Source organism: Oncorhynchus gorbuscha, linkage group LG09 (genome assembly GCF_021184085.1).
Source record: "Oncorhynchus gorbuscha isolate QuinsamMale2020 ecotype Even-year linkage group LG09, OgorEven_v1.0, whole genome shotgun sequence".
Lineage (NCBI taxonomy): Eukaryota > Metazoa > Chordata > Actinopteri > Salmoniformes > Salmonidae > Oncorhynchus > Oncorhynchus gorbuscha.
The window spans coordinates 77,471,754-77,543,842 of record NC_060181.1 but is presented as its reverse complement, the minus strand read 5'-3'; the positions used below and the strand labels follow the sequence as shown (position 1 = coordinate 77,543,842).

At 44.3% G+C, this 72,089-nt stretch overlaps 3 protein-coding genes across 3 annotated transcripts; 2 read left to right on the top strand and 1 right to left on the bottom strand.

Moving 5' to 3' along the window:
- Positions 1 to 12,103: 12,103 nt before the first annotated feature.
- rnf17 (ring finger protein 17) lies at positions 12,104 to 41,587 on the top strand. The gene is given in 38 exon segments (XM_046363573.1): positions 12,104 to 12,305; positions 12,769 to 12,881; positions 16,908 to 17,005; positions 18,055 to 18,118; positions 18,289 to 18,378; positions 18,618 to 18,721; positions 18,928 to 19,096; positions 19,190 to 19,266; positions 19,393 to 19,467; positions 19,550 to 19,971; positions 20,088 to 20,195; positions 20,302 to 20,463; positions 20,592 to 20,763; positions 20,886 to 21,027; positions 21,193 to 21,383; positions 23,921 to 24,071; positions 24,164 to 24,341; positions 25,579 to 25,694; positions 25,851 to 25,971; positions 26,086 to 26,206; positions 26,358 to 26,609; positions 26,833 to 26,980; positions 27,168 to 27,280; positions 27,524 to 27,614; positions 34,737 to 34,858; positions 34,980 to 35,132; positions 35,134 to 35,285; positions 36,182 to 36,345; positions 36,451 to 36,570; positions 36,664 to 36,744; positions 36,932 to 37,057; positions 37,159 to 37,212; positions 37,376 to 37,483; positions 37,580 to 37,703; positions 37,858 to 37,993; positions 38,875 to 39,061; positions 39,437 to 39,554; positions 41,430 to 41,587. Coding segments are annotated over 37 exon segments (4,980 nt in total). The 5' UTR covers positions 12,104 to 12,226; the 3' UTR covers positions 39,533 to 39,554; positions 41,430 to 41,587.
- Positions 41,453 to 45,381, bottom strand: LOC124044112 (centromere protein J-like). The gene is given in 8 exon segments (XM_046363572.1): positions 41,453 to 41,883; positions 41,997 to 42,169; positions 42,252 to 42,334; positions 42,448 to 42,585; positions 43,927 to 44,043; positions 44,286 to 44,337; positions 44,339 to 44,449; positions 44,572 to 45,381. Coding segments are annotated over 7 exon segments (822 nt in total). The 5' UTR covers positions 44,877 to 45,381; the 3' UTR covers positions 41,453 to 41,883; positions 41,997 to 42,153.
- A 3,825-nt stretch (positions 45,382 to 49,206) lies between these two features.
- Positions 49,207 to 57,957, top strand: ttf2 (transcription termination factor, RNA polymerase II). Its single transcript, XM_046361136.1, is given in 24 exon segments — positions 49,207 to 49,322; positions 49,663 to 49,777; positions 49,951 to 50,037; positions 51,275 to 51,344; positions 51,475 to 52,479; positions 52,647 to 52,767; positions 52,876 to 53,052; positions 53,167 to 53,324; positions 53,447 to 53,528; positions 53,663 to 53,779; positions 53,920 to 54,070; positions 54,188 to 54,293; positions 54,384 to 54,568; positions 54,700 to 54,853; positions 54,930 to 55,021; positions 55,107 to 55,186; positions 55,327 to 55,466; positions 55,913 to 55,933; positions 55,935 to 56,087; positions 56,201 to 56,259; positions 56,635 to 56,788; positions 56,897 to 56,979; positions 57,058 to 57,132; positions 57,278 to 57,957. Coding segments are annotated over 24 exon segments (3,558 nt in total). The 5' UTR covers positions 49,207 to 49,294; the 3' UTR covers positions 57,423 to 57,957.
- Positions 57,958 to 72,089: the final 14,132 nt, after the last annotated feature.

Below are 72,089 nucleotides of genomic sequence, written 5' to 3'. Positions count from 1 at the left end.
AAAATCCTGTTCCCCAATAAACTGGGAATACCTCAACACGATATATCGCCATGGTAACCCATTGTTTTACAAGATGGTGGCAGTATCCAACGGGCGAGGTCTTTGGTGTGGGCAGATTAGTTCCACATGTAAATGACTCAAACCCAGTAGGATGGAGAGACTTCATCAGTCCTATATCGCATAAACAAAGGGGTGTAGTCCCAGGCCGATGGTCTATGCTTGCATCTGGTTAATATAGTGCAGTAAAATCCCAAGGACACAACATCTGGGTGCAGGGGTAGAGGGAGACATTACAAGAGGCAAAAAAATGGCCTAACAGCCTCACTTAGAGTTATTGTCATCATGACCACCCCTCAAGAGTACGCCTGGTTTGACAAGCACTTCATCAGTTAGTACACACATAGAACTGTGTCTAGCTACCAAAGTGTGTTAGTGTTGATCTTTTCATTACAGTGACATCCATCCCAGAGTCAGTACTAGTGTGCCTGTGTGTGTGTGTTCATACGTGCATGTGTCTCCCTGTTTGGTTGAGTGCTAATGCAGCGCTGCGTCACCTAGAGCAGTGACTGTCTTCTCTCATTACGAAGTAGTGTGGAGCCTAGAGCTGAGTGATGGGAGCTAACTCTCTTAACATGAGGGGACGTCCATGGTCATGAGAGTGTTAGCTAGGTTAGCGGTTATGCTAATTTCAGGAAGCCAAAGGGCCATTTAAGGCACCATATGAAATGTGACTAGGGACGAGTGATCAACGACAGTGAAGAGAGACACTGAAGGCAAGATAGGGACAGAGAGAAGAGGGGCGGTAAAGTAGAGAAAGAACATCGAAGACTAGAGGGAGTGCTTGCGGAGGGCATTGGAAACCACGGCAGGGTGAGGGGTAATAATGATACAACCGGCAACGGAGTGAGTGTGTGTGTTTGTCTGTTTATGTGTGTGTCCATACGTGCACCTCCAGATATCTGCCAGTCAAACCATCGCTTGGTTGAACCCATGACCTCAATTAGATATGTCTACCAAACATTGTCATTCATTAGAAAATCTACAAACAAACACAAGACTACCAAGCATCCAAACTGTTAGGCCACAAGTGGTGTGCCTTGTGCTCTCCATGCATTTGAGAACAGCACATGTACATACTACCTCAATCAGCCTGACTAACCAGTGTCTGTATGCAGCCTCGCTACTGTATATAGCCTGTCTTTTTACTGTTGATTTTATTTCTTTACTTACCTATTGTTCACCTAATACCTTTTTTGCACTATTGGTTAGAGCCTGTAAGTAAGGTCTACAGCTGTTGTATTCGGCGCACGTGACAAATAAACGTTGATTTGAAGCCCGTGGCGAAATGAATGGAGCGCTAGTCATGTGAGAACACACATCCACTAGTTTTGATGAAGAACTTAAATTTGTCTTAATTGTCATGGAGTCCCCGGTACAGTTGCTCATTCCGTTCACCAGTTTCGGAGGTCTACGTCACTGGCCTGAACTGTGTCATTACGCACAACTGGTCCCCATATTCTCCCCTGATTAGTAATTGTATAAATGTGTCCTTTGGTTCCCATTGGGTTTTCGATTATTGTTTCAATGTCCGTCGTGCCTGTGAGTGCTGTGTTGTTTTGGCTTTCGTGCCGTTTGGATGTGCATATATGATTACAGGTCACGTACCGTGATGTATCATTGTGTGCTTGTGTTTTCGGGTCTCAACCCATGTATGCATTCGAGGTACTCCTCGCTCTTTTGTTTCGGTTCAACCCTGTGTTTTTTATACGTGTTTGTTCGGTCTTTGTCCTCCTGCCTTTACATGGCACACTGTAATTTGGGTGGACATTTTCAAAAACTACTACGCATACCTGCGCCTGTCTCCCAATCCTTCATACAACGTGACATTAATAAAAAAATATGTTATCTAATATATATTTCCACAGAATTCCTCATGGTTGGTTTTATATACAAACATGGCATGCCTTTGTAGCTCAAGACAGGGTGTAAGATGTATCTTAAACTGGAGGCAAAGATTCTCCCGAACTAGAGCTGAACTGACTTACAGCATATCTCAGGAAGCACTTCATTAGAGAGGGCATGGAACCTCTTCCCTGTAGATAAGATTTCTCTCTATCCTGAAAAAGACTAGAGAGTAGGCCAGGGCTCTACCTTCAAATGTCCAATCAGAATGACTATGATGGAGAAATGTCTGGAACCAGTAGAACCAATGCCTTCCTTGAATTTAACATGCTTCAAGAACTATCAAGATGGGTGGGATTGCTGTTTATAAATAGGTTATAGTGCTTGAATGGCACTTTCCCAGCTAACCAACACGTGTTGTGTTTTTTTCCATCACCTAAATCAATTGAAATCACCTTGTATTGTTCACATACACATATTTAGCAGACGTTACAGCAGGTGTAGCGAAATGCTTGGAACAAGTGTTTTTGCAACAGAGTACTCCGGTGTTTTTATCATGTGTTGTGTTTGTGATTGACAGGAGGAGGGTCTCATCTCCTTTTCTGTCAAATCAAATGACATGTTATTGGTCACATACACGTGTTTAGCGGATGTTATAATATATAATAATAATAATAATATATGCCATTTAGCAGACGCTTTTATCCAAAGCGACAGTCATGTGTGCATACATTCTACGTATGTTATTGTGGGTGTACTGAAATGCTTGTGTTTCTACCTCCGACAGTGCAGAAATATCTAACAAGTAATATCTAACAATTTCACAACATATACCCAATACACACAAATCAAAGTAAAGGAATGGAATGAAGAATATATAAATATATGGACTAGCAATGTCAGAGCAGCACAGACTAAGATACTGTCGAATAAAATACAGTATATACTGTACATGAGTAATGAGTAATGCAAAATATGTAAATATTATTAAAGTGACTGGTGTTCCATTTATTAAAGTGGCCAGTGATTTAAAGTCTATGTATATAGGGAGCAGCATATAATGTGCTAGTGATGGTTATTTAACAGTCTGATGGCCTTGAGATAGAAGCTGTTTTCAGTCTCTCGGTCCCAGCTTTGATGCACCTGTACTGACCTCGCCTTCTGGATGGTAGCGGGGTGAACAGGCAGTGGCTCGGGTTGTTGTTGTCATCCTTGATTATATTTTTGGCCTTCTTGTGACATAGGGTGTCCTGGAGGGCAGGTAGTTTGCCCCCGGTGATGCATTGGGCAGACCACACCACCCTCTGGAGAGCTCTGCGGTTGCGGGCAGAGCAGTTGCCATACCAGGCAGTGATACAGCCCGACAAGATGCTCTCAATTGTGCATCTGTAAAAGTTTGTGAGGGTTTTAGGTGACAAGCCAAATTTCTTCAGCCTCCTGAGGTTGAAGAGGCACTGTTGCGCCTTCCACTGTGGGTGGACCATTTCAGTTTGTCAGTGATGTGTATGCCGAGGAACTTAAAGCTTTCCACCTTCTCCACTACAGTCCCGTCAATATGGACAGGGGGGGTGCTCCCTCTGCTGTTTCCTGAAGTCCATGATCATCTCCTTATTTTGTTGATGTTGAGTGAAAGGTTATTTTTCTGGCACCACACTCCCAGAGCCCCCCCCCCCCTGTAGGCTGTCTCGTCGTTGTTGGTAATCAAGCCTACTACTGTTGTGTCATCTGCAAACTTGATGATTGAGTTGGAGGCGTGCTTGGCCACGCAGTCCTGGGTGAACAGGGAGTACTGGAGGGGGGCTGAGCACGCACCCTTGTGGGGTCCCAGTGTTGAGGATCAGCGAAGTGGAGGTTGTGTTTCCTACCTTCATCACCTGGGTGCGGCCCGTCAGGAAGTCCAGGACCCAGTTGCAGAAGGAGGTGTTTGGTCCCAAGATCCTTAGTTTAGAGTGTGTGTGTGTGGCCTTCTTCCTAGAGACACTGACAACATCTGTTGCATCATTTCTCAAAGGTGTACAGACATCCCATCTCTCTTCATTCAATGACAGAGATACAGTGTACAGTAAAGTCTAACCATTCACACTATTTATTTTTAATTTTTATTTCACCTTTATTTAACTAGGTAGGCCAGTTGAGAACAAGTTCTCATTTACAACTGCGACCTGGCCAAGATAAAGCAAAGCAGTGTGACAAAAACAACAACACAGAGTTACACATGGGATAAACAAACCTACAGTCAATAACACAATATAAAAATCTGTATACAGTGTGTCCAAATGAAGTAAGGAGGTCAGACATAGTGGCGAGTTATTACAATTTAGCAATTAACACTGGAGTGATAGATGTGCAGATGAGGATGTGCAAGTAGAAATACTGGTGTGCAAAAGAGCAGAAAACCAAAAACAAATATGGGGATGACATAGGTAGTTGAGTGGATGGGCTATTTACAGATGGGTTGTGTACAGCTGCAGCGATTGGTAAGCTGCTCTGACAGCTGATGCTTAAAGTTAGTGAGGGAGATAGAAATCTCCAACTTCAGTGATTTTTGCAGTTCGTTCCAGTCATTGGCAGCAGAGAACTGTAAGGAAAGGCGGCCAAAGGAGTAGGGACACTATGATATCCATGGAGTACAGCAGACCAGATAACAGATCTGTCTCACACTTTGACCACATCTATACTGTACATTATTGACTAACAGCAATAATGTAGTGCCAGTAATGCCAAGTGATTAAATTGGATTAATCCAGGTTAAGATTATGATTTGGAGATGATATGTTGATCCTACATCTGTGTCTGAAGGCAACATCTTCCCAGAGCCATGTGAAGAGGTCCAGATCTTCTACTGATGGATCACAGCAGAGAAGCCTTTTTCAATATTCCACTGGGCCATTTTACTTCACAGGCCTAACAGTGAGCCAGAGAACACATATCCCACTTGAGCCTATATCCATTTTCTTCATATCCAACGGATTTTCCATTCATTTGTCTCATCTGGTTTGGCTGGGTCTCCACCAGACCAGGTGTAAGCCTGAGTCATAAGGCACAAGACAGCACACTACACCCCTCTATGAAGAGTCATAATAAACAGTGGTCTAAGTTATATGGACTCCAATCCACGTTGGTTTATAATAGAGCAGAGCTGGGAGCTTTAGTAGACAGTAGGAGAATGTTTAAGTATAGATAAGGTGCCAATCTGCGATTGCTATATTCATTTTTTGTATTATTTACACTCCCCTGCATATGTATTTGGACAGTGAAGCTATTAGGCGACAGTACAGAATGTCATATTTTATTTGAGGGTATTTTAATAAATATCTGTTTTACTGTTATGTATCTAGTCCCCCCATTTGAAGGTGTCATAAGTATTTGAACAAATTCACTTATATTGCATTTAAGTAGTCTAAAGTTGTGAGTGGATATAAGATGTTTCTGAACCCTTATTAATGAATCCCGATAATGCCATGATTAAGAGAAATCATGACTGAATCATGAATAATGATGAGTGAGATGTTGTGGGATGGAGTTATCTTTCCAGATGTTTACGGAGTAAATGGAATGGTATCAAACACCTGGTTTCACATGTGTTTGATACCATTCCATTCACTCTATTCCAGCTATTAGAGACATGTAGGCCAAATGTTCAAGTAGTGAGTCATCATCAATAACACACTGTGGTGTGAAAACCAAATCATGTTCTGTGTCAAACTATATTTATGGACCACAATTACTGGTACACATGAAGAGTTTTGATGTTTGTTACAATATATCTGCCTCTTCCAAGTTTTCTAAATAAATACTTGTCATAATATTGATGTAGTGACTAGTGAGTTATGCATAACAAGGCCTGAGAATGAAATCAAAGAGATTACAAAGACAAAAAAAAAGACAAAAAAAAGCACTATTATGCACTGTTTGACGAAAGTTTGTGTTTCATACAGTACTTATAGTGAATGAAGACCTACAGATAAAACACATATACATACATTCTCGCTCTTTCGCTCTCTCTATATCACTCATTCACCAACACACTGAAACACACTCACTCCTTCACACAAACTGGAACCCTCGGTTACGACCCCCGTCTCGCCCTGAGAATGTGTATCAATGCTGAGAAGCAGGTCAAGCATTCTGAAAGTGCAGCAAAGTGAGATAATTGTCACACTGTGATTTACCCAGACAGCTTAGGGCTTACCACTCAAATATACCCCCACCGCTAAAGACCCCACCCTCTGCACCCCCCGGCACAGTACCATTCAAAAGGCCACTGTTTCAAAGGCAATTGTCCCCGATAAGAGGGGGCAGGGGGAGTAATACCTGTTTATGACTGACAGGCCCTGGGATAGTTGGCGACAGTGTGATTAGTGCCCTGGCGAACGAAGGCCCTCTGATGTGGCTGTGTGTGATATCCCCGGCTATTAGGGCCTCCGGTCGCTTCTAAATACCCCCTTTAGGTCCGACTGGTACCTCCACCTCCCAGCACTGCTTTGAAGACAGGGTCAATGAAGAGTGGATGGGGGAATGGAAGAGGGGATGGGGGAAAAAAGAAAGCCCTGAGAGAGGACCAGGGCACCTGAGGGTTCACACAGAGTAGTATGTGGTGGCATTCACTTCTTGAATTCAAATTAACTTGGAGAACTTAGATCCCAACTTAAAAGAGAGCAATATTTTCCCGAAACTCTCGCATCTAACAATATTATATACTGTACAAAGAATAATAAATAAATGTTGGTTGTTAAGAGCCATATTGGCCATCTGAAGAGAGAAAACCTCTCTATTGAGTAGGCTTATTAATACATGGACCCAATGAGCACATTGAGCAGGATCAGTGTATTGTGGGGGTACAATATGGCCCTCTGTATCTCTCCCATTACCTTTCATGCAATAACGCCATAGGCACAGCTCAGTTCACAAAAAGAGCAATCCTGTTTGTGTCAGCTGACCTAGATTTAATGAGAAGATCTACTGTATGTCTCTATTTTCCCTTTGGGGTAAAGTCTCCTGGAGTGTCTGTTGACCTTTTCATGTGTTCCAGAGACACAGGCCTGAGCAGGGAGACAAATGCTGTTGAACACCACACTGTCAATCCGATGAATCCAATGAATTATTGGGAATTTGGTATTGTTGTTAAAAACATGGAGTATGAAACCAGGGGTGGGAGGGAATCACCCGAGGATGAGTATTGACCCAAATTTGGAGGGAAAGTTGGGATATTACCACGTCGACCCCCCCTGGGCAGCCCACCTCATTGGTTCATTACCCGTGGTAAACATGCTTCTCCCCCTGCCAGTCTGCAGCTAGCCCTGGTAAATACCATAGGCCAGATTCCTCCACAGACAGACTCGTACATCTCTTTGCACTCTAGGCATCTGTCTGACAGGCTACAGTCAGTAGGATGAATCCATGCCTCTTTTTGCCATACTTACCCTAGGGCTGTGACGGTCATGGTATTTTGAATGACGTAATTGGTCAGCTAAATGAATGCGGCCAATGTTATAACTGTTCTAATACCAACAACAAATAGTGTTTTAAGATGCCCATTTTCTCCTCTTCTCCGCTCCGCTCCTGACTACATGTGCTGCTGCTCCAGAGAGAAGGGCATTGTCTAGACAACTAAAGTATTGTTTGCTACAACACCTTGGTTGTTTTTGCAACAAAGTTTCATCAGGTTCTAGAGTCCATGTTACAGTAGAAACAGACTCAACTACACAAATGCCCGGCTGTCCCGTTTTCAGTCTGCTGTGCTTTTTTACTACATTTACATTACATTTAAGTCATTTAGCAGACGCTCTTATCTAGAGCGACTTACAAATTGGTGCATTCACCTTATGACATCCAGTGGAACAGTCACTTTACAATAGTGCATCTAAATCTTAAAGGGGGGGGGTGAGAGGGATTACTTATCCTATCCTAGGTATTCCTTAAAGAGGTGGGGTTTCAGGTGTCTCCGGAAGGTGGTGATTGACTCCGCTGTCCTGGCGTCGTGAGGGAGTTTGTTCCACCATTGGGGGGCCAGAGCAGCGAACAGTTTTGACTGGGCTGAGCGGGAGCTGTACTTCCTCAGTGGTAGGGAGGCGAGCAGGCCAGAGGTGGATGAACGCAGTGCCCTTGTTTGGGTGTAGGGCCTGATCAGAGCCTGGAGGTACTGAGGTGCCGTTCCCCTCACAGCTCCGTAGGCAAGCACCATGGTCTTGTAGCGGATGCGAGCTTCAACTGGAATGGAAGCCAGTGGAGAGAACGGAGGAGCGGGGTGACGTGAGAGAACTTGGGAAGGTTGAACACCAGACGGGCTGCGGCGTTCTGGATGAGTTGAAAGGGTTTAATGGCACAGGCAGGGAGCCCAGCCAACAGCGAGTTGCAGTAATCCAGACGGGAGATGACAAGTGCCTGGATTAGGACCTGCGCCGCTTCCTGTGTGAGGCAGGGTCGTACTCTGCGGATGTTGTAGAGCATGAACCTACAGGAACGGGCCACCGCCTTGATGTTGGTTGAGAACGACAGGGTGTTGTCCAGGATCACGCCAAGATTCTTAGCGCTCTGGGAGGACACAATGGAGTTGTCAACCGTGATGGCGAGATCATGGAACGGGCAGTTCTTCCCCGGGAGGAAGAGCAGCTCCGTCTTGCAGAGGTTCAGCTTGAGGTGGTGATCCGTCATCCACACTGATATGTCTGCCAGACATGCAGAGATGCGATTCGCCACCTGGTCATCAGAAGGGGGAAAGGAGAAGATTAGTTGTGTGTCGTCTGCATAGCAATGATAGGAGAGACCATGTGAGGTTATGACAGAGCCAAGTGACTTGGTGTATAGCGAGAATAGGAGAGGGCCTAGAACAGAGCCCTGGGGGACACCAGTGGTGAGAGCGCATGGTGAGGAGACAGATTCTCGCCACGCCACCTGGTAGGAGCGACCTGTCAGGTAGGACGCAATCCAAGCGTGGGCCGCGCCGGAGATGCCCAACTCGGAGAGGGTGGAGAGGAGGATCTGATGGTTCACAGTATCGAAGGCAGCCGTTAGATCTAGAAGGATGAGAGCAGAGGAGAGAGAGTTAGCTTTAGCAGTGCGGAGCGCCTCCGTGATACAGAGGAGAGCAGTCTCAGTTGAATGACTAGTCTTGAAACCTGACTGATTTGGATCAAGAAGGTCATTCAGAGAGAGATAGCGGGAGAGCTGGCCAAGGACGGCACGTTCAAGAGTTTGAGAGAAAAGAAAGAAGGGATACTGGTCTGTAATTGTTGACATCGGAGGGATCGAGTGTAGGTTTTTTCAGAAGGGGTGCAACTCTCGCTCTCTTGAAGATGGAAGGGACGTAGCCAGCGGTCAGGGATGAGTTGATGAGCGAGGTGAGGTAAGGGAGAAGGTCTCCGGAAATGGTCTGGAGAAGAGAGGAGGGGATAGGGTCAAGCGGGCAGGTTGTTGGGCGGCCGGCCATCACAAGACGCGAGATTTCATCTGGAGAGAGAGGGGAGAAAGAGGTCAGAGCACAGGGTAGGGCAGTGTGAGCAGAACCAGCGGTGTCGTTTGACTTAGCAAACGAGGATCGGATGTCGTCAACCTTCTTTTCAAAATGGTTGACGAAGTTATCTGCAGAGAGGGAGGAGGAGGGGGGGGGGGAGAAGGTGGCAAAGAACTTCCTAGGGTTAGAGGCAGATGCTTGGAATTTAGCGTGGTAGAAAGTGGCTTTAGCAGCAGAGACAGAGGAGGAAAATGTAGAGAGGAGGGAGTGAAAGGATGCCAGGTCCGCAGGGAGGTGAGTTTTCCTCCATTTCCGCTCGGCTGCCCGGAGCCCTGTTCTGTGAGCTCGCAATGAGTCATCGAGCCACGGAGCGGGAGGGGAGGACCGAGCCGGCCTGGAGGATAGGGGACATAGAGAGTCAAAGGATGCAGAGAGGGAGGAGAGGAGGGTTGAGGAGGCAGAATCAGGAGATAGGTTGGAGAAGGTTTGAGCGGAGGGAAGAGATGATAGGATGGAAGAGGAGAGAGTAGCGGGGGAGAGAGAGCGAAGGTTGGGACGGCGCGATACCATCCGAGTAGGGGCAGTGTGGGAGGTGTTGGATGAGAGCGAGAGGGAAAAGGATACAAGGTAGTGGTCGGAGACTTGGAGGGGAGTTGCAATGAGGTTAGTGGAAGAACAGCATCTAGTAAAGATGAGGTCGAGCATATTGCCTGCCTTGTGAGTAGGGGGCGAAGGTGAGAGGGTGAGGTCAAAAGAGGAGAGGAGTGGAAAGAAGGAGGCAGAGAGGAATGAGTCAAAGGTAGACGTGGGGAGGTTAAAGTCGCCCAGAACTGTGAGAGGTGAGCCGTCCTCAGGAAAGGAGCTTATCAAGGCATCAAGCTCATTGATGAACTCTCCGAGGGAACCTGGAGGGCGATAAATGATAAGGATGTTAAACTTGAAAGGGCTGGTAACTGTGACTGCATGGAATTCAAAGGAGGCGATAGACAGATGGGTAAGGGGAGAAAGAGAGAATGACCACTTGGGAGAGATGAGGATCCCGGTGCCACCACCCCGCTGACCAGAAGCTCTCGGGGTGTGCGAGAACACGTGGGCGGACGAAGAGAGAGCAGTAGGAGTAGCAGTGTTGTCTGTGGTGATCCATGTTTCCGTCAGTGCCAAGAAGTCGAGGGACTGGAGGGAGGCATAGGCTGAGATGAACTCTGCCTTGTTGACCGCAGATTGGCAGTTCCAGAGGCTACCGGAGACCTGGAACTCCACGTGGGTCGTGCGCGCTGGGACCACCAGATTAGGGTGGCCGCGGCCACGCGGTGTGGAGCGTTTGTATGGTCTGTGCAGAGAGGAGAGAACAGGGATAAACAGACACATAGTTGACAGGCTACAGAAGAGGCTACGCTAATGCAAAGGAGATTGGAATGACAAGTGGACTACACGTCTCGAATGTTCAGAAAGTTAAGCTACGTAGCAAGAATCGTATTGACTAAAATGATTAAAATGATACAGTACTGCTGAAGTAGGCTAGCTGGCAGTGGGTGCGTTGTTGACACTACACTAATCAAGTCGTTCCGTTGAGTGTAATAGTTTCTGCAGTGCTGCTATTCGGGGGCTAGCTGGCTAGCTAGTAGTGTTGTTTACGTTACGTTGCGTTAAAAGAACGACAATAGCTGGCTAGCTAACCTAGAAAATCGCTCTAGACTACACAGTTATCTTTGATACAAAGACGGCTATGTAGCTAGCTACGATCAAACAAATCAAACCGTTGTACTGTAATGAAATAACTGATTGGTTCTCCTCTGTGTCTTTCTCACTCAAACGCCCACATGGACAGCCACACACAGTTCACAAGCCTCACCTGGTTGAATGTAGGGCCTACTTGTTTCCTTTACCTCAGACTGGTGGACGCAGGCTGAAGGGCAAAGTTGTTGTATTTGACTGTGTTTACTACATTACCTATGCCGTCTGGTTATTCTGCTCCTGGTAACCTGTCACTTCCCATTATTCAGCTCCATTGCACAGCTTGCCCTGCCCTTAGGCACAGTGTTTGGAATACTGCAGCTGCATATAGATCGAAGTGATGTCTCCTCGGCCTCATTGCTGCACATTAATGAATGTATACTGTGGGAATCAAACAGTCGGTCACAATTATGAGATTTAAATATATAGACATTAAATCAATTAGGTCAACTTACATGTAAAACTAATTTTAAACTGTTCTTTCTCACTGTCTGCCCCAAAGCACTTGTTTCACCTGTAGGCAATAACATGTACATAATTAACACATTCATACAACCAATTTAAATATTATTACTCATTTTAAATAGAGGGTTTACCATTGCTACCCGAAAGGCCGGTATTAAGTAGTTTCATTTTACCGTCAAAAGTTAATCTATGCAGCCGGCTGTACACTCATATCCCCCTTGGACCCGTTCGTAAATATAACATTGTCCATTCAGCTGTAAAGGTTTCGATTTCCTCCTTAAACCCATTTAATGGCAAGAAGGTGAAAAAACGGTGGAAAATGCCTACTTTCTTTATTATGTTTAAAATTCATTGTTATCATCATGCACTTGAGTGCACAATGGTCAACGTGTTCTTTAGCCTACCTGTCTTGACCACAATACTCACAGACTACATCACTGCCGGGTGCAGGCGGTTCCGGAAGGCCAGGGATTGCTAAAGTATGATATGGCGCCCTCAAGTGGGAATTATGGAGAAAGAAGTTGCCTTTTCTCCGCAGCCTTTTCCATCCATCCTGTCGTGTGCACGGTTGGGCCTTTCCATCTGCTCTTTGCGTGCCTTTATGCGCACGTGACATAATTGGAGGCAGAGGACTCAGAAAGAACATGTGAAACCGTAGTCGTCCGTTCAAAAATGTCGGACAGAACGCCTCGAGCCGACAACCCGAACTCTGTGGTTTGTAACATATGCGGTATTGCTTACACTTTACCAGGTAAATTCTTTGTAATAATTATAATTTGCCAGTCCACATATTGTCATTCATGTTGTTTAAGGTTTTAGCTATATCGAGCTAACGTTACCTGTCAAATTGCACACCTGTTAGCTAGCTTCGGGCCACGTTGTGGCTACCAAAAGTTATACCGTCCATTTTCTTCAGTAAACAGGCGAACTGTGTTTATACAGTAACGTTATATCGTAGTTAATAATACATTTTGTTGACTTGAAGAAGCTTATCAAGAGTTTGGTCCGGTCACATCATCTCATTCTGCCTATAGACTGCCACAGTGCCAATACATCTGGACTGGACCATTATGGCCAGAGAGGAAGTATCTTCCGTTAACGTTAACTCTTATGGCATAGGAAAGAAATTGTTGCAGGTTTAGCCACCTCCTTCCCCCAATCTAAAAATGCACAAAACGTTGTAAAATACATCTTAATGCCATTAATCTTTTCAGAGGACGAAATCGTTGGCAACCTTCCCAATGTCCTCCTATGTTCCCACATCTTCTGCACTACCTGTCTGCGCTCGCTGGAGTTTAACAATGTCATTCTGTGCCCTGAATGCAAGGTACAGTACTAGCACCTGATGTCAGCTATACAACAAACACTACATGAAACTGATGGTCACATACATATTTCAAAAGGGGTAAGGCTGTAAATGCAATGCTGAATGTATACACTTCCCTGTATATGTATAGTCCCTATATTTTCAACATTTTCACATTTACAGTAATATAAATCAAATCCAATTATATTTGTCACATGCGCTGAACACAACAGGTGTAGTAGACATTACAGGGAAATGCTTACTTTACAAGCCCTTAACCAGCTATGCAGTTTTAAGAAAATACCTTTTTTTTAAAAGTAAGAGATAAGAATAACAAATATTTAAAGAGCAGCAGTAAAATAACAATAGCGGGGCTATATACAGGGGGTACCGGTGTTGAGGTAATTGAGGTAATATGTACATGTAGGTAGAGTTATTAAAGTGACTACATAGATAACAGAGTAGCAGCAGTGTAGGAGTGGGGGGGGGGGGGACAAATAGTCTGGGAAGCCATTTGATTAGACTTTCATGAGTCTTATGGCTTTGGGGTAGAAGCTGTTTAGAAGCCTCTTGGACCTAGACTTGGTGCTCTGGTACCGCTTGCCATGAGGTAGCAGAGAGAACAGTCTATGACTAGGGCTGGAGTATTTGACCATTTTTAGGGCATTCCTCTGACACCGCCTGGTATAGAGGTCCTGGATGGCAAGAAGCTTGGCCCTGGTAATTTACTGGGCCATACGCACTACCCTCTGTAGTGCTTTGCTGTCAGATGCCGAGCAGTTGCCATACCAGGCAGTGATGCAACCCGTCAGGATGCTCTCGATGGTGCAGCTGTAAAACCTTTTGAGGATCAGGGGGGGGGAATAGGTTTTGTCGTACTCTCTTCACGACTGTCTTCGTGTGCTTGGACCATGTTAGTTTGTTGGTGATGAACAGTTCTTGTGCTGACGTTGCTTCCAAAGGCAGTTTGGAATTGTGTTGCAACCAAGGAGAGAGAATTTTTACGCGCTTCAGCACTCGGTGGCCCCAATCTGTAAGCTTGTGTGGCCTACCACTTCACGGCTGAGCCGTTGTCGCTCCTAGACGTTTCCACTTCACAATAACAGCACTTACAATTGACCTGGGCAGCTCTAGCAGTGCAGAAGTTTGACAAACTTACTTTTTGGAGAAGTATAATCTTATAACGGTGACACGTTGAAAGTTACTGAGCTCCTCAGTAAGGCCATTCTACTGCAAATATTTGTCTATGGAGATTGCATGGCTGTGCTTGTTTTTATATACAGCGGGGCAAAAAAGTATTTAGTCAGCCACCAATTGTGCAAGTTCTCCCACTTAAAGATGAGAGGCCTGTAATTTTCATCATAGGTACACTTCAACTATGACAGACAATTAGGGGAAAAAATCCAGAAAATCACATTGTAGGATTTTTTATGAATTTATTTTTATGGTGGAAAATAAGTATTTGGTCACCTACAAACAAGCAAGATTTCTGGCTCTCACAGACCTGTAACTTCTTCTTTAAGAGGTTCCTCTATCCTCCACTTGTTACCTGTATTAATGGCACCTGTTTGAACTTATCAGTATAAAAGACAACCTGTCCACAACCTCAAACAGTCACACTCCAAACTCCACTACGGCCAAGACCAAAGAGCTGTCAAAGGACACCAGAAACAAAATTGTAGACCTGCACCAGGCTGCGAAGACTGAATCTGCAATAGGTAAGCAGCTTGGTTTGAAGAAATCAACTGTGGGAGCAATTATTAGGAAATGGAAGACATACAAGACCACTGATAATCTCCCTCGATCTGGGGCTCCACGGAACATCTCACCCCGTGGGGTCAAAATGATCACAAGAACCACATGGGGGGACCTAGTGAATGACCTGCAGAGAGCTGGGACCAAAGTAACAAAGCATACCGTCAGTAACACACTACGCCGCCAGGGACTCAAATCCTGCAGTGCCAGACGTGTCCCCCTGCTTAAACCAGTACATGTCCAGGCCCGTCTGAAGTTTGCTAGAGAGCAGTTGGATGACCCAGAAGAAGATTGGGAGAATGTCTTATGGTCAGATGAAACCAAAATATAACTTTTTTTGGTAAAAACTCAACTTGTCATGTTTGGAGGACAACGAATGCTGAGTTGCATCCAAAGAACACCATACCTGCTGTGAAGCATGGGGGTGGAAACATCATGCTTTGGGGCTGTTTTTCTGCAAAGGGACCAGGACGACTGATCCGTGTAAAGGAAAGAATGAATGGGGACTTGTATTGTGAGATTTTGAGTGAAAACCCCCCTTCCATCAGCAAGGGCATTGAAGATAAAACGTGGCTGGGTCTTTCAGCATGACAGTGATCCCAAACACACCGCCCGGGCAACGAAGGAGTGGCTTCGTAAGAAGCATTTCAAGGTCTTGGAGTGGCCTAGCCAGTCTCCAGATCTCAACCCCATAGAAAATCTTTGGAGGGAGTTGAAAGTCCGTGTTGCCCAGCAACAGTCACAAAACATCACTGCTCTAGAGGAGATCTGCATGGAGGAATGGGCCAAAATACCAGCAACAGTGTGTGAAAACCTTGGGAAGACTTACAGAAAACATTTGACCTCTGTCACTGCCAACAAAGGGTATATAATAAAGTATTGAGATAAACTTTTGTTATTGACCAAATACTTATTTTCTACCATAATTTGCAAATAAATCAATTAAAATTCCTACAATGTGATTTTCTGGATTTTTTTCCCCCTCATTTTGTCTGTCATAGTTGAAGTGTACCTATGATGAAAATGACAGGCCTCTCATCTTTTTAAGTGGGAGATCTTGCACAATTGGTGGCTTACTAAATACTTTTTTGCCCCACTGTACCTGTCAGCTAGGGCTGGGCAATATGACTATATATATATTGTGTGACAATAGAAAAACGTCTATTGTTTCATATTATGCTCTATTTATTTTGTTGTGTTGCAAATCACTCTTTACGGCAATATTTTTTGTCAATTGGATGACGCTTTGTGTTGCAAATTTCTTTCCACATGTGAACGCAAACAAACATGGAGGAGAGTGAACGTAGCATGGAGACACAGAGCTCGTACCTAAAAGAGCGGCTACTTTGTTCGCATGGACATGGTTTGGGTATGAAAAGTCTGGCACAGACCAGAAAACTGTCCTCTGCAAAATATGCTGCAGGCCGTTCCTGACAACAGAATCAAACACCACTAACCTATTTTACCACCTACGCAAGAATCATGTGAAACTGTACGGAGAGAGTCTACAGATGAGACCCAAAAAAGTACAGTCGTGTGCTCAAAAACAACCCCCCCCCAAACTCATTGCGAGAGGCTTTTGCCCGCAGCACACCATTTATGGCAAAGAATCACGAAGATGGAAGGAGATAACAGCTGCTGTTACAATTTACATCTGCAAAGACATGGCCCCAATTTACACGGTTGAGAAACGGGGGTTTCGTGAGTTGGTGCTAACTCTCGACCCAAGGTACCAAATGCAAATTGATATGTGACACGTATTAATGCCAAAATAACATGCAAAACAGGCAAGCCCTCCAAAATATATATATTTTAGGCCTATATTTATTTTGTTTGCAACTATAGTTGAAATGTTTTCTATTTACCTTTTTTAGATTTTATACATTAAAATTTTGTTTTGTTACATGCTTAATTGAAAATTTGCACAAAGGTTCTAAATAAAAGGAGAAATAATCAAATGAGTAAGTACCTTTTTATTTGTTGAGTATAATTCAAAGAGAAATAGGCCTTTTACATGTGGTCGTTTTATATAAAGTTATTTATTGAATTTACAGAAAATGTGCTATATGTATCGTTATCGGGATATGAAATTACCTATATCGAGATATGAGATTTTGGCCATATCGCCCAGCCCTACTGTCAGCAATGGGCGTGGCTGATACAGCCGAATCCACTAATGTGAAGGGGTGTCCACATACTTTTGTGCCAGTTCATACTACTTACCAGCAGGCTAATTGGCTGCAGTGTGAATAAGTAGTGTAGTTGTATGAAATGCAGTGGGTGTTCCTGCAGGTTGAGTCCACTCTTCCTGAAGGAGGGGTGGAGGGACTGCAGGTGGACAGCAGAATCATTGGCCTCATCTACACAGCCAAAATGAACAAAATGAAAAGGTATATAACAGTTTATTTCACATACTTATAAATACACACATGCCAGCCACTATGATTCACTTTGGCAGTTTACAATGCAGAAACTGAATTGCTGTCCAGTTGACCTTACACACATATTAAGAGCATAATTATAAATAGAAAACATTTCAATATTATTTCCCCCTATTCTAATATCTCCATGATGAACAAAAACTTCAAACTAGAAATATAATACATTTGGAAAGTATTCAGACCCCTACACCTTTTCCATATTTTGTTACATTAGACTTATTCTAAAATTGAGAAAATATATTTTTTTCCTCATGCTACGCACAATACCCCACAATTACATTTTTTTAAATGTATAAAAAAATAATAAACATCTTTATTTACATAGTGCCTTCGTAAAGTATTCATACCCCTGACTTTTTCCCCAAAAAATTACGTTACAGCCTTATTCTAAAATGGATTAAATTGTTTTTTTTTCCCCCCTCATCAATCTATACACAATACTCCATAATGATGAAGCAAAAACAGTTTTTTGAAAATTTTGCTAATTCAAAATCAAAAACTGATATCACATTTACATGAGTATTCCGACCCTTTACTCAGTACTTTGTTGAAGTACCTTTGGCTTGGTTTTGCACTGTCAACTGTGGGACCTTATATAGACAGGTGTGTGTCTTTCCAATTTGTCCAATTAATTTAATTTACCACAGGTGTACTCCAATCAAGTTGTAGAAACATCTCAAGGATGATCAATGGAAACAGGATGCACCTGAGCTCAATTTCGAGTCTCATAGCAAAGGGTCTGAATACTTATATAAATAAGGTATTTCTGTTTTTAAATTTGAATAAATTAGCAAATATTTCGTAAAACCTGTTTTTGCTTAAGAGGTTTTGTGTGTAGATTAATGAGAGAAAAAACTATTTAATCCATTTTAGAATAAGGCTCTAACGTAACAAAATGTGGAAAAGGTCAAGGGACCTGAATACTTTCCAAATGCACTTTATGTAATCGTTCTTATTCTGTAGACAACCTTTATTTTTGTTTATTAAAACTCTGGTAGAGACAGACCGAGGCATCACAGAGTCAAATCCTCGTCTTCACCTCTCGAGGAGGACACAAAACAGGTATGGTTTAACGTTAATATAAGTGTGCTTGGCCTGTCTGATCAGTAATATCCAAGCTCCTGGAGTCGGTCAGCCAAACAGAGATGCAGGGTATTATTTAAAGAATGCTGCAGAAATGGAAGAATTTCTGTTGTTTCTATATTGTAGGCAATATATGTATTCTGTTCTAGGGTCCAGATGTAGAGAAAGCACTGAAAGCAGTAGAAGAGGCTCTGTCTCAGGCCTCTGAGAACATGGCCAATCTGGACAACATCCATCAGGTGAGCGACTAAAGTACTGTCCCAGATCTCCTGTCCTTCCATGATCCAATAATACTATGGCCTGGTTTCCCAGACAGATTAAGCCTCGTCATGGACTAAAAAAAAGCACATTAAATGGAGAATATACATTGTGTATGCTTTGTAGTCCGGGACTAGGCTAAATCTGTGTCAGGGAAATCAGCCCTGCATGAAAGCAAGATGTTACCTGTAGCATACCTGCCGTGTGCTTTGTTCTGCAGACTCTGGTGAAAGGCTTGATGGTGCAGGTGAAGAGAGAGAAGGCCAGACTGCTGATGGAGATAGATGAGGCTATGGACAGGGCCTTCACCATCCTCAATAGAAGGTACACCACTCTACAACCATCTCATACCTTCTTCTCACTAATGGGCTAGTGTGTTATGTATTTGTAGCTTCTGCTACTTATTGTGTGTATTGCGCTTGGCTGTAATGCTTTTTATCAGGGCTGATCAAATGGACGATATACAGTAAGTGGACCCAATTATTTTTCATTATGTTTCATGGGGTGAGGTGTAATTCCTACATTGTCAGGAAGGGGGCACTGGTGGCTGAGCTGACCAACATGGAGCAGCACTTCCCGTCAAGCAGGAGGGAACTGGGTCGGGTGGAGGAGAGGATGAGGGCCCTGGACACAGCCATGCAGAAAGCCAAGCAGGTCGGACAGCACCCCTCCCTGGAGAGCTACTGTGACCTGGAGCAGGTACATACACACACACACACACACACTAAACTGCACCTTCTGGTTGTAGAGTGGCACTTCAAGGAATACGAGGTGTGTTTGTGTGTTGAACAGTTGTTGGAGACCCTGCAGGCTTCTGTGGATGTACAGTCGTTTGACCTGAAGTGTCTGTCTCTGGGCTCTGGACTGAGGTGAGTCAATAAAGTTGACCTGAATTACAATTTAAAACCCTGTAGCTGTGTGGCCTGACCTGAGTTCTGCTACTGTAGTTTGAACTCACATCTGAACCATGGCGTGCATGTATGTGTGTGTGTTAGCTGCATAGCACAGCAGGATGCGCTGGGCAGGAGTTTGAAGGCGTGTCTGAAGATCAACATTGGGAACGCCAAGATGTACGTACTGTAATTGACTACAGATACATAGAAAATATATCTTTGTTAAATGGTTTAACTGACTTTTGAACTCCCCCCTCAGTCTGACAGATGAGCTGATCCACAGAGACAGAGAGAGGCCCCAGGAGCAGGCTGGGCCCAATAGGAAGGCCCCCCTGCTCCCACACTCCCTTAGCACCAGAGAGCCCAGCCGCCCCCAGCAGCAGCAGCAGGTGAGCCAAACGATGATGAGGCCTCCCCCGTCCAGCACCAGAGAGCATGTTCCACCTCACCAGGAGCAGGAAAGCCTGAGGATGACTAGGCATACCTGGGGCCCCTCTCCCATCCCTGGCCCTCGGCCCTTACCCAGCTCCAGCCCTGTCTCAGACTCCGGACCCAACGTCATCATAGAGGAGATTATAGAGGAGAATGAACAAGGAGGAGAAGGGAAGGACAGTTTGAAATCCTGCCATCAAGTCACCACAGCCTCATCCAAAACCACTGCAGCAGGGTTCTCAGTTGGAGGTTAGTGACAATGTCACAGCAACATTTAGAGAGCACGTTAGTGCATGTCTGCTGAGGTAAACTGCATCCCCATTACCCATAGGATAATAATGGTGTTTCTTGGTTTCTGCTTGTAGTTGTCCCAGCTCACCTGTCTGAGCTGCAGCAGTTCAGTGAGAGACAGAGAGCCCAGAGGAGCAGCAAGAAGAGCCAGGAGGACCTCCCACCTGTCAGTCAGGGGAAAGGTAGAAGAGAGACAGACACACATTTCACATAACATGCACAACCGTTATGGTCACATAATCTATAACTTGATGAATAGAGACGCATATAACCTGTGAGTGTGTTCAGTGTTCCAGGAGTGGGTGATGGTGACCCATGTGGTGAACCCTAACCACTTCTACATCCGCCACGTGGCAGAGCAGAGGGCCTGTATTCTGCTGTCCAAGAAGATCAACTCCCTCTGCTCTGGAGAGAGAGGACTGTTCACAGCCAGCGACATACTGGAGACTGGTGAGATCACTGTGTGTGTGTGTGATACATTACTGTGGGTATGTCCCTCTCTAGGCTTTATGGTGTTTGTGAAATGAAAGCAGTGCGATGTTGCCACTCTGACTATTGCGCGTGAGTGTCTCCGTCAGGCTCCACAGTGTTTGTGAAGTGGAAGGAGGGGATGTGGTGTCGGGCCACCCTGACAGAACTGTTCCAGAGAGGTCACCTGGACCCGGTCCGCAGCTGTCCTGTTCCTGAACTTCACCGTGTCAGAGTCTACTTCCAAGACTATGGTTTCTGCAAGGGAATAGCCCTGCAGAGGTACAGATGCACACGCACACACGTGAAAAACCTAGTAGGCATAAAAAGGGACAGAACATTGATTTGTTTTTTCAGTCACCCAGGTCTGTCTTTCTCTTACATCTCTACTTCCCCATTCCCAGTGAGGAGGCGGGTCCAGACCTGTTCATCAGGGACATGAATGAGCGTCTGAGAAGAGTGGACGTGGCCGGCCAATCAGAAATGAGCCGCTGGCTCCCTCAGGCTATCAAGTGTTCCCTCAAGGACATCGTGCCTGCAGACCTTGTAAGGGGCATACATTTGCATATTGTCCATATTCTGACATAACATTTGTGTATGTCGCCATCTATCTTTTTCTTCAAGTGAAGGGCTTTTGTATAAGTGACAAGGATGAATTTAGATTTGTTTTCTTTACCTGCATCCCCCTCCTTTTCCTCTCTTCTCTCCCAGACTAAAGGCTGGAGTGCGGAGGCCCAGGATGAGTTTCGCCGCGTGGTGGGCTCAGCCTCAGTAGAGATGCAGGTGTTTGGTCAGGAGAGAGGTGCTCTGCTGGTGGACCTGAAGAAAGCCCCCATGGACAGCGGTTCCAGCAACATGCCCATGTCCCTCCGAGAGTACCTGGTCTTCCTCGAGCTCGCCAGGTACATACATACTCAGGGTTCGTATGGTCATGAAAATCCTGGAAAAGACATGGAATTTTTTGAATGGTGTTTTCCAGGCCTGGAAAGGTTTTGGAAAATGATAAAATCTGAAAACGTGTGGAAAAAGTAATTTTCTGTTAATGTAATTTGTTTAGAGACCGTTTTTAAATATTTTATCAATCAAATTAAAATCCACATATCAGCCAGGATCGGAATGACACTTTTGCACAGCTGTGTTTACACGCATCACCTGCATTTGTGAGAAAAGAGTGGGCTGTTGCTCAAGGAGAGCGAGACAGTCGAACATTGCAGCAGCAGGTAGGCCTCGCCTATAAAATATGTTATACAATGGGTGGGTCTAATGCTGATTGGTTAAAATCGCATTCCAGCCGGTGTCTATTACATAAGTTACCACCGGCTAAATCTATGACGTTAAAATGCGTATTTACTCGGTTCCATCTGACTGGGCAACCTGCTGTCTCGTCAGCCCAGCCGAGCAATTAATCAACTCGATCTCCACTGTAAAAAGCATCTAGACATTATCTCTTAATTCTTTTAGACTAACATTTCGTTTTCAACAGCAGAGATTGGTATAAACCTTGTTGTCTGTCTCTGACATTTGCAACATTGTTTCAATATTCAAATTTGATCTCCAGCTGTTCCATAGTAATGAACGTGAGGAGACCGGCAGGCAGCTTTTCTCAGCCAGTCGAAATCATGAATCAGCTGGCATAATTTTTATGGGTATATACAAAGAAATGTAAATTGAAAAAAGGTCAAACTAAACTAAGTGCAACTAGTTTGTAGTCTTTTCAATTTGAAGGGATTGTGTTAGCTGAGTTGTTGGCTAGCTCCTCTGAACAACAGTTCTGACGAGTGAGCACATTTTCTATGCCAACCGAAATTGCGCCTTATTAGCTCATTGTTATGGATGTATCCAAATAAATGTCACTAGAAAACAGCTTAAACAAATGCAACTACTTTGCTGTTATTCTGGCTGCACTTTTTTATGTGACTGTAAATTAGCTGTAGTTGGCTAGCTTGCAAGCAAGGGATAAGAACATTGCAATCGTTCGTTTGTTTAGAACGATTGGGTCTCATCCATAGATGCAGAACAAAAAGACTGAATGACTGGGTCGCGTCTCTGGCAACCGAACCGATCGAATGAATGACCAGCCTGCTTGGTTAGCAACCTTAGATTTGTGTTGGGACTATATCTTGTGGAAGGATGAAATAGTATGAATGAATTCATAAAATGTTTTTTAATGGAAATATGTCAATGATTATTGTCATATGTTGGTAACATGTTGTATAAAAGTGATAATGCCCTCGAAGCCGGTGTTTGGAGGATATATTGGCACGGTTTACTTTTTCTCAAGGTTAACAACACCCGTGCAGACTTCTTGGGCATTATCACTTAAATAGAGAACAGACTAATAACTTTGTGGCCAATTCAAAACATATCTTGAGCCCTTTAGTTAACTGTTAAGCTATTGTTAGCTTGTATTCATGTTTTCGTCATGTCCAAAACACTTGCGAATAAGGCCATACAAAGTTGATTTACTTTTTTGAACGGCTCAGATTATTCATTTTAAATTATTATTTTTTACGAAACGAACAACATATTTCACCATTGTATTAGTTGGGATTTGGTTCAAATGCAGTGAATCAAAATAAGAATTTGTGAATCGTGAACAGTAATTTTAGAAAAAAGGATTAGATGTAGCCTTTCTTTTGGATTAAGTGGCTTCAACTTGTTTTGGTGATACTTATAGTTTATTTGGGCATCCAATGTATGGGACATTGCAACTCAATAGATGCTAGTCAGCCTGCAATGTAATCACTTCGAAGGTAACTAAAAATAAATTAGAAAAGGTACATTTCCTGAAGAGAATGTGTGTGCTTGCTTCAGCTGAATAAAACGAATTGTAGCCTGTCAAAGCCATTTGATCTTTTGATATATAAAATGAGCAAATTATTTAAAAAGACAAAATGTATTTGATTGTAATGTTGCAATATTATGCATCAAGGGTGGTCAACCATCCTCCAGGAGAGCTAATGGGTGGGTAGGCTTTTATTCCAGTCCCCCTCAAGCAAACCACATTTTAGAAATTAGCTGCTGAACCGAACCTTGATAAACTGTCTCTGTGTTTAAGCAGGGCTTGATCAAAAGCCTGCACACCCAGTAGCTCTCCAGACTGACCTCTTGTTTTGTACAGTTGCCTAACAGGTATTCTACTTTGTGGTGGGGTTAAGTGCTTTGCACAACGACAGGAGTTGGTACATGGGATCAGAGAGCAGCCTCCCAGGGTCGATACCACATTACATACTGTTTTATACGTACACACAGATGGCACCAATTATTGGTCATGGAAATTTGGTTAAAAGTCTTGATTCCATTTGTCAAAATGTGTATGAAGCCTGCATACTGTACATATCCAGTGTTTCCCTTATGAGTTTTGCGGAAGGCTGCATCAGTTTCTTCCTTGTTGCCATGGATAATCAGTAGTAATGTTTGTCCCGTTCTGCTGCTGTAGGTTTTACTCTCCCGTGGCGTGGAATGCCAAGACTGTGCCATGTGGCAGGAGGCCTCTCCAGTTCTACCTTCCTGTCTTCCCTCGTACCAATATAGAGCTCAACGCTGTGGTGTCCCACATAGACACACCCTCACACTTCTACATCCAACTGGTTGGTCACACACAAACACACACACACGAAAGCGTTATCAGCTGATATTCCAGTGCCCTCTCTAACTCTTCCCCCTCGCTGATTAAACGCAGGTTGACAACATGGAGTTCCTGCTGCTGACAGCCAAGCTGCAGGAGTGTTACAGCTATGACTGCCCCAGCAAGGGGACCAGAGGAGAGGACCAGGACTTGGAGGTCTACTGTCCTGTCCTGGATCAGGCCTGTGTGGCACGCTTTGACGACAAGGTCTGGTACAGGGCCCGTGTCATCGGTCAGTACACTGTCTGTGCGTGGGTACACTTAGGGCAGTTGCGGTGACCGAATTATAATAATAATAATATATGCCATTTAGCAGACGCTTTTATCCAAAGCGACTTACAGTCATGTGTGCATACATTCTACGTATGGGTGGTCCCGGGGATCGAACCCACTACCCTGGCGTTACAAGCGCCATGCTCTACCAACTGAGCTACAGAAGGACCATACCGCCACACCGGCAGTCATGAGTCACATAGGCCTACATGAATGCTCTCTGTAGGCCTACATGAATGGCGCTGATGCATAAGGCAGAATAATGGCTTGGTACTCAACGCCCTGTTGTCAGTCTAATCTGAATGATGAGGATAAATGGTGATGGGAGTTAAGAGGTCCCGTTCCAAAATGGACCCGGGGCTTTCCCAGACGGACACAATATGCACAGTACACTTTTTAACATAGAGACCCGGTCATTGTTTACAACCTTGCATGAGAAAATTCCATTTGTTTTGGTACTTTATTAACCGGAGTGGAGGAAAGTAGAGGGAGAGCATGGCACTAGGGAGAAGGGGCCTGCGGTGTGTGTGCGCAGTGAGTGACACAAGAGCAGGCACAGAAAGAGAGAGCGACGGCAAGCAATGTTAACTCGCGCTAGCAGACTTCTTGCTTGTTATTTCTCATCATATCTGATTAAATAGTACCTGTCTTGACTGCGTCAAACTGAGAGAAGCTAGCTAGGTAGGTTAATTGAGGCCAGTCTACATAACGTTACTGCGCTTCTTTTCTTCCTTCAGTCTGTGTGTGTGTACTGTTACAAATAACAACTCCATTCAGATTATTAAGGAGCAGCCTACCTGTTTGTTTTTTGTCTTTGAGACCGTAAGACTAGCAGTCATTGGCATGACGGTTACCAACTGACAAAATGTAATGACCGCCACAGCCCCTAGGTACGCTCATTGAGGTCACAATGTGTTTTTACGGTATTGTCCCCTGAGATCAGTGGTTCTCAAACCTCTCCTGGTAGCCCACAACCGTTCCATGTATTTTATCTATTCCAGAACTACCACATCCTGATTTCAAATAGTCAACTAAGTGAAATCTGTTGAGCTAGTTCAGGGTTACAACAAAATTGTCAAATGTCTGGAGATTCCGAGGAGAGGTTTGAGAACCACTCCCTTAGATAATAAATTATATGCAAACTCCAAAAATATGGAAAAGAGTCTACCTAAAGATTAAAATGTTATTGTGTGTAGGTATTCCCGGGGGCAGGAAGGTGGAAGTCCAGTTTGTAGACTTTGGCAACAACATGATTCTGTCAGTCAACGACCTGAGGAAGATCAAGGATGAGTTCTTTGCCCTCCCAGCCATGGTGAGGTCACACTACACAAGAGTATGTTGGATGGAGAATAAATAAGGCTGCTGTATCCATATACCATCCCAGTATTAACTGCTAGGGTTGGTAGACTGGACAGGGAACTCCTATTATTCAACTGGCTCTGACAATTACCTCTCCCTCCCCACCCAGGCCATCCAGTGCTACCTGGCTGATGTGATTCCTTTGGAAGAGGGTGAGACGTGGAGCAAAGCGTGTATAGAGAAGTTCAAGAGTCTAGCTGACCAGAGACTTGTGACCGCTGTGGCCACAGGTAAGATGGGTAGAACTGGAGTGTTCTCCTTTCACACGGCAGTCTTGGCATCCTACGACAACCGTGTGACTGTTCTGTAGTTGATTGATTTCTGTGTGTCTTCTGAACCCCCAGAGGCTGGTCGAAGGGGCAGGGGTCTGCCAGTCAGGCTGTTTGAGACCAGTGATTCCAGCGAGCCGTTAACAAACATTGAAGATCTGCTGGTCAATGATCAACTGGCCTGCTTCAAGAAGGGGTGAGTGTGTGTCTGTCATCTCACAGCAGGATACTTCATGGGTAAAATCAATAACTAATCTTATTTAGACTTTTTGATACCTGCACACACACATGTGGGTATGGTTCCAAAAAAGAGATGTTTTGTTTTACACCATCTCCCTCTTCCTTAGCATCAAATCTAAGGACACCCAGGCCCCGGTGGTAGACACCACAGTGTGGGACCCCCCACTCGAGGGTCTTCTGAGTGAGTCTGAGCCAGCCCCTACCTCCCTGGGCCAGGAGACCCCAGAGCAGGACCAAGAGATCCAGCCCTACCTGGTGCTGCCGGCTAACCTGAAAGACCTGAGGGTCAGGTTGACCCACGTGGTCTCACCCGGGAGCTTTTACGTCCAGCTTCTACAGATGGACACCCAGCTCAAGAGGTCAGCCAGTGGTGATGGAGAGGAGGGCAAGGAGGGACAGACAATGGCTTACTGAAGCCTCGCCAAATCTAGCAGAGAATCTTGGGCTGTGTTCACACAGGAATCTTGTAACTGTAGAGTGGATGTGTGACTTTAGAATGAGATGCTAATGAGAGGTCTGTGTCATTTAGTTATCGCTCTCTCTCTCCCTTTCCCTCTTGCTCTCGCCCCCTCTCTGTTTCAGGGTGTATGAGTTGTTGAAGCAGGAGTATGCCCTTACAGAGCCCCAGGAGATAGAGTGGAAGGCAGACATGTACTGTGCTGCCTATAATAACGGGGTCTGGGAGAGGGGCCAGCTCTGCTCTCCTGTTTCCCTCTGCTTCATTGCCGAGGTAACACACGAACACACACACATCTATCCTTTACGAGTCACAGAAGTGGACTAGGAGTGGATTTAGAAGTAATAACATTGTAGCAGCTGATTGTAGCCGATTTATCATAACTGTTACATCAGTGACAGATGGATGGGTACATCCAGCTGAAACTGCAGTGTGGTGTTTTGTCTCCACATGTTGTTAGGTAGTACGCTGTGATTTTGGCAACAAGGTGAAACTCCATGTGAACAACCTGAGACCACTGCTGCCCAGTCTGGTTGGCTGTCTGGTGCTGGAGTGTTCGCTCAGTGAAATCAGGTAAACACACACACAAATGCAGGTATACGAAGGGCTGACTTCAAACACTGATCCCTGGCAAAATGTCCTGAATTAGTAGGCCTTTCACAAAAATAGATTCTGACAGGTTTCCTCTGGGCATGAGCTATTTATCACACCTATTCTAATAGTGGAGCAAGGGGCATGCTATTCTCCTTAGACCTCATTTCAAATTTCTCACTCTTTCTCCCTCTCTCGCTCCATTTCTTTCTCTCTCCCTCTCAGACCCGCAGGTGGTCGTTCCACCTGGACAGCCACGGCGTGTGACTTCATCTCCTACTACCTGACAGGAGCCATGGCCATCATGACCATCAAGGTGACGCCACATCACACACCTTTTCCTAGCCCTACCACTTCCCCTAGTCCCTACCCCTTCCCCACACTTATGTGAACTCCAAGCAAAGAGGGGTGGGGGTGGAGATGGAGCCTAGTCTCTGATGCCTCACTTTTGTATTGTGGCATATTTGACCATCCATGTTTTTATATATAAACTTAAGTGAGTAGGTGTGTCCAAACTTTTGACTGGTACTGTGTGTGTGCGTGTGTGTATAGATATAGTGGCAGACCAGGGGGTTGGGTCAAAACGTTTACACAGATCAGACACGGACAGAGTAGGTTTAACTTAGTTTCAAAGGTGTTTATTAAAACAATAGTTCAAAAAGAAAATAATACGTCTCCCCCATGAGACCCACGGGATACCGTCTTCTTGGCTCCGGGTCTTGCTGTATCCTGTGGGAATCAAAAACTGAACTCACTCCTGTTAACTCTGCAACCATCCCCAACTATACGGGAGTCCTTTCTTCCCCAACTATACGGGAGTCTTTTCTTCCCCCACTCTCTCCCCTGTGTGCTGCCCTTCTGGAAGCTTTATGGGACTTGTTCAGCTGGTGAGCAATCATCCCTTGATTTCTCACCAACTCTCAATCAGCCCCAATTAGTCCTGCCCAGAGAGCCCGTCGAGACCTGGCACGTCCAGCAGATGGAGGCGTCACCTCATGATGTATACTCTCTGTCACCAGGCCTCGACGAGTCTTCCCCTGGTGGCTGACCTGTTGTATGTGTGATATATACACACACACACACACACACACACACACACACACAGTACCAGTCAAAAGTTTGGACACCTACTCATTCAAGTTTATTTAATTTTTAAAAACAATTTTCTACATTGTAGAATAATAGTGAATCAAATCAAATGTATTTGTCACATGCGCCAAATACCTTAAAGTGAAATGCTTACTTTACAAGCCCTTAACTTCTTTGGGATAGGGAGCAGCATTTTCACTTTTGGATGAATAGCGTGCCCAGAGTAAACTGCCTCCTACTCAGTCCCAGTCCTAGATGTCAACTGTCTTTAGAACGTTGTTCCAGGCTTCTACTGTGAAGTGGGACCGGATGAGAGCTCTTTGAGTCAGTGGTCTGGCAGAGAGCCACACGCTGTTCACGCGCATTTTACATGAGAGCGACCTGCGTTCCATTGCTTTTCTACAGACAATGGAATTCTCTGGTTGGAACATTTATGATAAAATCATCCTAAAGATTGATTCTATACTTAGTTTGACAAGTTTCTTCGACCTGTAATGTAACTTTTTGAACTTTGTCTGACTGGACCTGATTTGTTTACCAAACGCCCTGACAAAAGAAGCTATTTGGACATAAATGATGGACATTATCGAACAAAACAAACAAGCAGAGGAAGGGAAGTGTGGAACCTGCTGGCAGAGAGGTAGAGGGGCAATGGCACTATGTGCTGGAGAAGGATGTGGAGCCACGTCCTCCAAAATTCCGACCAAAAAGGCCACCAGGACCTCAGCTCGACATGCCATCAAAATACAGCCCCATGCAACTTTTTCAATTGTTTTTCACCCCGGCAGTTGTTGATTCCCCGGTGTGTAATACTAACAAGTATGGGGCTAGGAAGCAAGCAGGAAAGAAAGAGGCATGGAAGCCCATTTCCATGTCAGACCTTTTCTGCTACTTTTCACTGGTAATTTACATGGGGCTGGTGAAGTTAAAAACCCTAAAGGATTACTGGAAAACATCCCCACTCTATCACCTGCCCCCCCCCCCCTTTGTCATGTCCTCTACAAGATTTTAAAATATCTCACGGGCGCTTCACATCAGTGACCCAGAAGTTGATGAGGAGAATGACAGGAGGAGAGGCACCGCAAGGTTTGACAGGCTGTGCAAAGTCAAACCTCTCTACCCCAGCTTGGTTGAGGCCTGCAAGATACATTTTCAGCCCGCCCAGAACTTGTCCATAGATGAGAGGATGGTAGCCTCAAAGACCAGAATTGGCCTAAAACAATACATGCGTAACTAACCAACTAAGTGGGGTTACAAGCTGTTTGTTTTGGCTGATTCTGTGTGTGCATACACATGCAATTTTTTTGTCTATGAGGGGAAGAACACGTGTGCGACTGGTAAAGGACTTAGTTATGACTCTGTAATGGAGTTATTGGATTTTCAACTGCTGGGGAAGGGCTACAAACTCTTTGTGGACAACTTCTACACAAGCCCTACCCTGTTTGCAGACCTGAGAAAGCTGGAGGTGTGGGCATGTGGCACCATTCGGAACAACAGAGTGGGCTTTCCGAAGACCAAGGTAAATGACATGCCTAAGCGGGCTGAGCGGGGGACCATGCGATGGATCCGTGAAGATGGCCTGCTGTTTGAAGTGGATGGACACCAGAGAGGTGGTGATGTGCTCCACTATCCACAAGTCCTTCAGTGGCGATCACGTTGTCAGGCGTGTGAAGGACGCAACTGGGCATGGACCACCAAAAATGTCCCCATTCCTGCCGTCATCAAGGACTACAACAAGAGCATGGGAGGTGTGGACCTCTCAGATGCACTTATAGGGTACTACAATGTTCTACATAAGACAAAGAAATGGTACAGGACATTGTTTTACCATTTCATTGACATTGCTGTGGTGAATTCCTTCATCCTCCAGAAGGAAATGGCCAAGAGCTGTGGACAGCCCCCCATCTCACAGCTAGCCTTCAGGGAGCTGCTCATCCAGGAGCTTGCTGGCTACAGCAAGTCCACTGCATCATATTCTGCCGCCTCTACCTCTGCCAGCTCCAGTGGTGTTCATATGCCACAGTTCATTACTGCAGGCATGACTGTGCCTCAGGGCCAAAAGGGTAAAGCATGGAGGCGTCGTTGTGTTCTTTGTCACATGAAATCCCCATCACCTGCACCAGTTTTTCAGTTTGCCTCTGCTTTACAGCAGAAAGAGACTGCAATGGGACATGGCATAGGCAGCAAAATATTGTGTAGAGGGCTTCCTAACGGTCTACCCCTGTTTTTTTGTTTTTCTAATATTTTTTAAAAGATTTTTATATTTTTTTGTGTGTTAGAATTGCTTTTTGATATGTTGTATATAGTTATTTGCACTGTTGTATGTAGTTATAGGTCATTTCACAAATTCGGCCACTTGGGTACATTTGGGCAACTTGTGTGGGACACCTGGGTGACTTCATGCTAAATGTCATGTAGCTCACCCATTCCTGAAGTTATCAGTCTAAAACTTTGCACACCTTCCATTGCCCTCTTGTGTTATCCATCAAAATTATCACCAGCATCCTATCTGACTGTGTGGCTATTCTAGTACATGTGAAAGATGATGCTACAACAATAAAAAAACAGAACGTATGCTCTTTCTCTTTTCTTACGCCATATCTACTGTGTTATATTCTCCTACATTCAATTAGCATTTCCACAAACTTCAGAATGTTTCCATTCAAATGATACCAAGAATATGCATATCCTTGCCTCTGGGGCTGAGCTACAGGCAGTTAGATTAGGGTATGTCTTCAGGCGGAAATTGAGAACAAAGGGATACAGCCATAACAGGTTAAGGAGAAGTGTATCTAAAGTTCCATGCATAACACTTGAATTTTGATCAACATTTATAATGAGTATTTCTGTGAATTCATGTGGCTCTGCACAATCATTGCATGTTTTAGAACTACTGAACGTAACGCGCCAATGTAAAATGAGATTTTTTAAAATATAAATATGCACTTTATCGAACAAAACACATGTATTGTGTAACATGAAGTCCTATGAGTGTCATCTGATGAAGATAATCAAAGGTTAGTGATTAATTTTATCTCTATTTCTGCTTTTTGTGACTCCTCTCTGGCTGGAAAAATGGCTGGGTTTTTCTGTGGCTTGGTGGTGACCTAACAAAATCATTTGTGGAGCTTTTGCTGTAAAGCATTTTTCAAATCAGACACTGTGGCTGGATTAATGAGAATTGTATCTTTAAAATGGTGCCGAATACTTGTATGTTTGAGAAATTTGATTTATGAGATTTCTGTTGATTTGTATTTGGCGTCTTGCAATTTCATTGGCTGTTGGCAAGGGTTCCGCTAGCAGAACGGGGTTAAACAGTCCTAGACAGGTTAACCAACAATACAGTGTTAAACAATTAAAAATATATTTAATATTGTAGATTCTTCAAAGTAGTCACCCTTTTCCTTGATGACAGCTTTTCACACACTTGGCGTTCTTTCAAACAGCTTCACCTGGGATGCTTTTCCCACAGTCCCACATATGTTGAGCATTTTTGGGCTGCTTTTCCTTCACTCTGCGGATCAACTCATCCCAAACCATCTCAATTTGGTTGATGTCGAGTGATTGTGGAGGCCAGGTCATCTGATGCAGCACTCCATCACTCTCCTTCTTGCTCCGATAGCCATTACACATCCTGGAGGTGTTTTGGGTCATTGTCCTGTTGAAAAACAAATGATAGTCCCACAAAGCATAAACCAATTGGGATGGTGTATTGCTGCAGAATGCTGTGGTAGCCATGCCTTGAATTCTAAATAAATCACAGACCGTGTCACCAGCAAAGCACCATCACACCTCTTCGTCCATGCTTCACGGTGGGAACCACACAAGCAGAGATCATCCGTTCACCTACTCTGTGTCTCACAAAGACATGGCGGTTGGAACCAAAAATCTCAATTTTGGACAGATTTCCTCCGGTTTATGTCCATTGCTTGTGTTTCTTGGCCCAAGCAAGTCTCTTCCTCTTATTGGTGTCCTTTAGAATTGGTTTCTTTGTAGCAATTCGAACATGAAGGCCTGATTCATGCAGTCTCCTTTGAACAGTTAATGTTGCGATATGTCTGTTACGTGAACTCTGTTAAGCATTTACATTTACTCTCACATTTACTCTGTTAAGCAATTTCTTAGGCTGGTAACTCTAATGAAGTTATCCTCTGCAGCTGAGGTAACTCTGGGTCTTCCGTTCCTGTGGAGGTCCTCATGAGAGCCAGTTTCATCATAGTGCTTGAGGGTTTTTGCAACTGCACTTAACTTTCAAAGTTCTTGAAATTCTTAACATTGGCTGACCTTCATGTCTTAAAGTAATGATAGACTGGTTTCTCTTTGCTTATTTCAGTTCTTCTTGTCATAATAATGGACTTGGTCTTTTACCAAATAGGGCTATCTTCTGTATACCACCCCTACCTTGTCACAACACAACTAATTGGCTCAAATGCATTAAGATGGAAATAAATTGCACAAATGTACTTTTAACAAGGCACACCTGTTAATTGAAATGCATTTCAGGTGACTACATCATGAAGCTGGTTGAGAGAATGCCAAGAGTGTGCAAAGGGTGGCTACTTTGAAGAATCTCAAATTATGTCTTCACTATTATCCTACAACGTAGAAAATAGTACAAATAAAGAAAAACCCTGAATGAGTAGGTGTGTCCAAACTTTTGACTGGTACTGTGTGTGTGTATATATATATATATATATATATAGTTTATTGGACCAATAAACACAAATTACAAATTGAACAGATACATCCTTTTATCCCCTATACTTATTGAAACACCTCCCTCCCCTTAACAACAAAAGCAGCATACATACAAAAATACATTAAAACATCAATTGGAAATTATATATATACACAAAAATAAATAAAAAATATCACTACATACCCTCCATTCTCTCCCACAATCTCATATCCCCTGTTGGCCAACATTCTTACTCCTGATCAATAGAAGGCAACTGTTCAAAAAAGGAAATTAAAGGCTGCCAGAACAACCTTTCTAATTGTTGAAAACATATCTTTTAACTAGGCTAATACTGTGGGAGGTTTGGAGGATTTCCAATTAAGCAAGATCTCCCTGCGTGCTATAAGGGAAGCAAACACTACAACGCCTTCTTTACTTTTAGTGAGACTAGGCAACAAAGATGTAACTCCAAATATAGCTATTAGAGGACAAGGCTGCAGATCCGAGTGATTTGAACATCTATCATGTGTCATTTGTGTCTGGGAGGAATTTACTCTTTGGTGTAGTGAATTCTGAGCAAGACCTTGAACTGAATTAAACTTAACCGAGCACATGATATGGAGTTAACCCTAAGAAGGGCCTCCTCCCACCAGTCATCTGAAAATTAGAGCGAACAAAGTTACGGACTTGAAAATAGGGGAAAAGATTAGCTACACGATCTTTAAAATTGGATAACTTCCCATATAAAAATACATCTTTGAAACATACCAAACGTCCCTGTTGCCACAAAACAAAAGCCTGGTTGAGTTTAGATGGTTAAAATAAGTGGTTGTTACAAATGGGGCTTAGAGGAGAAGGGGCAAAAAGTCTAAAATGTTGACAAAATTGTCTCCAGATCCTCAAAGTAGAGAGCGCATTGGGGTTTCCAGTGTACTTTGAAGGACAGTGGGACACAAGTAAGAGCTGAAAGGGAGGATGATTGGCAGGTGTGTGCTTCTAATGAGCACCAGTTGTTAGTTGGAGCACTACACCAGACCACAATCTTTTGAATATTGGCTTTCTAATAGTAAAGCAGTAAATTTGGATGTGCCAATCCTCCATCTTGTCTCCTTTGAAGTATTGTTCTACTTTCTTAGGTGATTTGCCAGCCCAGATCAAATGACTGAGCCTATCCAACTTGGTAAAAAATGATTTTGGCAGAAAGATCAGAAGACATTGGAAAAAGGTATAGAAACTGAGGTAAAATGTTAATTTTAACAGATTGGATCTGCTAGCTAAGGACAGAGGCAGACTATCCCAGCGTTATAAGTCTGTTTTAACTCTACTGACTGGACTTGCGAAGTTAGTTTTATGGAGGGTAGCCAAAGGTGTTATATTCAAACCTAAATAGTAAAAACCAGAGGGCGACAGACGGAAAGGCAGGGCTCCAGGGTGAATTTGCTTGGCAGCGGGGTTGATCGGAAAACATTCACTTTTCTGAATGTTCAATTTGTAACCTGAGAATGATCCAAATGTGTTTTAAAATAGGCAGTATGTTATAGACAGGATTTGTGATATATAATAGTAGATCATCTGAATACTGTGACACTTTGTTCTTCACCAGCTCAGTGGAGACCATCCATGGTTTTACTTGAATCTCTCTTTATACCAGCCTTTTCCTCTTCTCTGCAGGAGAACACAGAGCAGCGTCCGGTGCCGGTCTCTCTGTACTGCTCCAACCGGGCCGGGCAAGACGTCAGCATCGCAGACTTCCTGGTTAGTGAGGGCCTCGCTCTGAAAGAGAGGAAGCCACAGTGAGTAACAGAACTGTGTGGATATATGTTTCACAGTTGAGTATAATGTGTTTCCTAGGACCCATGTCTTTCTGTTGGCTCTACGTATCTGCCCTCTTTGTCCCTGTGTTCTGTGCTACAGAGTGTCCCCCATGCCTAAACTAGAGGAGTTATCAGACTCTGACTCCAAGTTCAAGGGCCTTCAAAACAGGACACCTAACATAGAAAACCAGCCCCCCACCCCCTCCTCTGACTGGTCAGTCTCTCCCCGACCCGTCTCCACTGCCCCTATGCCGCCCAAACCGGCCCCCCCGTACTAACCCCTCCCCAGAGAAGGTGAAGACACAGGCCTACTGCCCCCCTGAGCTGCCCCACTGTGGACGCACTCTGATGACCATCTCTGCCATCGGAGAGGATGGCCTCATCTACGCCATGACGCACCACGCAGGTACTCTCCTTTCTACTCCTGTTTACCCCTTCGCCCCCCCCCCACATACACTGAGTTATACACAACTTGACAATCAGTGTAGATGAAGGGGAGGAGACAGGTTAACTTCTTACGGATCATTGACAACATCCAGTGAAATTGCAGAGCACCAAATTCAAATTACAGAAATCGTTATATTAAACATTCATGAAAATACAAGTGTCATACATCATTTAAAAGCTTAACTTCTTGTTAATCCAGCCGCTTTGTAAGATTTCAAAAAAGGCTTTACCGCGAAAGGACACCATGCGATTGTCTTAGGACAGCGCCCCGCACACTAAAGCATTACATACATTTTCCAACCAAGCAGAGGCGTCACGAAAGTCAGAAATAGCGATAAAATAAATCACTTACCTTTGAAGATCTTCATCTGGTTGCAATCACAAAGGTCCCAGCTACATAAACAAATGTTCCTTTTGTTCGATAAAGTCCTTCTTTATATCCCAAAAACATAAGTTTCATTGGCGCGCTTGACTCAGTAATCCACCGGTTTCCCTCGTTTAAAATGCATACATATGAATGCCGTAAGTTAACAAGAAACTCTTCCAAACATGTCAAACAATGTTCCTAATCAATCCTCAGGTACCCTAATATATAAATAAACGATCAAATTTAAGACTGAGAATCCCGGAGAACATTACCGGAGATAAATAACTAAGTGCACGCCCTCACCGGAACACGCAACAAACACTACAGCCAAAATGGGAGCCACTTGTATTGTGTTGTGCTTTGCTGGCATGCATCTAAGAAAAATTATTCAGTGGTCATAACAGCCCTAAGTGACACTCAATATCAGGAAGGTGTTCATAATGTTTTGTACACTCAGTGTACATGCGTAACTACTGTGTGTTTGTCAGGGCGTCAGTTTGAGCAGCTGCGGGAGCGTCTACAGCAGCACATAAAGACCCTTCCCAGGCTGAAGCCCTACACCTGGAAGAGTGTCCTGGGTTGTGCTGTCATGGGCTCTGACATGCTCTGGTACAGAGGAGAGGTGCTGGAGGTCATTGGAGGTCACGTTAAGGTACAGACACGTTTTTTGTGAACAAATAAATACTGGGATTTTGAACAATTTATACAAATGATGTCTATACAAAACTTACAAGACCCCAACCTGTGTGTGTTCCAGGTGCGCTACGTGGACCAGGGTCTAGTGGAGAACATCCCAGTGTGTCACGTCTACCCCACAGTGTTGTGTGAGGATATTCCCCAGCTCTGTATGCCCTGCCAGCTGCACGGAGTCATCCCTGTGAGTGGACTAGATTCAGAATCATGGTTGTTGTGTTCATTCGCAGTAGCTTCCTCTCCTTTATCTACAGTTGCTCCCCCCTCCTCTGTTCAGGTGGGCAGGACGTGGCAGTGGGATGCTGTGGCTCTGCTGAAAGAGCTGCTGCTAAACCGCTGTGTGGACATGCAGATTATGGTGAGGTGGACACTACACACACAAAGATGGTATGTTAGTGCTTGGGGGAAATGAGGTGATCCTCTCAGTTTGAGTAAGTGTGGGTGTCTCACTATAAGCTGCAGGCAAGGCCCTGTATCAGTTGTGCATGGACTCACTAGCCTGATGTATGATGAAATGTAACAAAAAACATGACTGTGTGTGTTAGGAACTGCCTGAGGATCCTCTGGGCTGTCTGACAGTACAGATTTCTCTGGATGGCATGACTCTAAGCAGAATCATGGTTCACCACCAACACGCCTCTGTAGACCAGGCTATTGCATCCACGCAGGAGGTAGGGAGGTGGGAGTGGGTATTACCCTTGTTTCAATCCCCCCCTTCCCCCCCCCCTTTTTTTTAATCAACACAATTGTCTAAATCTGTGATTTTCCTCAGGAGCTGGTGGTGTCATCTCACCTAGATCTAGATGACTGGGACATTGACACAGAGGTATGTTGGTTATTCAGTGCCATCTGTATATAAGATGTTGTTTGAAATTGCTAGTATGCACACTGCGATATAACTTGCCAATTACATTTGTTTATTTATTTATCGAGTGTGATAATGTCAGTTATCCCCACTGCTCTGCTGTGTTTTCCTGTCTTATGTACAGGGTTTGGAGGACCCAGAGCCAGTACCGAGGGTGTTCTCATACCCAAACCTGCCTGAGAAAGGCGAACGCTTCCGGGTCAGGATCAAACACCTCCGGACCCCCAACGAGGTACCACTTCCATACCCAACTGCAATGTCAATTCTGAAATGATTTGTTATGCCTTTTGCAAAACTTTCTACTTTTTGTACTGCGTGTGTGTTGCAGGTGTTCCTGTATCCCTTAGATGGCAGTAGTTGTGTGGAGTCTGGTGGGGAGAGTCTGGAGGAAGCACTGAAGAGAGTCCATGACAGGATTGACCGCCTGGCAATGCTCTCGGACTTCGCCATTGGTAAACCACAACACGATCACAAGCTCTTTCCATGTACTAAACTTCACACTTAATGCTTTTACTAAAACATTTCCGTAGGGTCTTGTAACAGGGACTTATAACGAGCTAGGTGGTAAAGTTCTGACTTGTTGATCCTGTGTATCCATCTCTCCAGAGGCCCCGTGTCTGGCAGAATACAGTGATGGGAAGTACTACCGGGCCAAGCTGCTGGGCTTCGCTGGCCTCAACCCTGTTAAGATCTTGGTCAGACACGTGGACTTTGGCTCTGACGACACCCTTCCCACACACAAGTAAGACATCTCACTGTGGGCCGAATCCTACTGGAGATTAGAGCAGAAGTAAATCCCATTTTCGTGCAGATTGATTGTCTATTATATTGACAAGATAGTCAAGTGACCGCTCTAACAATGGAAATACACATCCTCAAAGATGGAAGGCAGGCGAAAGGAGGCGAGATCAGGTGGGACCATTCTAGCCAATGAGAGGGCATGCGAACAACAGGCCTTAAAGCAAGAGCAGTGGTTCCCAACCTTTTTCGGTTACTGTACCACCAACTGAATTTTGGTCTGCCCTGAGTACCCCTGATTTACTCTCATGTGCATTTTACCAGTAAGCCTATGGTCTTATGAGTCCTTGTACCCCTGGTTGGGAACCTTTTGAGATAGACTACTCATCTTTGTATCTGTGCCATTATAGTGTCTGACAGCATGGGCAGTGCCATTGAGGCTGTCTACATTTTAAGTAGTCAATTTTCTTATTCTTCATTGGCTGATTGCTCCCAATTCATAGGAATCCCCACCCTGTTGACTACTTTAAAATGGTGGAACTCCTCAACGGCAATGTCTACGCTAAAATGGGTTATAGTCCTCTATCTCTATGACAACAGGCAAAAAGTCTTTTTTTTTTTTTTTTTTTCAAAGTTGCCGGAATGCCACGTGCGTCCATTTATATCAGTGTATTTGTTTACAACCTAACCATTACAAAACTTATATTAGATCAAATAAGCCCCACATCGCAAATTTAAAAAATGTGTTGACCAAATTAGACACACTCATTGACCTCCATACAAAAATGTCTGTCTCATTTTTGTGGACAGATTTTGGCAAGAGTAAAAACCTCTCGCTTTGCCTTTTCCTCTCTGGTTACCGGAGTCTTTTTTTCTCCCCGTCAGGCTGCGTCAGATCCCGGCCCATCTCCTGCGGTTTCCCTGTAAGGCCATCAAGGTGCGGGTGGCGGGCTTCAGACCACCCCGCCACAACCTGGAGAAGGAGCGCCTGTCCTACCGGCCAGAGTGGAGCCTGAAGGCTGCCCTGGAGATGATTGACCTGCTGCACAGCTGCTGCACCGCATCCGTTACCGTGAGCAACATCTGCCTTAGTTATCCCCGTCATATCAGTGGCAGTCATAAAAAGCTGGACAGACGATGACGACACATTAAGTGTGGTCATGGTTATGATAGTGGATTTTTGGCATTCAGCGTTACTGTGGTCTCTGCTCAACAAGGGCGATAACAGCAGAATTGTTGCATGTGTGTATTGTGGTTATAAACAGTATACTGTTCAAATACCATTCAGCCAATTAGATCATTGTGAGATGGTAACCTTGGTGCTGTTGGTCATCTCTGCCAATCATGATAATGGTGATAATGAAGCTATAGTGTAGTTTTTATGATAATGGTGATAATGAAGCTATAGTGTCGTTTTTATGATAATGCTGTTTCCTGGTTGTCTCAGGCCACTGAACCAGAACTGTCTGTGTTCCTGTATGACGAGGATGGAGCTCTGGTCTACCTGCCTCTGGTGGAGAAAGGACTGGCTGACTTTGACTAAGACACTACAGCAAGAGACAAAGGTGGGTTTGGCTCTCATTCAGGAGTAGTGTTGCACGGTATACTGGTACCAACATTTTTTTAATCACGTTGTACAATATGATAGTACCACATTTTTCAGCCCTACCAATCTAAAAGAAATCAGCTGCCACTGTTTATAAAGTCAGTTTTGTTCATAAATTGTTTTCATTAAGCAACAACTACTCTCTTGCGCCAGTCTAGTAATGTTCACTTTCAGGCGCATCTCACGTGTGGCGGCTATAATCAGCCAGCCGCATCCCCTACCAGCCTTCACTCACCTGCTTCTCTCTGCATCCCCTACCAGCCTTCACTCACCTGCTTCTCTCTGCATCCCCTACCAGCCTTCACTCACCTGCTTCTCTCTGCATCCCCTACCAGCCTTCACTCACCTGCTTCTCTCTGCATCCCCTACCAGCCTTCACTCACCTGCTTCTCTCTGCATCCCCTACCAGCCTTCACTCACCTGCTTCTCTCTGCATCCCCTACCAGCCTTCACTCACCTGCTTCTCTCTGCATCCCCTACCAGCCTTCACTCACCTGCTTCTCTCTGCATCCCCTACCAGCCTTCACTCACCTGCTTCTTTCTGTCCGCTCTTCCTGCATATCTATTCTTCCTTCAGTTTTTAAAATATAATTTGGCTGTGAAGGCGAAAGGATGCAGACCCTGATGAGCCATCCGTTGCTACATCTGTACATTTGATACATTGGAGAAATGAGCAAAGTTGATACATCATATAATTTCATTGCCTGGTATAACCAAGGTCACAGGCCAGTCTAAGTAGGCTTTGCAATTTCAAGTTCGCTGTCACACAGCCTCTGAGCGACAGAGGAAAAATGGAGCGCCGCTTTGCGACAGGCATGCTTGCAGATTTATAGCAGAGAACACTGTCTAGCCCAAATGGGTCCAGAAATATGACCCATATTAGCAAAGCTCTTTTTTTCATCCTGCATGATTTTTGCACGCATTTTATATAATTTCACAAACCATGTCACCGGCTGTTTTTTGCTAATTATTGGTGTGATAAACGTTGTCATGTTACCTAGCTAACTTTGATACTAGGTCTAGGCAATTTTGATTGGCACATGAATAAAGTAAAGGGTCTGCTACTCATGAGATGTGCTTCGCTACAGCCCAATATGGTGACCGGAGTATGAGCGAGATTTCGAAAAGAGTGGGTGTATAGAAAGCAAATCAGCTAATTTTGCGTGGCTGATTGGGCTACACGACAAGTTGATAAGCCGGGTAACTAACATGGCCATTTCATTCCTACCATAATTTTATTTCAAGTAGGATAGTACTTACCTACACAAGAAATAACTAGTATTGATAACCATGCATGCATACATACTGAATGGGGAGGGCATGAATGGCAACCCCGCAACACAGTACTCTTCGGTCCCCCATCACTACTGTCCAGCAACGGCGTGGGAAGTAGCCAATGTCCGAGCTATAGTCACAGTAAGCACACTGGGATACACTACCCCCTTCAAGGTAGGATTCATATAGGCCTAAACTATAGCAGAAATTATCTTCCTGGTGCTCCTTAAATTCTGTTCTTTTAAAAGTTGGTAGCTGTGTTTCCCCCTTGCTGTCACAATGACATGCAGGACATTATGCATGTATACATCTTCCGCTATGCAGTTTTCCATTAGACAATGAACAGTGTGAATTTAATTAATTACGTGTTGTAGAAGTGAATGAATATCAGTGACAAAGCACATAACCCCAGGCCACTCGGCATCGTATGGTCAGTAACAACACTCCGGTGTTCAAAAAAAGTGTAATCTGTTTGTTCAAGAGAGCGACGTGAAGTCTCTGTAGTCTGAATACGTTATCAAGTAACCTTTTCTCTCCTTTGACCCCCCCCCCCCCTCAGATCTGCTGTGACATTGGAGGGGTTCTTCAGTTCCCTGTTCCTTCAATATACAGTACATACAAATCTCAAACACTTTGTTTTGAGCAGAATGTAGCTGAGCACTTTATTTTCTGTCTGTATGAAGGGTACAGAAGTATTAAAGTTTTCATTTAAAACTGCTTCAATGTGTCTGACTCTTTAATACACTCCCTAAATGTATGCACAGGGATTTGATAAACATTAATTTTACAAAAGAAATTACAATCAGCTAAAATAAATAGACATAAAAAAGACACTCGCACCACATTAAAATAAACTTTTCGAAACACAAATGATTCAGGCCTAGGGCCTGTTGTCCATGACAACAGTGGTGTAGTTGGTCTCCTGTCTGCCATCTGTATAAACTGTCTTCAAAGTGCCATCTGGGTACTCCCTCCTTTTATAGTCTGCTGTGTGGACCTCCTTACTGCCATCCCTGGAGGAGAGGAGAACAGTGGTGAAAATATGAGACTTACTTGAACAAAACCCCTTGTAACCACTGACTTCACGAAAGAGACAGATTGGGAACTCTTCATCAAGAGCTTTTACCTGTCCAGACGCATGTCAGTGTAGAGAACGTGATAGATAGGTGTGGACTTGCAGGTTAACTTGAATGATGGTCCCATCAGTGAGTGTACACTCCTCCGTTCCATCTGGATACAGGTTCTTAACTGTCTGGTCAGGGTACGTGATCTCCTTACGGCCATTAGGGAAATGCTTCACTACAAAAGGAAATGATTTGGGTCAGAACAAAGTGGAGGAGGAGGTAGTTAAGTATAATGAAATGTTTCCATCAAATCTCACCAGTCTGGTTGTTGGAACTGCAGAACCTCGATGCCGTCAGGATAGGTGGTGTGAATGGTCTGGGCATCAGCATAGTAGTAGATCTGTAAGAGGACCACACACACACCGATCTGGGATTCATGTAAGTTTAATATCCCACTTAAAGGTGTTGAGCTTATGCACTAAGGCCAGGGAAGGGTCACTGTCAGTAACCCACCACTCTCTGGTCAGCCATAACCTGCTTGATGTCCCTGTTGAAGGTGACATTGGCTGTCAGTCTGTCCGCTAACACCTCCTTCCTGGTCCCATTGGGAAAGATGAGGAGTCTCCCTCCACAGGCCAGCACCCTCTCCATCTTCAACAGGAACACATACATACAATGTAGAGCACTTTGAGCTCCTGGAAAAGCACTAAATAAATCCATGAATACAATCCAGAGTCTTCATGTGCACAAAACATTAGGCACACCTGCTCCTTCCATGACAGACTGACCAGGTTTAAGCTATGGCGGCAGGTAGCCTAGTGCTAACAGCGTTGGGCCAGTAACCGAAAGGTTGCTGGATCAAATTCCCAAGCTGACAAGGTAAAAATCTGTTCTGCCCCTGAACAAGGCAGTTAACCCACTGTTCCTAGGCCGTCATTGTAAATAAGAATGTTCTTAAATGACTGCCTAGTAAATAAAAAATCATCTGTTAAATCCACTTCAATCAGTGTAGATAAAGGGGAAGAGACTGGTTAAAGAAGGATTTTTAAGCCTCGAGACGGATTGTGTTTGTGTGCCATTCAGAGTGAGTGGGCAAGACTTGAACGGGGTATGGTACAGTTGTCAAGAACTGCAATGCTGCTGTGTTTTTCACAACAGTTTCCCATTTATCAATAATGGTCCACCAACCAAAGGACATCCAGCCAACTTGACAACTGTGCCTCGCATTCAACATAGAGTCCATGCCCCGACAAATTGATTCTGTTCTGAATGCAAAAGGGGGTGCAACTCAATATTAGGAAGGTGACTCCGTGTGCAGTATTTAGGAAGCCGGGCCACTGCGATTTCTGTCTGAACGTTCCGAGACTCCACTTTCTCCTCCATAGCCGTTGCTAGTGATAATTGACACTTCCGCCTCCATTCTAAAACCTGGCCTAACTCTCTTAATATAATGTATGGCTCTGAGACTACCTGCTTTTAAACTAAATTCAAAATTATTTTCACAGAATTCCCTCCCAATGCTTCTCACCCCCCCCCCCCCCCCCCCCCCACCTTTCCATCGGGGTGAATGATGACATCCTGACTTAGCTCTTGCTGTTCATTGACCTCTGTGGACTCAGTCTGCAGACCTGGAGTCCTCTGTGGGTACATTCAAACACCACAGCAACACTCAACAATGGTGGTGTATACACAGAGATCCTATTAAAATGACATAGTTATGTAATTTCTCTGAGTGTATAGCAGTGTGGAGCTATGCCATGGAGGTACTTTCATTAAGTAATTAAAGAGGCTAGTGATTTGTCAGATGAAGGCTGTGCGCATTCCTAACTCACAGGGGATAGGTTGTGTGAGTGGTCGTGGCTCTGGTGGGTGGTGACTGGTCAAAGAGCTGTAACTGAGTGGGATCGGGTGCTGCGGCTGCTGTAGGGGCTGAACTCTTTAGGATGCCCCCAATACTGTCTGTTTAAGAGACCACACAATGTAGAACAATACCTCCACATATGAATAAATCAAGTCGATCTGCTGTCGGAGACGCTTGTGTGTGGTGGACCAGCGGCTCTCTCTCCATTTCAGCTCCTTGTGTAGGGAACTCTGCTGTTGCTGCAGGGCCTGGGGGGGGGACGGGGGCAAGGTTGTTGACGGATACAAGACATGTCTGTGTGTGTGTGTCTGCAGCAGTTAGCCTAATGGTTAAGAGCATTGGGCCAGTAAGCGAAAGGTCACCGGTTTGAATCCCCAGGCCGACACTGAAAAAAATCGGTTGATGTGCCCTTGAGCAAAGCAATTAACCCTAATTGCTCCTGTAAGTCGCTCTGGATAAGAGTGTCTACTAAATGACTAAAACGTCTCACCTGGATCTCGTCGAGCTCCCTTTTATCTGGTATGGCCCTGGCGGCGGAGGTGCTTCTCAAACACCTTGCGTTCCTTCTGCAGCTTCTTAGTCTCCTCCCTCTTGAACTCTTCAAACCTGGCCAGCTCCTCAGCCTTCTGCTGCTCAAACTCTGCCCTCTCCTTCCTGGAATAGAATATCCAATATTAATAATTTTAATATGGGGGTTATTAAATATAATTTTTGTAACAATGGCTTTGAATGAGAGGAAAACCGTCCCATTCCAGGTCAGACCAGATGGTTGTTACCTGAGATATTCCTGGTTATTCTCGTTCTCCAGTCGGAGTCTGGCCAGGGCAGTGTTCTCTGTCCTGAATCGTTCTCTCTCCCTCAGCTGCCTGGACTGCTGCTGCTGCTGGCCTGACCCCCCACACACACACAGTTTAATGCTGGTGCTACCAACTTTGGAAGGGAAAACAGTTGCTGTTGAGATGCTCCCCTGGGTTAAGAGTGTGTTTGCAACTCTCTCAACTGGTCCGTTCTCAGACTTCTTTGGCTCTGGTGGAGGAGGGGCCTGGGTCTTGGGCTTCAGCGAGGGGAACAGCCTGGCCATAAGCTGGGAGGCGGATCTAGCTCCTGGTTGGCTGCTGTGATAATTGACACCCTCTCCAGCCTCTCCAGCTCGGCCCCAGCCACCTTTCTCTTCAGCTTCCTCTCTGGGGGAAGAGACGTCATTCCCTGTTATTGTGAGAGTGTGGCTGTTTCCTGTAGCAGCGCCTTTTGTTCTGATGGGGTCCTCAACGATTCTGCCAGCCACCTCCAGGTCATTCCAGGTGTCATCGTCATCAAACACCAACCGACCCTTGCGGTCCCCCTCTTCTCTGTCTTCCAATAGGGTGGAGTCATCAAGGTCACTCTCCCTGCCCCCCTCTCTGTCCTGATATGACCTCTTGTCGTATGGAGGGCTGGATGTGGGGAGCGTGTTTTCCCAGGGGTTGCTGGGAAATATAGTTTGGTACGGCGGTCGGGCTACTTCCTCCTGATCCCCGAATTCAGAGCTGCTATGGAACGAAATACAGATTTCCTCATGTTTGCGGTCCCTCACTTCATCTTCTTCCTCAGTGGATACTCAGCAGATACTCCTGATGATTCAGAGGAGCTGGTCCCTGTTCCTAGGCCACTTTTACTGGTGCCTCCGCTGTGAATACCTTTAGTTGGCAAGGGTTTGGGGGATTTGATTGGAGGACAGGCGTATCAGGTGGTAACCCCAGCTGCCATGGAGGGGGTGTTGCTGGTCCAGCTGCAGCACCTGTAGGTTTACATTTACTAAGCAATTGTGTAGCATTAATTTGTGAAACATACAAAAAAATGTTAATGCCATACATGATAAAAAAAAGACAGGTATAAAAGCATTACAAGCCTTCATGACGAAGGATGAGTTGGAGGAGAAAGAGAGCCCCTCAGCTGCCTGCTCCAGCAGCTAAAACTCTCCTAGCTCCACACACTCCTTGTGACGGTCACAGTCCCAGCGCTGCAGCTTCTCCTGAAACAACACCTGGTTTTCCCTCTGCTGCTCCATCTAGTCTCAATGGACCACTTCCATTTCTCTGCAGGGCCCCAGTCCTCTCCTCAAGCCCAAACTGTTTAATTGCAGCTGCAGGAGTTCTACTCACAGGCTGAGAAGTCCCACCCACCTTGTGAAGGTCAGGTGTCGCCATGTTCTGTCTGTGGTGACTGCCCAGGACTCCGGGTCTCACTGCCTCTGGCTGCGCTGCCTTGCTGTCTGGACTGCCACTGTCCAGGGGGGGTGAGCAGGGATCTCTGGGTCTATTCGCCTTGTTGAGCACAGCAGTCTTGCACTGTATGAGAGGCCACTGACTGACCCTCTGGGTGGGCTTGGGTTCTGAGGTCCCCTGGGGTTTGGGGTCTCTGTCTGTTGGCTTTGCTTCTATTGGTGAATCTGGAGAGGCTCTCCCCTTGCCTCAGGATGACCCTTTTGGGAATGGCACCCTCAACTGCCTCTGGGCTCTTTTGGGATGGAGAGAAGAGCTTAGCATTAGCAATGCTGCATTCCCCCACCAAAAGGGAATGGTCCTGAGGCTCCAAAAACCACCATACCTAAATCAACCTCAAACTTGTCACTTGTGTGAGCTCTACAGCCCATATTTAGTGTAGTTTAGTTTCTGACCTGCTGCTGCTGGGTGGTCTTCAGTCTCTGCTCTTCCTCCAGGAGCTCCTCAAATGTCTGCTTCTGCCCCTCTATTCCTTGTTTAATGGGTCTTTAATTAGTAGAGCATAAACACACAGCTAAATCGCTTCTTTGTAGTCTGTACTGTCAGCTGACAGAGAATAGTGAAAAAAATGTTAAGACATTTATCTCAAATATTAAATTAAACATTTACCTGTCCTGTGAGTCTAGTTCAGTCATCTCCTCTGTAATCTTTGCATTATTCGATCATAGAGGGAGCAGAATGGGGGATAACATGACTTCTTCCATCTCCTCATTGTCACCTATATGATCAGCATTCCCACTCAGCTGATGTTTGTGTGGACTGCTCCATGCTTCTGTCCCTGTTTGAGTGACAGAGTTTGAGTCAATGCTCATGTAAAAAGCACTTTTAAATGCTTTTAAGCACCTTGGCACATTAGTCATTTAGGAGACGCTCTTATCCAGAGCTACTTACAGTTAGTGCCTCCCTCTTAAGGTATCTAGGTGAGACAACCACATCTCACAGTCATGGTAAGTACATTTCCCCCCCCTGCTCCTGGCCCCTTGGAGGCTGTTGGAAGGTAGGCCCCTCTCTCCAAAGCTGGGAAGACGGGGGCCTATAGGGAAGCTCTGGGCTGTTGGGGAACTTTGAGAAAGGGGGGCGTCCCCCAATAGAGTTCCCTCTCCAGTCTGCTCCCGTCAACCTGGAGGTCTCTATGTAATCTGTGGGAAATCAGTCTTGTCTAAATCAGGGGTGTCAAACTCAATAACTGGTGCTTCCTGCTCCATCCAGATTGCTGAGTAATACCACCGAAATAACAACAATGACATGGCAAGAACACAGTGTGAGCGTGTTTTCAAATCTAATCAAATTTTATTTGTCACATACACATGGTTAGCAGATGTTAGTGCGAGTGTAGCGAAATGCTTGTGCTTCTAGTTCCGACAATGCAGTAATAACCAACAAGTAATCTAGCTAACAATTCCAAAACTACTACCTTATAGACACAAGTGTAAGGGGATAAAGAATATGTACATAAAGATATATGAAATATATATGAATGAGTGATGGTACAGAGCGGCATAGGCAAGATACAGTAGATGGTATTGAGTGCAGTATATACATATTTTTTATTTTTTTACCTTTATTTAACCAGGCAAGTCAGTTAAGAACATATTCTTATTTTCAATGACGGCCTGGGAACAGTGGGTTAACTGCCTGTTCAGGGGCAGAACGACAGATTTGTACCTTGTCAGCTCGGGGGGTTTGAACTCGCAACCTTCCGGTTACTAGTCCAACGCTGCAACAAAGTGGCATAGTTAAAGTGGCTAGTGATACATGTATTACATAAGGATGCAGTAGATGATATAGATTATCTACTATATTTTCAGTACCTGCTCCATCCTGTTGAGCCACATGCACCATGCAGAGTAGCCTCTGTTGCTCCTCCTGGAGATGGACCAGCTCTTTCCAGCTGGTGGGCTTTCAGTTGCTCCTGCATGTGTTGCTGCCACTGCCTCAGCTGAAATACGGCACATTACACTACCAATAAGCACGGCTTCCAAATACAGCACACATCAATAATCAGTGCCTCAATTACAACAAAGCATAGGCCTAGATAACAGCACTATGGGCTGCAGTGCTTATGTTCCTGTTGTACAACACTAGACAGGCCTACCTACCTGGAAGTGACAAGCCATTCCAAACTGTTCTCAAATATTTTATGAAGCCATTCAACAATGATTTTTTTCTAACCTGTTCAAGTTTGAGTATCAAGGGTAGGTCTTGAGACTGCTTTACCAACTTCTCCATACTGTCCATCTCTCCAAGCCTATCCCCAGGTCGCTGGTTCTGTTTGTTCAATTTTGTTCCAGACTCAGCATCATGGACAAGGAAATGTACACGGGGGCAAAGGAATTGAGAGGCAAAGAAATCGTCCACGTCCCGGAACCCCCAGACAGAGCTATGTCGAAGAGACTCAGCCAGGTCTAGGGAGTGGTTCAGGATAACCCCGGCACAAGAGCTGCTTGGCATCCATCGGGAGAGGAAGTTTGTTTGGCACTGCTGAGCCTGTAACCCAGCTGGAGATGACATGAAAGTACTCTCCAGACAGGGCTAAACCGAGTAAACCATAGTTTAGAGACAGGTCAATAATAAGGCGGCGTGCCTCATTCAGTGGCTAGCTACGGCAAAAATGACCGTTTAATTAAAAGGACTGTTAGCAACAGCTTGCTACCTACAGTTTGCCCACTGTGCCTTTTACACTAGTTGCAATAAGTTGTCAATCCCTGAACCGTAAAGTACCTGTAACTACCTTATATGACATATTGCGTGCTAAATGACAGATGTGTTTTATAATGTTGTCGAACAACAGCTTAGTTAGCAGTTTAATGTTAACGTTAGTGCCTGCCACTCCATTGACAACGCCTTGGTTTGACTAGCAAACTAGCTTGCAACAAAGTCTTACCATGGCAGGCAAGTAAGACAACATTTGTGCTTCAATTATATAATGATGGATATAACTTACATAACGTACCTTGTTTACATGCGACAAGTACACGTATTCAGGGTATTTTTGTTGTGAAGAAAACGAATGGGAGTTTCGAGATTTCGAAGTCTTCCGCCACACTGAAACAAAGCCCGCGAGAGAGAAAAAAATGGGTCGCATTGCAATCTGGGTAATGTAGTAATTAAAGTTAAATAATTGACTCGGAAGTGATTTTCAAACACAATTCCCATTGGTCAATTGAAAGTTTCAAGAAGTTCAAATGCATTTTTACTTTTGGACGAATTTGATCATTATCTTAAACTTTTCTTGATAATGGAGATTGTACTATGCAATACCCACGGTAAATGTGTTCATTTATGCATTGACATAGTCAAAGTGTTGCATTATCATAATGATTATATTGTTATTCGTACCTGCTGAAACGAGGTGCTTTTCTGAAACGTATGCTAGCTTGCTCTTGTAGCCATCTAACGTTAGCAGGTTGGGAACATAGCTCAATGTTGTTTTCTTTATCTCTCGAGGCAGAATATGATACTAGCCACCTGCCTAATAATAATATTAACATAATTGAGCCATCATATCAACCAATAGGGGGTTGATAACGTTAGTAATGCAAGGACGTGTTTTACTGAATATGAACTCATGTTTTCATCTATTTGACTTGTATTTACACTAACCAGGCAGCACATGCATGCTGAAGACGGGAGTGAAAGAAGGGCCAAATAAGGGTAAAAGCTTCTACTTGTGCGGGGAGCGTCAACTGGGGTCTCCCTGTGATTTCACCAAAGTGGCAGGGTAGGTGGTTCTCTCATGTCAGTTCATTAATGCATGTTTCTCTTCATGAAGAGCACTAGCTCTATCCTAACTGGTATCTGACCGTGGCATTCTCAAAAGCCATCTAACAAAGTACAGGACTTATGCAATAGTCATTTACTGATATGACTGATCTGTTTTATGGCTTTCATTAGGATCCCGGCCTCACACTGCCTGCTTCATGAGGATTCTATGGTGGAACTCCAGACTCTCATCCGCAGTCAGAAGCAGCAGGGCTACAGGTCTGTCTGTGTGCATGTGTGTGGATGCTTCCTCTAACTCTAGCTATGATCAATGGTTTGTGTTCAGGTGCATTACCATACTCTGTCTCACTCTCTGCTCTTAAACGCTAGTAAAACCAAATGCATGCTTTTCAACCGTTCGCTGCCTGCACCCGCACGCCTGACCATCATCACCACCCTGGATGGTTCCAACCTTGAATATGTGGACATCTATAAGTACCTAGGTGTCTGGCTAGACTGTAAACTCTCCTTCCAGACTCATATCAAACATCTCCAATCGAAAATCAAATCAAGAGTTGGCTTTCTATTCCGCAACAAAGCCTCCTTCACTCACGCCGCCAAACTTACCCAAGTAAAACTGACTATCCTACCGATCCTCGACTTCGTCGATGTCATCTACAAAATTGCTTCCAACACTACTCAGCAAACTGGATGCAGTTTATCACAGTGCCATCCGTTTTATCACTAAAGCACCTTATACCACCCACCACTGCGACTTGTATGCTCTAGTCGGCTGGCCCTCGCTACATATTCGTCGCCAGACCCACTGGCTCCAGGTCATCTACAAGTCCATGCTAGGTAAAGTTCCGCCTTATCTCAGTTCACTGGTCACGATGGCAACACCCATCCGTAGCACGCGCTCCAGCAGGTGTATCTCACTGATCATCCCTAAAGCCAACATCTCATTTGGCCACCTTTCGTTCCAGTTCTCTGCTGCCTGTGACTGGAACGAATTGCAAAAATCGCTGAAGTTGGAGACTTTTATCTCCCTCACCAACTTCAAACATCAGCTATCTGAGCAGCTAACCGATTGCTGCAGCTGTACATAGTCTATCGGTAAATAGCCCACCCATTTTTACCTACCTCATCCCCATACTGTTTTTATTTATTTACTTTTCTGCTCTTTTGCCCACCAATATCTCTACCTGTACATGACCATCTGATCATTTATCACTCCAGTGTTAATCTGCAAAATTTTATTATTCGCCTACCTCATGCCTTTTGCACACAATGTATATAGACTCCCCTTTTTTTATATTTTTTTTATACTGTGTTATTGACTTGCTAATTGTTTACTCCATGTGTAACTCTGTGTTGTCTGTTCACACTGCTATGCTTTAATTTGGCCAGGTCGCAGTTGCAAATGAGAACTTGTTCTCAACTAGCCTACCTGGTTAAATAAAGGTGAAATAAAATTTTAAAAATAAAATAAAAAACACTCCTTTTCTCTTCTCAGGTTGTACTACCGGTGTGTTTTGGGGAAGAACGCAGGTCAGAGGTGGTGTGGCAATGTTCCCTGGACAGCGGTAAGCACCTCCTAACTACTGGTAATGATGAAAATACAGTATACATTGCCTAAGTCATAGCCTATTACTGTCATGGCAAGCACTCGTTGAACGTGTTTCAAAATGGCTGACTAGTGCTCCACCCCTGCAGCCAGAGGCAGAGAAACGCAGCCCACTGCCTGACAGACAGCTGCATCCCTCCAGCCTGCCCCCAGAGAGAAATCCATTCAAGGCCCCAGGCAAGACTGACCAGACGTCAGAGTGGAGGAGACTCCAAGATGGGGGGAGACTGGAGGATGAGAGCAAAGGAAAGAATGAGAAAGGTGGAGAGAAGGAGAGGCTTCACAAGAGTGTAGGTAAAGAAAGCGAACACGGTCGAGGTATGGAGGAGGAGGAGGAGGAGAGGGGGATGTTAAGTTCCTCGGAGTCTTGGAGAGACAAACAGCTTCCAGCAGGGATGAAGATAAAGAAGAGAGTATCAGGCGAGGAGAATAAGGAAAGTTCTGAAACATCACCTGAGGAAAAGGAAAAGACTGTCAAGGAGATGAAAGACAAAAACAAGAACTCAAACAAAGACAGCCAGACAAGCAACAACTCTAGCCCGAAACCCCAGGATACAGAGGACCCCCACAAAGCCTCAAAGGGTCATCATGGATACTACCCACGAGAGCCACCAACCAATAGCCTAAAAGAGTCTGGAAAGCATGCTGGGAAAAAGCCAAGCACAGATAGGAAGAAGAGCAACCCCTCCGACCCAAATGGCACAACCTCTAAAGACGCCCAAGCACCTAAGAGCACAGAGAAGACCAAAACCCCAATCCCACAATCTGATAAACCAGCGCAGCGACTTTCCGCTCCAACAACTGAACAGGATAAGGAGGCAGAGAAAACGACTGCTTCATCATCACAGCAGAACCAGGACAAGTCCCATTGTGGGAACCAATTTGGAGAGTGGCGTTGTGATGAAGATGATGATGATGTCCAGTTTGTGTCAGTTCAGCCAGGTACACAGACGACGACTCTAGTACCAGTGCCCCTGGTCCAGAAAGCCCTGACATCCTTCCCAGGGTTCCAGCCTGCCTCTCAGGTCAAAGGTCAGCAGGAGGACCCCAGGGCCCTGCACAGCCAGCTCACTGCTCAGCTCAAACAGAAGAAGGTAAGGGACACCCCTGTGTGTGTGTGTGTGTGTGTGTGTGTGTGTGTGTGTGTGTGTGTGTGTGTGTGTGTGTGTGTGTGTGTGTGTGTGTGTGTGTGTGTGTGTGTGTGTGTCAGAATGTACACTGAAATAAATAGTTAATATTTAACTCTCCTTCCCTTTCTCAGGCCACTCTGTCGGTGGTGAATATGTCTGCTCTGCCCGATAAAGGGGAGAGGTTGAAGAGTCAGGTCAAAGACCTGGAGGAGGCTCTGGAGTCTCTCTGCCTCACCACTTCCACTGAGCCAGGTAAGACCCGAGCAGGATACTGGACTGTTTGGCTAACCACAACATTGCCTACTGTATTGTAATTGTAGGTACTTCAAGCACAAACTCAATTTAATGTTCTGTTTTTAGAGCCTCAGGGTGACGAAGGTAATGCCAAACTGAAGCCCACTCCCAGCCAGTACAACCCATTTAGCTGCCCGGGAGGCACCGTCCTATTGCCCATTGCTCCTGCCCCCCTCCAGTACCAGGCCTCCACCAGCTCAATGGGGCTTCAGCTCAGCCAGGGATACACTCAGATGTATGGAGGTATGGAACAGGGCTACACACACACTTGGTATTCTTGTAACCTGCTTTAGTCAGATATAGTCGTATCTCCATGATCACCGTCAGTAAACCATCTGTCTTTCCCTGATTGTCCAGTGAACCCCCAGAGCCAAGCGTTCTATGGAGGCAGGATGACAGACAACCGACTGCTAGCGGTGAAGAACGCCACCTCTGAGGCCATTGACCACCTCCACAGCTCCCTGGAGTCCTGCCCCGACCCCAATACTGAGGTTACGGACCCGAAAGGCATCAAGGCAAGACCTCCTTGTACACTACTCAATGCCTCAACCCTTCTAAACCTCATATTGTACACACTGTTGTCTATGGGTATGGTACCCTAATCTACTGTGGTGTTGTGGTCGTTCTCATTGGTCAGGTGCCTCTACTGGCCCATCAGAGACAAGCTCTGGCCTGGCTGCTGTGGAGAGAGACCCAGAAACCCTGTGGAGGGATCCTGGGTAAGGTCAACCAGCCTGTCTGTGTAGTTGCTTTGATTGCAGCAGCCCCAGGGGTTTTGTAAGGAGTTGAATGGCCAGAGTATTTCAAAAACCTTCAGAAAATGCATTAACAACATTTCTCCCCTAATCCTCAGCTGATGACATGGGCCTGGGGAAAACCCTCACCATGATCGCTCTCATTCTGGCCCAGAAGAAGAAGCAAAAGGAGGAGGAGAAAGACACTAAATTGGAAGGCTGGATCTCCAAAAATGGTAATATCAAATGGCAACTTCTCATGTAATTATTAACTTGTATTATGATATATTTGGTAATGTATGTGAACAATGTGTATATATAATGTATTTAGTAACTTGTGTATGATATATTTGTTATACTCTGTATTGTGTTGCAGACTCTAGCCTGGTAGTGTCTCAGGGCACTTTGATCATCTGCCCTGCCTCTTTGGTTCATCACTGGAAGAAGGAGATTGAGAGACACGTCAAGAGCAGCCGACTCAGTATCTACCTGTACCACGGGCCCAACCGCCAGAAGAACGCCAAAGTGTAAGACACACACACCTGAGTCATCTGTTTCCCTGAGTTTAACACACTTGTGTCACCTGAAAGACTATCAAGTGTACAGGTTGCTTTTGACACGTTTTCTATCTCCTGCTCTGATAGTCTGGCTGAGCATGATGTGGTGGTGACCACCTACAGCCTTGTCTCCAAGGAGATCCCAGTCCCGAAGGACGACGCAGAGAAACCTAGCAAGGACCCTGAGGATGTGGTAAGAATAAACACAGAGCGATAAACGGTGTGTAATGTATTGATGGTGCTAATGATGCTACGACGTTGTCCCCTCGCTCCCTTTCCCCAGCCATCAGCCCTCCCTCCTCTGCTGCGGGTGGCCTGGGCCCGCATTGTGCTGGACGAGGCCCACAACATCAAGAATCCCAAGGTGCAGACCTCCTTGGCTGTGTGTAAGCTGAGGGCCAAGGCCAGGTGGGCTGTTACCGGGACCCCCATCCAGAACAACCTACTGGATATGTACGCCCTGCTCAAGTAAGTCCATCAATATCTTACTCTACCCTTATATTACACATATCATACCACATGTCCAGTAACAATACACAGCCCCCCCCAAAAAAAAAAAAACAGAATCCTTTGCTAAAGTCTTTGCCTGTGTTTGTCAGGTTTCTGCGCTGCGCCCCATTTGATGAGTTCAAGCTTTGGAAAACCCAGGTAGACAACGGCTCTAAGAGAGGAGGAGAGCGACTTAACATTCTGACCAGAACTCTGCTGCTCCGACGCACCAAAGACCAGATGGACTCTACCGGAAAACCTCTGGTACATGACACACAGACACACACACATTAGCATATGTGGATTATTAGCTGATTTGATTTCCTTCTTAATTTTCCAGGTGAATCTGCCAGATCGGACCTGTGAGGTGCATCGCCTGAAGCTGTCTGAAGAGGAGCAGTCTGTTTACGATGTGGTGTTTGCACAGTCCAGGTAACAACTATGTCTGATTGGTATCTGAAACTTCCCTCTCTGGGTCTACGGCTTAATGACTGATTCTTTAAACTTTTTCTCCTAGGTCCACTCTGCAGAACTATCTGAAGAGACATGAGGGAGACAATGGTAAAAAGGGAGATGACTCCAATCCCTTCGACAAGGGTAAGGGAGGTAAACTTTCTGTTAAAAAATAATACTACTAATAATATGTTTGAATTCATGTGTCTTTTTCTCCAGAGGCGTGTGAATTTGGACAGGATACCAATGTGACACCTTAGTGTCTGTCTCTTCCCCCCCCCCAGTGGCTCGTGAGTTTGGAGTGTCCCAGGCGGACTCTGTGTCCTCCTCCCAGCAGACCCAGGGCCCCACCAGCACTGTTCACATCCTGTCTCTATTGCTCCGACTCAGACAGAGCTGCTGCCATCTGTCTCTGTTGAAGAAGGTACAAACACACTTCTACCTATAAAAAACAAAACTATTTTTAACCTTTTATTTAACTACGCAAGTCAGTTAAGAACACATTCTTATTTACAATGATGGCCTACCCAAGCCAAACCCTAACCCGGACGACGCTGGGCCAATTGTGCGCCGCCCTGTGGGACTACCAATCACGTCCGGTTGTGATACAGCCTGGAATCGAACCAGGGTCTGTAGTGGGGCCTCTAGCACTGAGATGCAGTGCCTTAGAGCGCTGCGCCAATCAGGAGCCAGACCTGTGGAGAGGGCCTGACCTGCGCTCCTCTCTTTTTTTCTTTATCTCTGGGGTCTATGGAACAGGCATCTGTTTGGTTTTTACCTGCTGCTCTTCTCTGTGTGTCTTGCTCCACAGACTATGGGTAAGTTTGGTCTGTCTTTACCTGGCATTCTCTTTGTGTGTCTTCTTCAAAGACCCTGGATCCGTCTGAGCTGCAGGGGGGATGGGATCTCTCTCTCCCTTGAGGAGCAGCTCAATGCCCTGTGCCTCTTCTCCGAGCCCTCGGGCCCCGACCCCAAAGCCACCGTGTCCCTCAATGGGAGCCGATTTGCCTCCGATCTCTTTGAGGACACCCACGAGAGCACCAAGGTGACGTCAACTGCCTCCATGTATACTAAAATGTTTCTGTTTTTATACGGCTATCTGGTGCATCTATATACGCTACTACCTGCTTGATTCTCTTAATGTTCTTGTTGTTTCAGATCGCTGCCATTCTCACAGAGCTGAAGGATATCAGGCAGCAGAGTGAGGCTCAGAAAAGGTCATTCCACACACCTAAATGTAGCCCACTCAGACTACAAATGTTTGGTGTCATCTGGCAGACAGATATAGAGGAGTTTGATAGACAACTAAAGTCCATGACAAATAAAGGATTATTGGTAATATAACATGTTTCCCTCATAGTAGGGTGGGGTATGCAAAATGGGTCAACTTTGAGCACCTCTATCTCTTGAATGTTTTGGCATTCGGGTTCAAAAAATCATTTTCTGACCACTTCTACCATGGGCTAACACGTCTGGAAGGCTTCGTTCAAATCTAAAGGGGTGCAGTCAGAAAGTGATTGAATGCATGTGTTATGTTGCATTTTGATTGTACAGTAATCATATATGATAATCATCCATTGTCTGTCTGTCAGTGTGATAGTGTCCCAGTGGACCAGCATGCTTCACATCGTGGCCGTTCACCTGAGGAGAATGGGCCTGAGCTTTGCTGTCATCGACGGCACTGTCAACCCCAAACGCCGCATGGACCTGGTCGAAGAGTTCAACACCAACCCTAAAGGACCACAGGTATCGTATGGACAACCGTGACCATAAAATATTGATATGCTCTACCTATTTTCAGCTTTGGATACAGTGTAGTTGGTAGAGTTTAGACAAGGTGTTTTGTGTTTCTAGGTGATGCTTGTGTCTCTGTGTGCTGGAGGAGTGGGCATTAACCTTATTGGAGGGAATCACCTCTTCCTCATGGACATGCACTGGTGAGACTCACAACACACACACCCATCCACCACTACCATCTGAGTGTTCTTTATTGATTTATAGTGTGTTTCTGACAGGAACCCAGCTCTAGAGGACCAGGCCTGTGACCGCATCTACAGAGTGGGTCAGCACCGAGATGTCACCATCCACAGGTAAGCGCATGCTTGGGTGCAGAGATACTGTAGGAGAATCTCACTGACATATTTTGAGGTTGTGTCCTGTTAGATAAAGACAATGTATAAATCTGATTGCTGATGTGAGTGCTTACACAGAGCATGTGTGTCCCTATCCCTGCAGGTTTGTGTGTGAGGGCACAGTGGAGGATAAGATCTCCATTCTGCAGGAGAAGAAGAAGGATCTTGCACAGAAGGTGCTGTCAGGGACTGGAGCCTCCTTCACCAAGCTCTCCCTGGCTGACCTCAGAGTCATCTTTGGGGTCTGACGACCAGGAAGTAAGGGTGGTGGGGGCAGCCAGACTGAGGACCAGGTAGTAGCGGGGCCAGCCATACTTAAACAATTAGGTTTGCTAGATTTATGTTGTGTATGAATCTGGTTGATAACCCCCTTTGCTCTTGTTGGTTACTGCGCACAACAGTACATATTGGCACATAGTGTGGCTAATGTTGTTGGCACTACTTTGCTGTTATGCGCTTGAATGCTTTGCTGCTACTTTTCTCCATATGGTATTCAGGCAGGTTGCAGAGCCTCAGGCCTACTAGCTGTGTACGGTTGTATTTCCCATATCCAGCACTCTGTTTCACACTATTCCATGTGTTACGACAACGACCTTGTTTCTCCTGGTCAGGTCACATGGTCTTTTCATTGAATACATTTTAAGCGTAATTTACAAGACTGACTTATCTCTGCTGGGTCATGTTATTTCTAATCCTAAATACTTTTACCTCTTATGCTGTGTTTGATTATTAAGTCTTCCTCAAGGCTGTTGGCTGTTTTTGAATAAAATATTATTTATTACAGTTGATCAAACCGCTTATTCTGAGAATGAAAAGTTGCATGAATTCCGTAAGAACAATCACTGCAGTGGGTGAAAATATGTTTGATTTTGGATTAATAATGAAATCTACATAAACAAAGAGTTTCTGTTTAACAGAAAAAGCATCCCAAATGACCCAGGGTCTTCATAAGTGGTTAAGAGAATCATTTAAAGTGTCAGATAGCAGATAATGATCCATCTGACCATTGATAACCCAGTATTGTCATGAGTAATAAAGACCATACAGTCAGTAATCATACAATGTACAGCCAGATGTATTACAAAAGTGGGTGTTATGTTGTTTGTGTAAGTATTCTGGTTAAAACCATACCCAGTTCAGAGTTTTTCAAACGTGAGATGATGGAATGATTGTCCCACTGAGAGAAAGTCCCTAAACCACCAGTCACATGGTTTAGAATAAAACTCAGGCAAGTACATACAGGGGAGTGGTTATGGAGTAATGTTAACACCACTATAAATATACACATTGCTCAAGCTAAAATGTTCAGTAGCATTAGGCTACAGGCAATATTAATCCATTTGCTGATGTTAAGCTGTGTAGATTCTTATGCTTAAAATTTTAGGAGTTGCCTGTTTCTATGGAGGTTGCTGACGGCTATTGTTAATGCTCAACCACTTTGCAAAATCAGTGGATATTCACAACCAATATCTTCCACTGGCAAATACATTTTGTAAGGAAACTTGATATGCTAATGTTTTTATTTTATTTATTTATTTCACCTTTATTTAACCAGGTAGGCTAGTTGAGAACAAGTTCTCATTTGCAACTGCGACCTGGCCAAGATAAAAGCATAGCAGTGTGAACAGACAACACAGAGTTACACATGGAATAAACAATTAACAAGTCAATAACACAGTAGAAAAAAAATGGGCAGTCTATATACAATGTGTGCAAAAGGCATGAGGAGGTAGGCGAATAATACAGTTTTGCAGATTAACACTGGAGTGATAAATGATCAGGTCATGTACAGGTAGAGATATTGGTGTGCAAAAGAGCAGAAAAATAAATAAATAAAAACAGTATAAAAAACAGTATGGGAATGAGGTAGGTGAAAATGGGTGGGCTATTTTCCTATAGACTATGTACAGCTGCAGTGATCGGTTAGCTGCTCGGATAGCTGATGTTTGAAGTTGGTGAGGGAGATAAAAGTCTCCAACTTCAGCGATTTTTGCAATTCGTTCCAGTCACAGGCAGCAGAGTACTGGAATGAAAGGCGGCCAAATGATGTGTTGGCTTTAGGGATGATCAGTGAGATACACCTGCTGGAGCGAGTGCTACGGATGGGTGTTGCCATCGTGACCAGTGAACTGAGATAAGGCGGAGCTTTACCTAGCATGGACTTGTAGATGACCTGGAGCCAGTGGGTCTGGCGACGAATATGTAGTGAGGGCCAGCCGACTAGAGCATACAAGTCGCAGTGGTGGGTGGTATAAGGTGCTTTAGTGACAAAACGGATGGCACTGTGATAGACTGCATCCAGTTTGCTGAGTAGAGTGTTGGAAGCCATTTTGTAGATGACATCGCCGAAGTCGAGGATCGGTAGGATAGTCAGTTTAACTAGGGTAAGCTTGGCAGCGTGAGTGAAGGAGGCTTTGTTGCGGAATAGAAAGCCGACTCTTGATTTGATTTTCGATTGGAGATGTTTGATGTGGGTCTGGAAGGAGAGTTTGCAGTCTAGCCAGACACCTAGGTACTTATAGATGTCCACATATTCAAGGTCGGAACCATCCAGGGTGGTGATGCTAGTCGGGCATGCGGGTGCAGGCAGCGATCGGTTGAAAAGCATGCATTTGGTTTTACTCGCATTTAAGAGCAGTTGGAGGCCACGGAAGGAGTGCTGTATGGCATTGAAGCTCGTTTGGAGGTTAGATAGCACCTAATAATCTAATTGACTAATTTATCCTTGTGATGAGAAAACATTCCTCTTCTGACATTTCAGTAGAGGAGTCTTCCGGAGGTTCTGTCCCATCATAATAGTTCTCCTGATCAGTCGAATGTTGATTCATCTGAACATCCTTGTTGATCTTGATGCTCCAAGCCTCCAATCTGAGGTCCTCCATTAATGCTTTCTTCACTCTGCGTTTGTCCACTTTGAGGTCGTCCACTCTGTGTGTAGGTGACATTAGACTGTGAGCGTTCTGATTCTACTTTATGCATTGCTCTCTCCTCTTCCTCTTTTTGTCTTCAGCCTTTTCATAGTACACATCATACAGATATTCCGGATATGACTTGCCTCTGGATGTTCCACAAACCCACAGAGCCAAGATAACTGTCAAGAGTCAATCCTAATGTCTGAAAGTAAATGAGGATATTTGTGATTAGAAAATTATTTCCCATAATAAGTACATTAATTAAATAGGTTACTTACCCGAGAACACTTTACTTGGAGGCGGAATGTTGCTGCTTCTTTTTGATCTTTGCAGGATAGTTGCTCTTTGGGGTTTGTGGATTGGAGACACACAAAACAGTCTCCATCAATGAGCGCTGTTATTACCCATAAGTCCAGCTGAAAATGACTAGCTATTTTGTTATAATACGGCTGACAAGGACAGATGAAGTCCAGTTTGAAAATGTACTGGAAAATTATGAGAAAGGCAACAATGGCAAAAGCACTGTAGCCTGTAGCAAACAACTTCATCAATAATTCAGAGTTTAGGGCTGGGTGATTGGCGTGTGCTGGCATATCAGCTCAAATAAGAACACCTCCCCTTGGTCAAAAGGATGTATGGAGTGGTGCTCTGTGATTGTATCATGTGCTGGTTGTCTTTTTATAACTATCTTAAAAAGGTGGGGTTACTGAGGGAAGGTGTCATATTTCCCCTTATGGAAACTGCCCTAAGACATTTTGATACAGCCCACAGGTCTCACCTACTTGTTGCCAGTAGTATGCATTCTTCTCACCTGAATGAACTCGCTTGATGAACTTTTCTCTGTTTTTATAGTGAAATATTACATCACACAACAAATGGCCAACCCTAACTAACTGCAGTTGAGAACATTAAAAGTACATACCCTATGCATAGTGCAAGTGATCACTGCTGTTTGAGATTCTTTATTATAACAATTTTGAACATCTCCAGAAACACATGACCTTTGCTTGCTATCTTGACCATGCGTGCTTTCTATGATTACATTAGAGAACATTAGTTACCGTAACCAATGTCGGCATCGGTGTGTTACTCTTTAGGCCATTTACTGTATTACTGGTTGAGAACGCAACCAAATACAAATCTACTGCTTGGATAGTTTCTTCTGAGCCACTGGCTTAATGTTCTTCAACATTTATTTTTGGTTGAGTTGGAGAAGTAAATCCAACAATCTGTTAACTTGTGTGCAGGTTAACAGGTTATTTACAGGCTAATCAGGTTAACAAGCTAATCATAAAAGTGATTTGGAAATGTGATTTGTTTAACAATGCAACCAAATATCTTCTACTTGAATAGTTCCATCTGTGCCGCTGAATTGTCTGGCTTTAATTACAGTTTCTCTATAAATTAATAATTGATATGTTGGATTCACGTCTCCATATCAACCAAAAATCTAAGTTACAGAATAGGATTAAATCACACTTTTTCTATGAGATATGGGTTTATGTACAGAGCAATTCAGTTGAGCAATTCTTGTTGACCTATCAGTGCAACGTAATGTAGTGTGACCTAGGTTATTCTGATGTTTGAGACAGAAATCACTCTTATGGTATAGACTTCACACAGCCTCATCATTATTAGTTTCACAATATATCACTTGCTTTTCTACAGTCTAGCCACCTTTTGGAAGTTTTGTTTCAATCTGATTATTTTATACAGTGAGGTCCAACAGTATTTGGACTGTGACACATGAGGTGTTTTGGGCTCTGTACTCCAGCACTTTGGATTTGAAATGATAACAGGACTATGAGAAACTGCATACTGTTGGCGTTAATTTGAGGGTATTTTCATCCATATCAGGTAAACCGTTTAGAAGTAACAGCACTTTTAGCATAGCAGCCCCCCCCCCCCTATTTTTGGACAAATTCACTTACATGAAGTATACCAAACAATAGGAACTAGAGGTTTACTGATTATGATTTTTCAATGGCGATATCGATTGGAGGACCAAAAAAAGCAGATGCCGATCTTTAAATATATATATATATACTCTGCTCAAAAAGGAACACTTAAACATCACAATGTAACTCCAAGTCAATCACACTTCTGTGATATCAAACTGTCCACTTAGGAAGCAACACTGATTGACAATAAATTTCACATGCTGTTGTGCAAATGGAATAGACAACAGGTGGAAATTATAGTCAATTAGCAAGACACCCCCAATAAAGGAGTGGTTCTGCAGGTGGTGACCACAGACCACTTCTCAGTTCCTATGCTTCCTGGCTAATGTTTTAGTCACTTTTGAATGCTGGCGGTGCTTTCACTCTAGTGGTAGCATGAGACTACAACCCACACAAGTGGCTCAGGTAGTGCAGCTCATCCAGGATGACACATCAATGCGAGCTGTGGCAAGAAGGTTTGCTGTGTCTGTCAGGGTAGTGGCAAGAGCATGGAGGCGCTACCAGGAGACAGGCCAGTACATCAGGAGACATGGAGGAGGCCGTAGGAGGGGAACAACCCAGCAGCAGGACCGCTACCTCCGCCTTTGTGCAAGGAGGAGCAGGTGGAGCACTGCCAGAGCCCTGCAAAATGACCTCCAGCAGGCCACAAATGTGCATGTGTCTGCTCAAATGGTCAGAAACAGGCTCCATGAGGGTGGTATGAGGGCCCGACGTCCACAGGTGGGGTGCCTACAGCCCAACACCGTGCAGGACGTTTGGTATTTGCCAGAGAACACCAAGATTGGCAAATTTGCCACTGACGCCCTGTGCTCTTCACAGATGAAAGCAGGTTCACACTGAGCACATGTGACAGGCGTGACAGTCTGGAGACGCCGTGGAGAACATTTTGCTGCCTGCAACATCCTCCAGCATGACTGCTTTGGCGGTGAGTCAGTCATGGTGTGGGGTGGCATTTCTTTGGGGGGCCGCACAGCCCTCCATGTGCTCGCCAGAGGTAGCCTGACTGCCATTAGGTACCGAGATAAGATCCTCAGACCCCTTGTGAGACCATATGCTGGTGCGGTTGGCCCTGGGTTCCTCCTAATGCAAGACAATGCTAGACCTCATGTGGCTGGAGTGTGTCAGCAGTTCCTGCAAGAGGAAGGCATTGATGCTATGGACTGGCCCACCCGTTCCCCAGACCTAAATCCAATTGAGCACATCTGGGACATCATGTCTCGCCCCATCCACCAACGCCACATTGCACCACAGACTGTCCAGGAGTTGGCGGATGCTTTAGTCCAGGTCTGGGAGGAGATCCCTCAGGAGACCATTCGCCACCTCATCAAGAGCATGCCCAGGCGTTGTAGGGAGGTCATACAGGCACGTGGAGGCCACACACACTACTGAGCCTCAATTTGACTTGTTTTAAGGACATTACATCAAAGTTGGATCAGCCTGTAGTGTGGTTTTCCACTTTAATTTTGAGTGTGACTCCAAATCCAGACCTCCATGGGTTGATACATTTTATTTCCATTGATAATTTTTGTGTGATTTTGTTGTCAGCACATTCAACTATGTAAAGAAAAAAGTATTTTATAAGAATATTTCATTCATTCAGATCTAGGATGTGTAATTTTAGTGTTCCCTTTATTTTTTTGAGCAGTGTATATACATGACAATTACAACAATACCGAATGAACAATGAACACTTGATTTAACTTAATATAATACATAAATAAAATCCATTTTAGTCTCAAATAAATAATGAAACATGTTCAATTTGGTTTAAATAATGTAAAAACAAAGTGTTGGAGAAGACAGTAAAAGTGCAATATGTGCCATGTAAAAAAGCTAACGTTTTAGTTCCTTGCTCAGAACATGAGAACATATGAAAGCTGGTGGTTCCTATTAACACGAGTCTTCAATATTCCCAGTTAAGAAGTTTTAGGTTGTAGTTATTATAGGACTATTTTTATTTATTTTTATTTCACCTTTATTTAACCAGGTAGGCAAGTTGAGAAGAAGTTCTCATTTACAACTGCGACCTGGCCAAGATAAAGCAAAGCAGTTGACACATAAAACAACACAGAGTTACACATGGAGTAAAACAAACATACAGTCAATAATACAGTAGAAAAATAAGTCTATATACAATGTGAGCAAATGAGGTGAGATAAGGGAGGTAAAGGCAAAAAAAGGCCATGGTGGCAAAGTAAATACAATTTAGCAAGTAAAACACTGGAATGATAGATTTGCAGTGGAAGAATATGCAAGGTAGAGATAGAAATAATGGGGTGCAAAGTAAATAAATAAATACAGTAGGGGGAGAGGTAGTTGTTTGGTCTAAAATATAGGTGGGCTATGTACATGTGCAGTCATTTGTGAGCTGCTCTGACAGCTGGTGCTTAAAGCTAGTGGGGGAGATAAGTGTTTCCAGTTTCAGAGATTTTTGTAGTTCGTTCCAGTCATTGGCAGAAGAGAACTGGAAGGAGAGGCGGCCAAAGGAAGAATTGGTTTTGGGGGTGACCAGAGAGATATACCTGCTGGAGCGCGTGCTACAGGTGGGTGCTGCTATGGTGACCAGCGAGCTGAGAGAGTTGGAGATATGAATCCAACATATAATTTCTTAATTTGTCGACAATGTGGAATTAAAGCCAGACTAATTAGTGGCACTGATGGAACTATCCAAGCAGAAGATACATCTCCTTCAAATGTTGATATTTGGTTGTGTTAAATTAAAATATTAATTTTGTATGCAAAGAAAATCAGTTATGGGTCAACATCTAAATATTGCTCCCAGCGATGATCAAAGATCAGAATGCTTTTTTCTTAAGTTGATTGAGTTCTAATTGCTCCTGCTTCTTTGTAAACAAGTGGAATCATGAACAGTGGTTTGAGCATTATTATTGCCTGTGTCCCCTGGATTTTCCTTTTTAGCAGCACATTTACCACTCTCCCAAACAGCAAACTCCGCCCTCTCCTTTTGGGCTGGGGGCATTTCCGGGCGAATGGGTGCACCCACTGATGGGAGTGGCCATTTGTATTAAGCCAGGATTTGAATCATGATTTCTTTTAGATATCACCAAACAAAAACTTAGAATGGATAAATTACATTTATTATAACCAACAAAGATTCATTAACTATACCAACTCTGCATTGACAGCTTTGGGAGAACAAGTACAGGCCACTAGCTAAATGACATGGCAGAACAGGCAGGCTTTGAATTGGCTCTTAGCAGAGAAAGGTGGAGTTTGCATAATGTTCGGAGAAGAATGTTGCACCTTCATTCCCAACAACACGGCCCCAGATGGATCATTTACGGAAGCTATGACCAAACTGAAAGAATTACGGCAAGAAGTAAAGGGACAATTATTGATTTGATACCCACGCTTGGGACTGGTTGGATTGAACTTTGGGGAAATGGGGAGCAATATTTACAAAAATTGATATCATGATAGGTGTTGTACTGGTGGCCATGGAATAGGTTTTTGTTGTGTCTTACCATTGAAAAAGTGTCTCCTGGTACAAACTGCAGTAAAGCATATCGCTGTGGGAACGGGTGTTTATGACCCACCTGTCGTAGTGAATCCTGTGCCTGATGCTCGTGGACAAAATAAGGACAGATATGGAAAACCATGCAATGCTAAAGGAGAACCATTGGACTGTCCTATTGGACACCCAGAATGTCTATATGGAGTAAGACCAGGGGGGAGATGGCTATCAGGATCAACAAAGGTTGCTGAGCAATGGACTGGACAAAGATCTTCCTGACCTATACCCAGTCCCAGACTATGGTGGTGATGTACCTCCTCATGTACACAAACCATGCCCAAAAAGAGGGTTGTGCAAATGGTGTAAACTAGATTATCAGAGACTTGGACATTTTCATCATGCTGACGCAATTTTTGGTGACTGCCTCTTATGTTGGGATAAGGAATGTGTTTAAAGGATACACATAGTATAAAATAATATAATGTATTCAGTGTTAAAGGAATACAATCATGTAATCGATACTAAAAGTGTATAACCATGTACTCAATATAACAGTTGCTAAAGGATAAATGATGATAGACTTGCTTAATATTTTGTTCGCCTAGACATTTTTATATTACATAGGGTTTTCCAGTTACAAGTGTTTACGGACCATGCCCTTAATCATCTAACAGGTTTTTCACTTATGACCAAACAGTTGTTAGAGAAGCGTCTGTGAGGGAGGGCCATGTGTTTAGGTGTCATATTGAGAATGATGTTATAAGGATTTATAAGGTTCCAGTTTATTCTCTTTCATGTTTTTATTATTTTTCTTGTATTCTACATAAATGAGAACCTCAGGCAAGGCAAAGAAATGCGTGCGCATGCTTTTACCCTATGTTAAGGGACAATTGACTTGATGATGGATCTTTTACTTCTGTCTAGCTACATGTGAAAGGAGATGTTTGGTCCTGACTCCCCAGTGTCAGGATTTGGCCAGGGTTGTTCCGGTTTTTGGTCACTAGATGCCCCCATTGTGCCTTTTGACCTTTTGTTTTCCCTTGATCCCCATTATTATTTGCACCTGTGCCTCGTTTCCCCTGATTGTATTTAAACCCTTTGTTTTCCTTAGTTCTTTGCTCTGTGTTTGTATGTTAGCACCCAGCCCTAGTACTCTGGGAACTCTTGTTGATCCCGGTGGACTCTCTTGTGGAATTCTGTTTTTTGTTCTTGTTTGTTTGTTTTTGACTATCTTTTGAGGCTTTTTGTGCTATACCTTCCACCTTGTGGATTTACCTTTTTTTTTCTTGGAGGATTACCTTTGTTCTTGTGGAATTCCTTTTGAGATTGTGGAGTTACATGTTTTCCTGAAGAACTTCACTTTTTACTTCATTAAATACACCATCTCAAGTACTGCTGTGTCTGCCTCATCTTCTGGGTTCTGCCGACTATTCGTGGCTCAGTTGGTTAAGTGACTGTTTCTCACTCCGGAGACCCGGGTTCGTAACCGGGTCCTGACACCCAGTATGAATGGGAAAGTAAAGCCAAGGTTAATAAGGTGAAAGGGAGGCAGATTGTCTCCTTAGTAACAGAGAAGGTGCTTCCCCTCTCACTTGTACTGGAACAGACTTTAAGACTTAGTAAGTCCCAGAGGAGTAATATATTGGACATTTTCCAGTACATATGTGCACATTATACATCTTAGAGTAGTAAAGCAGAATCATTACAAGCCATCTGTGTCTGGGCCATCAAACATGGAACCTGAATCCATTAACCAATAGGTCATTAGGTTAAGGAATGGCATATGTGTCTGGGTCATTAGACATGGACCCTGAATCCATTAATCAATAGGTCATTAGGTTAAGGAATGGCATATGTGTCTGGGTCATTAGACATGGACCCTGAATCCATTAATCAATAGGTCATTAGGTTAAGGAATGGTATATGTGTCTGGGTCATTAGACATGGACCCTGAATCCATTAATCAATAGGTCATTAGGTTAAGGAATGGTATATGTGTCTGGGTCATTAGACATGGACCCTGAATCCATTAATCAATAGGTCATTAGGTTAAGGAATGGCATCTGTGTCTGGGTCATTAGACATGGACCCTGAATCCATTAATCAATAGGTCATTAGGTTAAGGAATGGCATCTGTGTCTGGGTCATTAGACATGGACCCTGAATCCATTAATCAATAGGTCATTAGGTTAAGGAATGGCATCTGTGTCTGGGTCATTAGACATGGACCCTGAATCCATTAATCAATAGGTCATTAGGTTAAGGAATGGCATCTGTGTCTGGGTCATTAGACATGGACCCTGAATCCATTAATCAATAGGTCATTAGGTTAAGGAATGGCATCTGTGTCTGGGTCATTAGACATGGACCCTGAATCCATTAATCAATAGGTCATTAGGTTAAGGAATGGCATCTGTGTCTGGGTCATTAGACATGGACCCTGAATCCATTAATCAATAGGTCATTAGGTTAAGGAATGGCACATGTGTCTGGGTCATTAGGCTAAGGGAAATCAATAATCAATAGGTCATTAGGTTAAGGGGAGCCATTTCCTAGTCCCATGAGGTTCATTAGATGTGCATTAGGAGCATAGGTTTGTATTACTGAAAGGGCCATTAGACATGCACCTACATTAGGAGTGTATGTGTCTGTTTATTTTTGTATCTTTGCTATGGATATGCCACCAATAGAATCTATGGTCTGTAGACCCTAAGGTCTGTGCCAAACAAGAAAATAGAAACCAAGCTGAAATGAGTGCAAGGCAAAAAGAAAATGGTGGCTGAATGCCCAAGGGGATGAAACATTAACTTAAAGAGTAGTGACAGTGTGTGACGTAAGGATGAAAACTGTATAAAAAGTGTGTGCCGAGGCTGGAAAGGCAGTTGATCCATGGACCAGCCCGACTTGTTACATCGTAATAATGTCTATTTGAATTCACAAGTTCCGGTATCTGAGAAATATTATTGAGCAAATATTTATACGAAAAAAATCAAGGCCAGGGTGGACTAACCAAATGTAGAGGACTTTTCAATGTCTATGGGAGTCCGGTGCTCAGTGGGAGAAGAGTGAAAGGATTTTATTCAACAAGCTACCTAGTCTGGGGGCTCAGTGGGAGAAGAGTGAAAGGATTTTATTCAACACGCTACCTAGTCCAGGGGCTCAGTGGGAGAAGAGTGAAAGGATTTTATTCAACACGCTACCTAGTCCGGGGGCTCAGTGGGAGAAGAGTGAAAGGATGTTTTTCAAAACGCTACCTAGTCCGGTTCTCTTGGATAAGCCTTTTGTTGTGGTGCAATAACTATTCTGATTAAAACTAAACAAGTTATGTTTAAATAGCATGAATGAGATCAACTTTAATCAATACATAATTGTAAGAGTAAATACTGCCACCTCGAGGAGATAAATAACTAATGTTGGTACGGACAGTGGAGACACGCCATTCAGGGCAGGTGGGGCAGAGCCCAACCTGTTTTGAGCCCCACATTTTAAGACAAAAATAATACACTTTTTTGGGGAGGGGGGGGGGGGAACTATGCAAACTATGTCAAAGAAAATATCTAATTGTGTGTGTATATATATATATATTTACATTTACATTTAAGTCATTTAGCAGACGCTCTTATCCAGAGCGACTTACAAATATATCTCACACACACACATATATACACACACACTACCGGTCAAAAGTTTGGACACACTTACTCATTCCAGGTTTTTTCTATTTTGTACTATTTCCTACATTATAGAATAATAGCGAACACATCAAAACTATGAAATAACACATATGGAATCAATCTCTCTCTTTATATATATATATATATATATATATATATATATATATATATATATATATATATATATATAAAGGAATATATATAAGGGAATGGTTACTGTACTAGAGGGCAAAAATCTCTATCCATTTCACTAATATCAAGAACATTCTTCCTGAATTCAAAACCACCCCTCCGAAAATCAAAAACACCTCAGAATACCACAAAGATAGACGTAACGACAACAACCTCTCCCTCAACGTGATTAAGACAAAGGAGATGATTGTGGACTACAGGAAAAGGAAGACCGAGCACGCCCCCATTCTTATCGACGAGGCTGTAGTGGGGCAGGTTGAGAGCTTCAGGCTCCTTAGTGTTCACATCACCAACAAATGATCATGGTCCAAACACAATAAGACAATCGTGAAGAGGGCACAACAAAGCCTATTCCCCCTCAGGAGACTGAAAAGATTTGGCATGGGTCCTCAGATCCTCAAAAGGTTCTAAAGCTGCATCACTACCTGGTATGGCAACTGCTGGTATGGCAACTGCTTGGCCTCTGACCGCAGAGTGTAGTGCGTACGGCCCAATACATCATGGGGGCCAAACTTCCTGCCATCCAAGACCTCTATACCAGGCTGTATCAGAGGAAGGCCCTAAAAATTGTCCAAGACTCCAGTAACCCTAGTCAGGGTAGCCTAGTGGTTAGAGTGTAGGACTAGTAACTGAAAGGTTGCAAGTTCAAATCCCCGAGCTGACAAGGTACAAATCGTTCTGCCCCTGAACAGGCAGTTAACCCACTGTTCCTAGGCCGTCATTGAAAATAAGAATTTGTTCTTAACTGACTTGCCTGATTAAATAAAGGTTAAAAAAAAATAGACTGTTCTCTCTGCTACCGCACGGTACCGGAGCGCCAAGTCTTGGTCCAAAAGACTTAACAGCTTCTACCCCCAAGCCATAAGACTCCTAAACAGCTAATCAAAGGGCTACCGAGACCCCTGTTTTACGCTGCTCTCTGGTTATCTAAGCATAGTCACTTTATCTCTACCTACATGTACATATTACCTCAATTACCTCAACTAACCGGTGCTCCCGCACATTGACTCTGTACTGGTACCCCTGTATATAGCCTCGCTATTGTTCTCACTTCTGCTGTTTAATTATTGTTATTTTTATTAAATTGTTTTCTTTATTTTTTTTTCTTAAAACTACTTAAAGCATTGTTGGTTAAGGGCTTGTAGGTAAGCATTTCACTGTAAGGTCTACACCTGTTGTATTCAGCACATGTGACAAATACAATTGGTTTTGATTTGATTTGAGTTACCTCTGCTGCGGAAGATAAGTTAATTAGAGTTAGCAGCCTTCTGCAGCGATATGCCTTCCTATCGAGTTTGCGCTTAGTGAGATTATCATTTGTTTTTCAACAGTACAATGGCCCAACACACCTCCAGGCGGTGTAAGGGCTATTTGGCCAAAAAGGAGAGTGATGGAGAGCTGCATCAGATGACCTGGCCTCCACAATCACCTGACCTCAACCCAATTGAGATGGTTTGGTATGAGTTGGACCTCAGAGTGAAGGAAAAGCAGCCAACAAGTGCTCAACATATGTGGGAACTCCTTCAAGACTGTTCGAAAAGCATTCAGGTGAAGCTGGTTGAGAGAATGCCAAGCGTGTGCAAAGCTGTCATCAAGGCAAAGGGTGGCTACTTTGAAGAATCTAAAATATTGGTTACTACATGATTCCATATGTGTTATTTCATAGTTTTGATGTCTTTACTATTATTCTACAATATATTCTACAATGAAATTTCGCAACACCACCAGACCTTTTTCCTCACAACTTCATAAAAAAATTGATTGAGTTTCCTGTAAACAACAGATATTATATTCCTTCTCTTTTAGCTAGCTAAATACTGATAGTATTCTCTTATTATCAGCTAAGCCTTTACAATTATAACTGGCGGTACTTATTTTATCATAATGAGACACAAGTTTAAATTATGTTTATCAGAATATGTTTTTAAACATACCATTAAAAAGTACCATAATGATTGAGTGTCCATACACTGTAGCTGTACCATGACATCTGCACTGCTACTGAGTAAACCTCCAATTGTTCTCCACTATTCCACCCACTAAAACCTCCCCCATCCCAAGTTGGGTTGTTGTCCCGGTTACTGGCAGACCACCCCTGTCCCCCTGGATCCTAGAGCCTTTGAGAGATTTGGACCCATCCTTTAAATATAGCACACAGTGCCACCCACAGAACAGAAGCAGATCAACCACCAAAATAATTTCTAACGCTCTCACCTCGATTGTATTATATACAGTTATTTCAAAAAGGTATATACAGTGCATTCGGAAAATATTCAGACCTGCAGAGGGGTTAATGACACAGCAGAGGGGTTAATGATGGGGTCAATTTCAAAGGTACTAATGAATCGGGGGGAACGTTTCTTAGAAGCCACCTTCAATGGCAGGTCCTTCGATGAGAGTACCGTACCTTCTGGCCTGGAGTGTAGACTGGGGCTGAGGCAAGGCGACGGTTGGCTTGGGACTGGGTCCTGGCGGAGGCACGAAGAAGGGTAGCCTGGGCCTTCCTCCAGGTGTGATGACAATGGTGCATATTGTCATGGATTGAGGGAACCGCCACCTCAACCTCTTGGGCGGGGAATAGGGGAGGTTGATAACCCATGGCACACTTGAAGCGTGACATACCTGATGAGGCGTTGGTGAGGGATTTGTGGTCATATTGCACCCAGGGTAGCTGAACACTCCAGGAGGAAGGATTAGCAGA